This window comes from Lagopus muta, chromosome 3, assembly GCF_023343835.1.
Source record: "Lagopus muta isolate bLagMut1 chromosome 3, bLagMut1 primary, whole genome shotgun sequence".
Taxonomy (NCBI): domain Eukaryota; kingdom Metazoa; phylum Chordata; class Aves; order Galliformes; family Phasianidae; genus Lagopus; species Lagopus muta.
Genome location: NC_064435.1, coordinates 17,847,706 through 17,908,653, shown reverse-complemented (window position 1 = coordinate 17,908,653; position 60,948 = coordinate 17,847,706). Strand labels below are relative to the sequence as shown.

The 60,948-nt window shown below is 37.9% G+C and overlaps 1 protein-coding gene across 1 annotated transcript; it reads left to right on the top strand.

Moving 5' to 3' along the window:
* Positions 1-14,578: 14,578 nt before the first annotated feature.
* On the top strand, positions 14,579-59,206 carry EMC2 (ER membrane protein complex subunit 2). The gene is made up of 11 exons (XM_048939100.1): positions 14,579-14,690; positions 18,566-18,679; positions 19,911-19,975; positions 24,471-24,556; positions 27,156-27,213; positions 38,754-38,839; positions 39,011-39,070; positions 41,420-41,501; positions 42,634-42,744; positions 44,352-44,456; positions 50,760-59,206. Exons 1-11 carry the CDS (start codon positions 14,651-14,653, stop codon positions 50,844-50,846), a joined length of 894 nt encoding a protein of 297 aa, XP_048795057.1. The 5' UTR covers positions 14,579-14,650; the 3' UTR covers positions 50,847-59,206.
* Positions 59,207-60,948: the final 1,742 nt, after the last annotated feature.

Sequence of the window (60,948 nt, the reverse complement as noted above, 5' to 3'; positions counted from 1 at the left end):
TGGGACAATCCCCTCCCTCACCCAGTGGCAGTGCTAAGCCTGATGCTCCCCAGACTTCGGCTGGCTCTTTTGTCAGACGCTTTTGACTCATGTTTAACTTGCTGTCAACCAATTCCTTTCCGCAAGGCTACTCCCAGCCTCTCATCCCCCTACCTGTGCATTTATCAAAGTTTGTCCCATTCCGGGGCAGAATTCAGCTCTTGTTCTTGTTCAACTTTATGAAGTCTTGTTGAACACAAACACATCACTTGGTGATTTGTCAAGATCTCTCTGCAAGGCCTCTCTATCCTCAAGAGAAGTAACATCTCCCAGTTCAGTGTTGCCCACAACCTTAGTATACCTTCAAGTTCTGTGTCTGAGTCATTGATGAAAATACTGAACTAAAATGGAACTCTGCTAGTGAGTGGCTGCCAGTTTGATGTAACCCCATTTGCTATAACCCTGTGAGTCCAACTACTGGCCAATTTTTCACTCATGTTGTTATGTTTTTGTCTAGCTATTGCTGGACATTTTGTCAAGAAGGATGCTGTGAGAAACACAGGAAATGTCAATACAGAGTAGTTTCTTCCACTTGACAGGGACTGTTAGAATGTATATATTCAGTGATTTTTTTCTTGCCTGCAAAACTATGCTAAAGACATATGCACAGTTTCCTTCAGTTTCCACAGTAAGCAATTTCAGCACGTAATCCGTGTTCCTCTCTGGTCAAAGTTTCCATCTGCAACTTACTTTCAGGAGCTGGAAGACAAGCAGTTGTGTTGCAAGGAAGGGCTGTTGACGTCAAAGCTGTGTCTGAGGCAGGTCTGGTGTGCAGCTTGAGATTATAACTTCCCTTATACTTTGGTCCTTTGAGAAAAGTTGTAGTTAGAAAAAACGGCAGTTGATCATTTATGTGGCTGTAGAAGTGTTTGGATTCTCTATTAAGCTGGTAGCCACTGACAATCATCTGCAGATTTTAAGCTTCAAGATCTGAATATAAGAAAATGAGAAACTAAAAAAGTGACCATATGCAATTCATATTTGTGTCCCTCAAATATGTTAATTTTTACAGATCTTACACGAGAGTTGTATTTATTATCCACCTCTAAGGACACACCATGCATTTTTACATTCACTGCTGCCTTTTCCAAAACTTGCAGTTTCAAGGAACAGCAAATGAGTGATAAAAAATAAGTAAAGAGGAACTATTTAATTAAAAAAAGACAACAGAATTTATCACTGAACTTAAAGGAAAATAAATGCATTCTTAATTTATACTTACAGCACTATGTCATTAAAGCAGAAGGATGTTTTGATTGTGTACTTGCATGATCTTCTCCCAGTAGTATTAACCTATTTTTTTTTAATTTAGGATTAAAAAACAAACAAACAAACAAACAAACAAAGTGTGTGAAAATATATGCCCTTGAATTTCTGAGAAACTTGATTGCAAGTGTATACAGTTTTTGAGTGGCACAAAATTCCCTTTAACTTTGTGCTACTGGCCTTTGCCAGGAAGCTAGCAAGAGACAGAGAACACAAGAAGCCTCTTCAGATACATTTCAAAATAAAAAGTAGTTTATTAGGGAACCTGGGAAATACTTCCTCATTCTTATCAGTTTCTAAATGGAAAATGAAAGAGGCGTACATCCATTTGTACAGTGGATTGCAAAGAAGCATATACTAAAGTGCACTGTATCAGCAGCCCACACAATTTGCTAATATTTGCAAGTAAGCTGTTACAAAGCTGGGGCCACTTACAGCCTAGTGAGAAAGGTGCAAAGGGCAGATGCCCCCCTAGTTTCTGGCTGTGCACACAAGGTAAGCTGTGCAGAGGTTAATCACTCCACATATGGGAAGCATATATGATCTCCTCCATAAGCACATAGGTAATTCATCAGCTGCACTTGGGATTAATGCAGGGAAACTCTATTGGATACTTGAATGGACCTTGGTAGAAATTATTAGAAAATGCTTCATTGGAAATGACAGGAAATTGCTTCATTGTAATGGCAGGGCCTCCTTGTAGAAGAGGCAGTGAATTCAGATTTTGCGATCCATTTTCATAATCAATGGTATGATTACCACTGTCTGTGTTCTCCTGGGAATAAAAGTTCTGAGACTTTAGAGCTGCCAAATGTCAAATGTTTAATTTCCAAAATAACGCATTTCTTTTGAAAGTTTCACAGGAAACTTAAATTTGGTGAGAATCCTTCGACTGGGAGAACAACAGTTAGATAGCAGAAAGAAGGAAAGGTGAAGGGCTCTGTTTTTGCTATTGTTTTTCTGGGAAAAGTAAGACAGGGAAAAGAAGACAACAACTGCTAAAAACATGGAGGGAATCTGAAAGATGGCAGATAATAATAACATCTGCATGCAGCAGTTGTGGGTTGAATGTTATCCTTGAATATTCACCAGGAGTCTGTGCTGCCTTGGGACATGCGCTAGGCCCCAGGGAAGAGAGGGTCCAGAAATGTCTGCAGTCTACTGTGAAGTTCAGGGAGGGAAGTAACAGAAAAGAGGAGAAGAAAAAAATAAGACTTGCAGACACATAGTGATAAGAAGAAACGAAAAACTGGTATCTGAATGGGAACAGTTATGCATCATATAGCCATGGGGACAACAGAGAAGAAGAGAATTATTAGCATGTTTGCCTTATGATAGTTTGAAAAGGTGAAACAAAATATGAAACAGCAGAATCTGGCTTAAGAAAAAGAGAATAACTATGGTGGAGATAGTCAATGGCAACAGCTTAATGGGGAATGTTGATGATATTTAGGAGATCACCAAAAGAACAAAAGGTAGTATGATATCAGAAAGCTGGGAGAATAGAAAAAATGCAACTTAAGACCCACATTGAGGAAAAGCAGGACTGTTTTACAGAGTAGCCCTTGTTTGTTGTAGATTATGATATGTGCAATGGAAAAGAACAGAGGAGTATGATTAACATGTAAACATAGTGTTAATTTCAAGCCTGGAAAAAATAGGTCAGCAAGCAATAGTATTTCCATGGGACCAGAAGGAGTCCGAAATCCATTCTTCACTTGTGGTTAAGTGCCATGGCACAGTTCCTGCTAGAATAGATGTTAAATGACTCTTATCACCTTAAATAAAAAGTTCACAGAAGTGCTGTAAATCAAAAGAAAAAAAAACAGTCATGTGGTATGAAGCAAACATCCACAGATCCATCAGGAGAAACTCCCAGTGTGGACCAAATGTCTGTGAGGCAGGCAGATGGTCAGAGAAGCTGAACAAAGTAAGCAGTGAATAAGTGAATGTAAGAGGTTCCCTAAGAGCCCTGAGGAGCATGGATCAAGCTTATGAGCACTGGCAAGATACACATATGTGTTTAAAGATAAGACACACAGACCTTTGGGCAAGCTGAGATCTTTTTTCTCTCCCCCTAATAACATTCACAGTAGGGTACAGGTGCCTCCTGTTATTTTGAGGATTTTCATCAAGTTTCCCCTGCCAGGACTTAAGAATCCAAATATACACGAAGTGCATCTACCCGCTGCATAGCATTGCAGCCTGTAACAGCTGCTGGATGGTGGTGGATTATTTATGGGGAAGTCTGGAGGCAAGAAGGCATGGTCTCCAGAGTCATTTGGATGCCAGTTTTACAAACACTCTATACAATGGTGACTTGCTTTATCTGTTGCAACATATGGGAAAGTGGAGGTAATTTTTTATTGCAATAATACCTGGATACTGATGAACTCATTAGCCGATCTGAAAATCTGGAAAGGGCTCCCCAAAGTAATGCAGGTCCAAGTTCAGCAGACTAGGGAAATTAGGAAAGTCACGCTAGAAATTTATTAGTGTATAATGATTACAAACTTTTCAGGATCACTTCATGGTCAATAGCATTTTTATAGCACGTTTGTTATTGAAATTCTTTACTTCTTTTCTTTTTTTTTTTTTTTCTGCTTACTTTTTCTGCCTTCACAGAAAAGCATGAGAAGGACAAAAAGTGTTGTACAAAAAGCAACACCTGCTTTATTACATGAAATGTAACACATGCAGTTCTTTCTCTTCTGCATATATACACCAAATAAATATAGCCCATATGGCATTCTGAGTATGTATGTGTTCACATTCATGCCACACATAGTTATGCTTTCAAGAAGTCACCTGGTAACTTCAGTGCTATTCCACAGATTCTAAGTACTCCTACCATGGCAGTGCTGTACTGAAAAAGATACTGATCTGCAGGGCAGATGTTATCTCAGAGAAGTTCTAAGTCTCTAAGTACATAAAACATTGATTCTTCTGCTGAATTGAATATTCATTTAATTGCAGCTTTCTGCCTGCAATTTTGAGATCACGAAACATGATTTCTGAGGCTTGTACGTATTGCTTGGTGGTTTGTAATATTTCAGTAATGTCTTGAGGCTTTCTGTTTCATTGCAAATGCATTTGCAGCAATAAATAGTTCAACAAACACTGAATTTTATTAAACTGGCAAATACGCACGATAAAGAAAGCTGAACAAGCCCATAGTCAGCTGTGCCAAAAGCAAACAAGTGTTTGCTTTTAAATGCTAAAATAATGTGCAAATGAGATTCAGCACAGCTAAAACGCAGAATAATTCCAAAACTAAAGTGTGTATAAAATTAAAGCTCAAGGGGAGAATGGTCACACCATCAGGCTATATTTCCAAAACAGAATGGATTCATCATTTCACGATTAAGGAGATGCTTAGTCATTTTTTCCTATCTTTGTCCACAGTGCATTGCTCTTTCAATGTGTTTGATATAACAGACAGATCAGAACACTTTGTCCTGAACCAGACCAAAAGATCCTTCTCTTTTAAAGCACTTATTGGGTTATTTTTCATCTGACTGCAGTAACTGCTTGAGAATCAGCAGACAGTTGCACCAGCATAACTGAAGTGAGGCTGTGTTCTCGGGGATGAGTCAACAGATCTGGATGTAGACAGGCAACTACCTACATCAGCCTTGCAGCCTAGTCTTGCACATGGCATGAATATGCTCCCCTTGAAGTGATGCCCTGTACTGTAGTTCCCCTTTGCTTTCTACTTTCCCTTCCCAAAATTTCTGCAGCAAACAATTGCAGAAGAAGAAAAGACAGCCTTAGTCTTATAGCTGCTGAGATTCAAGTCCCAAGCAATGAGCACCAAGATTAATCCTCTGGTCATCTGCAGCAGCAATGGCATATGCATGTTGATCAGCAGGTGGCTCACTCCACAAAACACCAGATGCTTCTGTGGAAAAGAAAAATACCCCATCCCATGTTTTGATTTTATTTTTATAATTATTGCATATATTTCTCCTCCTTTTCTCTTACATCCCATCTTTAACATTACAAATCCACTGCTTGCGTTTTATAGTTTTATCATGTCTACACATATCTGTGACAGATGATTTCAGGGATGAACACTGGAAGGCAAAGCAACTGCAATTATATCAGATTCTTGTTTTTCATATAGACAGAATCCAAACTCTCAGAAATAAAATCCACCTCCTAAAGTAATCATTCCTATTTTGTCTGTTCTTCATCCTCTCCAGTGGCACACTCAACAGTCCTCCCAAGCAGTCTTTTGCTGCGCTTAATTATCACTACCAGTAACTCAGTGTCCCATCTTGGTGGACAGTAGTTTTTCTGTAAATGGGACGTGGTAATGTTTGACATGAAAGGTCTGTTTGAGTAGACAGAGCTTCATTGCTCCCTTTCAAGCTGATTCCCTTGCTAGGAATGTAAATATTTCATGGACGTTCTGGCTGAAAAAGCACAGTGCCACTTTATGCCAGTGAAGAACTTCCTTCAAAAACATCCTTTTGCAATTCCAGTGACTGCAAAATATATACATGAAGAATGGGGAATGATTGGATTGTTCTGGCCAGAGAAACTGCAGATTTCCCAACCATGGAAGAATTGTAGGGGCTCTGATCAACCTGGCCTAGTGGGAGGAGTCCATGCCCGTGGCAGGAGGGTTGATATTAGATAATCCCTTCCAAACCAAATCATGCTCTGATTCTATAATTATTGCTGTAACTCACAAATTAGATATATTTTATTATATAAAAGCTTGCAAATGTCACCTCTTAACAGTGGTGAAAGAAAGGAAGACCATCACCAATGGAGAAGAGAGAAAACTCACAGGAACTTTGTGTTAAGAACTTTAATGACTCATTCCCTGAGAGAGAGAGATGCTAATAGCATTGTTTTGTCTTTCTCATTTTCAATGGCTGTAGCAAGGCTCAAGTAAGGAAAAGAGATACTCCTCTAGAGAGAATTCATCTAACTAAGGATAGGCATTTACAATGAAGACATCTGCATTTCGCTAGGCCTCTCTATTCCCTTTATAGTTAATGGAAAGAAAGTTTATTTTAGGCTGATTTAGCTTAGGCTTTGCATACGTACTTTAGGATGAGATGCTCCCCACAAATGCGTAATTTGCTCCACTAGTGGTTAGGTGGACCCTAAGACAAATAGCTTACATATAGACACCTACATTGTATGTATATAAAGTGAAGTGAGATGAATTCTACTGCTGCTGACTTTTAATGTGAATTTTTTCCATAAAAGAACGCACTTAATTTGCAGGCAAAATTACAGCCCTGTTTTGATTATTTTTTTCTGAAGCTGCAGTCTATTAACACTCACTCATGCAGATTGTAATGATGTATTGTATATTCTTTTTAAAATCTTATATAACAGCTCCAGTGTGTAACAATGTCATGGTAATGAGAATCACAGTTTTCATTATTACGAGACATTTTCTGCCTGGCTTGTGCTTTTAAACTGCTATTTCTCTCATTTGGCAGCCATACTGCCACGGATGTGGCAAAGCGGGGGAGATGTTAGGGCAGTGGGAAAGATGTGTAAATCATTTATGGAAGTTTCTATCCCAAATCAAAGCTAGTGACACCCCATGAAAACCAGAATCCTCCTTAACTTTTTTTTTTTTTTTTCATTATCAGTTCATGAGAAAACTTCCAGATATTTTTCTTCCAAAATCAAAGAGGGCAGAAAATGAGCTGGCTCTGTAGCCAAGGATGCAGCTGAGGCTGCAGTGCTGGAAGGATTTGTACAGAACCAACTAATGCAGCTGTTGCAGAGCAGGCACTCTGTGCACATGAGAGCCACGGTGCTCTGCCAGTGCAGTCTCCATGTTCTAATATTGTTCTTCAACACTGTTTCCATCTCCAAAAAGAAGCCTTAAGCTGAAGAAGGACTGGATGAAGCAATCAGCAGGTTAGCATTCAGAGGACTGGCAAGTATCTAACGCAGCTCTTTGTAGCAGAGTATGTAGTCAAGGCGTTCTTGGCCCTTGAATGAATTCCCTTTAATTTCCTGTGGAGTTGTTTCATGTGTTTGGTGCAGTCATGGCTCTTCAGCTTGGTAGAATAAAAACGCAGCAGGGGAGGCTGCTGCAAATACTACAGCGTGTTACTGCTGTTTTGACTGCAACGCTGGTGGTCAATATACTCCTCCAGCACTCCCTGTGCTTTAGGTACCCCATACTTCTAACTACCAACTCAGTGTGATAGCAAGTAGATGTGCTGGTAAAGCAGTGGTGGTATAGAAATTCATAAATTGGGCCAAGCAGGCCAGAACGGTTTGTTAGGAAAATGAGAAGTTAAAGGATGGATAACAAGATACATGGTGCCACTAAACTTCTAAGAAATAAAGGGAGGAGAAAGGTTGGAGCATCTAGAAAAAATAACATTGACATTTTTCACCTCACAAACCTACACTACTAGCAGCAGCACCTGACACTGAGCTGAACTTAACACAAATGTGTCTGAATACTGAACAGCCTTTATAGTGGTGTGGCTAGAAACAGAAATTAGAGTTCCCAAATGGGACAGCTAGATGGTTTGTGCATGAACGAGAGGTGCGTTCTTCATTACACTTTATGATTTTAGGCAAACGACAGCAATTCCCTGTGTTTTGATTTTCTCATCTCTGTACGTAACACACCTTTCTGGGGTGTTCTGAAACACACAGAGAAATATAATTTCTCAGTGTGAGGAGGTACCTTTCTTATGGCATGGCATGGGTGTCATTTCTCCTTCTGCTGAAGTCAGACTAGATTAGTTCTCACCATCATTTGTCTAGGCACATGATAGCCAGGCCTTCTTTCCACTCTGTGTTACTTCTCTTTTTAAGGGTAGAAATAGAAACCAGTGTATCCATGAATAAAACATGCTGCCCTACAAAGAGATCATTTCCCCTCCAAGGCCAATGATTGTCCTGACAACAGTGTCTCAGAAACACTGCAGAAATAATGAGACATAGCTGAACACAAGGAGAAAACTTGGAAGAAGGAATAGAATTAATAACTAAGGATTGGGGGAAAAGCACAGGAGAATTCCTTGTTAGACAGACACAAGGTTCAGAAATGAGAAGATGTTTTAAACGGTCAGGATGTCAGGAGGGTGTTAAAAAAACATTCTGAAGCATACTTCAGCATGGGGAGAGCGCTGTAATTCCCTTAACTTCAGTACAATTTATTTCAAGTCAGACACAGAAGACTCCAAATGTACATGACACACTATTGCAGCTATGAGGAGATGAGTAACTGGGCTGGGAGCTGGAGAGACAAATGCAGGAGGGACCAAATGACTCTCTACAGCCACAAGCCTACAGGCATACAGCTGCTGAAGGCCCCACCGGGCTGGACAATGTCCCTGGGACCCACGCAGCTGCAGATCCCCAAAACAAGCACCTCTGGGTTCTTCCCCACCTGCTTCAACCACAGCCAGCAGCCCTGGAGAGCTGAAATATTCCCTGTCCCAGGAGGAGCACTTTCCTGAAGTAGATAAGGAAAGTCTAACGTGTATTTTGCCACTACGATGGCATTACGTCCTCTTGTAACTGCAGCGCACCACTCCTCCCAGCATCTTTCATAGGGAAGCTCAGGGTGGCTCTGCCATCTCCCAGTTGGGCTGGCCCCATTCCATGTGTTTGTTAGGACCAAAACTAGGGCAGCCGCCCCATGGGGTGTGGGCACCAGGCCTGCCTTCCAGAGAGCTCCCCTCCAGCAGCCATTCATCACTGCAAAACTTTGTTAATTCTAGTTAGAGGAAATCACAGCTCCCAACACTGCCCAATCTAATTTAAACTTCCTCAACTTACTATTATTAATGGATTCTTATACTTAATTAATGCCCACAGGATCTAGTTAAGACTGTACAAAAATTTTTAATTAAGCATGGAGAGAGCAGTCTTCGGGACAGCTATTTAAGCTTGTGTACATTGAGCTAGCAAATGCTAAGATTTAAACATGTACTGCCTTATCATCTCAACACAGAAACTTGGATCTGTAACATCCACTGCCATTTTAAAATTGGTCTCAGGAGGCTTTCAGAATATCTTTTAGAGTATCACATTGTGGAGGAAATGCCGTTTGGCATGCTTAGAATTGTTAGTGCTGTCAATTCATCAAGTTGATATATATTTCTTGTTTTCCCTAGTGTTCCTAAGCTGCCTCCTCTTTGCCTTTTTTCCTGGCATGCTGAATGATGTAATTCTGGGAGTGTTCTCTATTTGTGAGTGTCAATAGCTAGGAAGATTTATCCCTTCTGTATAAAACCTCCTGTGGCTATTACCTCCTCCTGTCTTTTACCTTAGGAGTTAGAAAAAACTAATTTCAAATTGACTATAAATACAAGTGCTGAATAGAAAGTCAAAATGTTACAGTTTTGCTGTTTTCCAAATATAGAATTGTTTACGCTGGTCAAAACAAGAAAAGGATGCAAAATTTTCCAAGATGACTTACATAAATTTTACTCAAACTTCTCATTTGTGGTGATGCTGTGGTAAAACACAAAAGCAAGTTAAAATGCTCTTCTCTCTACATTGCCCTAGTAAACTTGCTGCAAGTGGTAGCAAATGGTATCCTGGGGTCCATCAAAAGAGGGGTGGCCAGCAGGGACAGGGAGGTGATTGTCCCCCTCTACTCTGCTCTTGTGAGGCCCCATCTGGAGTACTGCGTCCAAGTGTGGAGCCCCCAGTACAAAAAAGACAGGGAGCTGTTGGAGAGGGTACAGAGGAGGCCCACTAGGATGATCAGGGGACTGGAGCACCTCCCCTATGAGGACAGGCTGAGGGAGCTGGGCTTGTTCAGCCTGGAGAAAAGAAGGATGCAGGGTGACCTCATTGCAGCCTTGCAATACCTAAAGGGAACCTACAGAGGGGAGGGGAATCAACTCTTTGAAAGGGTTGATATGTGTAGGACGAGGGGAAATGGTTTTGAGTTGAGGGAGATTTAGGTCGGACATCAGGGGGAAATTCTTTACCCAGAGAGTGGTGAGGTGCTGGAACAGGCTGCCCAGAGAGGTTGTGGATGCCCCGTCCCTGGAGGTGTTCAAGGCCAGGTTGGATGGGGCTCTGGGCAGCCTGGTTTAGCATTAAACGTGGAGGTTGGTGGCCCTGCATGTGGCAGGGGGGTTGGAGATTCATGATCCTTGAAGTCCCTTCCAACCCTGGCCATTCTGTGATTCTGTGAAGTTTACTAATTTATTTCCTTACTTATTTTCCTTTTGTGTTAGAACATTCATAACTAGATGTATGGCATTTTGTAAAGTTTCAAATTTAAGACATGAGTGTCCGGTAGGGTTGAGTTCAAAGGCAGCTACATTAAAATACTGAGTCCTTAATTCATATAATTCAAGTATCTTGAATTTCTTGTATTTTTCATTCACTAATTTATCTTCTGGGACTCATATTTACCATCACTACACAAGTTAATAATGTCTATAAATTCTCTGTTTGAGAAATGTGTCAATAATCTCAAATTACTTTTCAAGAAATGCATCTGAACAAGCACATGAATAATGTGGTTGATACAGAAGAGAAAATAGAATATGTATTGTATTAATTCCCAGCTTCCATGGATCCTACACATGTTACATTCATTCTTGCAACACAGATATCTCAGAGTTGATTTTGCTTACCTGGCATCTGCCTCAGGGATGCCACCCTTCTTACATTACTAAGTACCCTCAACATTACTAAACTAAAATAGCTTCTAGACTGTATTAGATGATGAGCCCAAGTATCTCTGTATGCCTTGTATCTCTGGATAAATACACTGGACAAAGATTTCCATGCTTTTTATTCTATTTATAAGCTGTATATTAAATTACCATCTTCTTTCTCCTCAATCTGTATCACTTCTCTGAACTGTAATTCTGACTGAATTATCATTGAATTGGGTGATAGGTTTCATAATAAAACAGAAAGTTTTTTTTTCATTAGAAACTGAGCAAAAAAATGTATTTGTTGATTTTTTTTTAAATTTTCATATGTAAAATCAGCCGTGGCATCTACAAAAGGCTTAGAGTGATTTTTCTACATTTTTTAAACATTCCCCTCAAAAAACTTTGCAGTTGACACTATTAAGTAGAATCTGGATCGCTACCTTTCCTGTTGGTTCCTGCAGAAGCGGCACAAGAGCAAAACATGACAGATTCAGAAAACAGATTTCACATGACTATTGCCTTTTTAGAGCTTTGTAAGTTTTATTAGCAAAACACTTTCAACTTTGAATTAAATGATGGAGCTCATTGGCACTACAAAACAGTTTTCAAAACCACTGCTTTCATTTCCAAGAAGAAAAAGCTTAATACCAAAAACATTTCCGTGTCCAACTATAACAGTTATCTGGCATAAATGGATTTGTAACAATAATTCCCTGCGCTTAGTGAGTGTGGAAGGTTTTCTCTTCCACAGTACAAAGAGAGGAATGCAATGGAAGGGTCAGTTTTGAGCTCAGCAGAATGCAACATATGTGATTTTAGGCAAGTCGCTCACAACTAGATCCAAAAAGGCAGTAGGCAACACTTACAGCGCTTCACTTCAGGATCCAGACTCTTATAGCACAGGTGGAGTGCTGCATGTCTTAGGAAGCAATCAAAAGTAACTGGAGAGCTGCCTAAATCTAACTAACAGAGAGATCAGAATTATCTCTGAGAACAATAACTGGACCACATGCTTGTGAGGCATGATTTCCTAAGTCCTGCTGAGACAGAAAGTTTTGGGCAGGTACAGAAGCACAAAGCTCAGCGTCCAGGGAACTGAAAGTCAGTACCCCTCCCAAACACTTCAAACACACATTTCTCAAATTTCCGTATATTCAGCATCAGGTGACAGCTGACAAGGCTTTTCGAAGGATCCAAATTTGGGGTTTCTGTGCTATAAAGTTTTGTCTGTCTCCGCTAGCTCAGCAATCCAGCAGCGTTGCAGTCTGCAAGCAAATTTCTCATTTTACCTCATTTATACGTGTGTTATACTGTAATGTGTGGAGCAGGTGTGTACTAAATCCTTTATGGACCATTAACCATTTTGCATTCATTCCTTTATCTATAAAGCAGGAGCAAGATTTACCTACTCCATAGGAATACTATGAGAAAAAATACATAAAGGTTTTCTGAAATGTTCAGGTAATACAGATGCTAGCATTGTAGAATTAGCTGGAAGTTGAGTGTTGCTGCACAGACTAAATGGTAGTTCTTCCAAACAAGTGACTTAGAAGAATATTAAAAATTATATTTGGGAAAAGAGAAATAAGGTAAGTGCAGTCTTTCTAGACCATCATTTGAATTCCAGTTTAAATCTTTCAGCTGTCAAAGGCATTAAACTTAATTACACTATAGATTTTATTAAGAATTATTATTTTTTTTCTAATTCAGAGTAAACAACACAAATATAGAAACATTATTATTTAATATAGTGGATATTTATCAATGGAGATGGGAATGGACTTTGATTAAGGAGTCTGATACCTGTCCAGAACAGCTCTTCTCAGAAATGAAGGTGAATGTGAGATAAGTTCCTAGTGATATTTTCTAAAAAATTGTTCTTTTAATGTATCTGAGGTTAAAAACATGTAACCATTCTTCTGAGCACCTTTAAAGTTCATATTACCCTGTAAGGAAAGCTGCAATTATTTCTTACACTGAAATGGAGAGCTTTCTTTACTATGAATCCCTCCACCTACATGGCTGTGGCAAGAACAAGTCATGGTGTTAGGAGACCCAGAGGAGACAAAAGTGGCCTGACTCGGTGGTCACCCACAGAGCTCTCGCTTCAGCCTAACTCAGGGCTCCTTGACTCAGTGCCCAAAATTTGTCGTCTTCACAGTTTATTAAACAACCATTGGTTTGAGAAAACTAACAGAAATCAACCACTTCTCATCTTTTCCAAAACAAGCCCTGGAAGAACAAAAGAGTGGTTAGTAAGCTTCGAACATATAAAAGCAGGCACCTTTGTGCCACACTTCAAAGATCTAGTTCCAAACACTCTGCCATGGGCAGGGTTGCAAACCACTAAATCTGACAGTAGATCAGGTTGCCCCATCCAACCTGACCTTGAATAGCTCTATGGATGGAGCATCAACAATCTACCTATGCAACCTGCTACAGTGCCTCACAACACTCTGTGAAACATCTCATAGAATCATAGAATCATAGAATCACCAAGGTTGGAAAAGACCTTCAAGATCATCCAGTCCAACCATTCATCTATTCCCAGTATCTCCCTGACATATAATCTATATCTTCCCTCCTTTAGTTTAAAACTCTTCTCCTTTGTCCTATCGCTATCCACCTGTGTGAAAAGTTGATTTCCCTCCTTTTTATAAGATCCCTTTAAGTAGCAGAAGGCCACAGTCAGGTTCCCTGGAGCCTTCTCCCCTCCAGACTGAACAAGCCCAGTTGCCTCAGTCTGTCTTCACAGTAGAGGTGCTCCAGCCCTCCGATCATCTCTGTGGCCCTCCTCTGTACTCTCTTCAACAGCTCCACATCTCACTTGTGCTGGGGGCCCCAGACCTGGGTGCAGCATTCCAGATTAGGCCTTACTGGGGCAGAGCAGAGGGGGACAATTCCTTCCTTGTCCTCTTGTGATGCAGCTCAGGATACTGTTGGTCTTCTGGGCTGCAAGTGCACACTGCTGGTTCATGTTAAGTCTTTCATCCACCAGGACACTGAAGTCCTTCTCTGCAGAGCTACTCTCAAGGAGTTCTTCTCCCAGTCTTTAAATATATTTGCAATTTCCCTAACCCAGTTATAGCATCTGCATTTGGCCTTGTTCACACTGGCCCACTTTTCAAGCCCGTCCAGGTCTCCCTGGATGGCTTCCCATCCTTCTGTCCTACCAACTGCACCACTCGGCGTTGTCCGCAAGCTTGATGAGGGTGCACTCAATTCCACCACCTGTGTCACTGGTGAAGATGTTACAGGGCAGCACTCCCAAGTCAGACTCCTGGGCTACACCTTTGGTGTCCGATCTTCACCTGGATGCAGAGTCATTTACCACAACCCTTCGGTTGCAACCTTCCAACTAACTCCTCATCCACTGTACAGTCTACCCTTTGTACTTGTATCTCTCCAATTTAGAGACAAGGATGTGAATGTTTGCCCTGTCTCGTATTTTTCCTTAGCGCCAGCTTTGGACATTGCAGGAAACAGGATTTGGGCTAGACTGGCCTTCAGTCTACTCAACGCAGCTGCCTCGCGTCCCGAGTGTTCAGCACACAGGACGGCTGACATTTGCTAGCTACCCTCGCTTTCGGGCCGTCCGGCGACAGCCCCGCGCCGGGGCGGAGCGGAGCAGTGCGGGCTGTAGGCGGTGCCCCGCGGCCGGAGGCCAATGACGGCCGGTGCCGTCACGGCGCCGCGTCACGCGGGCGGCCGCCAAGATGGCGAAGGTTTCGGAGATGTACGACGTGACCTGGGAAGGTAACGCCGCGAACAGCTGCCGGCCCGGCTAGGGACGGACCGGGAGGGCCTCGCGCCTCGGTGCGGCCCAAGAGGTCGGCTCGGAGTTCCGCTGCGCTCCGGGCCCGAGCGGGCCGGAGCCGGTGTGCTCAGGCCGGGCGGTGAGGCGAGGTGACGGCGGCTCTTGCCGGATGCTCGGGCTGTGCCGCCGGAGGGCCCGTCTCGGCGGCCTGCCGCAGCCAGTCGGTACGCGGCTGGGCTCCGCCTGCCCGCAGAGCAGAAACACGGAGGGAGGGGGCGAGCCGCGTGCCGTGCCCGCCGCGCTGCCGGCCTGGCGTAGGGTGGGTTTCCCCGCGGAATGAGCTGAGCCAAGTATCGTGGCATTCAGTGGGTATATCGCATCCCTGTGTCCTGCCGGGAATCACGGAATCACAGAACTGCTCACGTTAGAAAAGACCTTCAAGGTTATCAAGTCCAACCGTAAAGGAAAGAACTCCTCAGCGAGGCCTGCAGCACATCGTGGCTATGTCCTTCTCCCAGAGTCCCTAATGATCACAGCTTGGATGTCAGGCTGTTGGTAGTTTGATGGGTCCTTGCTGAAGGCACAGCAGTCTCTGGAGATATCTGTGCCCAGCTGCCTCCTTCTGCCATCTTCTGGAGTGGGCTTCTCCATGCTGTTTTCATTCAAAATTTGGGTAAACGCTAGAAAAAGCATCTTTCCCTGTCATGCTTTATACTGTTTCTCATGCCATTATCTATTTGGTAAGGGCAGTTCAGTAAAGTTGTGTTATTTTTACAAGTTCTTTTTATGTATGTTGTGAGAAGTTACTGTAACAGTTGTAAAGGTGTGGCTGGAAGGTTGCAGAGAGGAAAAGAGCGTTAATTGACAGGCAGCTGAAAAGGCCAGTGACATCCTGGCTCGTATCAAAAATAGTGCAGTGAGCAGGAGCAGTCCCTCTGTGCTCAGCACTGGTCTCGCCTTGAGTGCTGTGTTCAGTTTTGGGCCTATCACTACAAAAAAGACATTGAGATCTGGGAGTGTATCCAGGGCAGAGCAAAGAAATGCGAGTAATCTGAAACACAAATCTCATGAGGAGCAGTTGAAGGAACTGGGATTGTCCAGTCTAGAGAAGAGAAGGCTTAGGGCAGACCTTATATTGCTCTCTGCAACTCCCTGAAAGAAGGCTGCGGGAAAGTGGAGGTCAGCCTTTTCTCCCAGGTAACAATAATGTAATGATAAGTGACAGCCTTAAGTTGCCCCAGGAGAGGTTCAGGTTGGATATTAAGAAACATTTCTTCTCCGGAAGTGTGATGAGGTTTTGGAACAGGCTGCCCAGTGAGCTCTTGTGTTGTCTGTTGTTTAAGCTGCTTGGCTTACATGGTCGTGCACTAAGGAGTTTGATGTTTTCATGTGAGAAGTTTTTCAAGGAATTCTGTATAATTACTGAAATTACCGACAAGACTTATATAACAGGCTGTGCATATGAAGCCTTTTTTTTTTTTTTTTTTTTTTTTTTTTTGCAAGTATGTGTGTTGGTGAACATTATATACAACAAAGAGAAAATCCCAAATGGATTGTAAAGCTGAACACTGACTTCAGCATCTCTACTCATTAAGAACATCCACTTTAGATGACAAAATTGCTTCCTTCCTCTGACTTAGATGCTGAATTCACATTTACTATGTATGGGAAGACTCAAAAATAGAAAACAATCTCACATTTTCTCTCCATCATCATCTGTTTGCAATTAAATGGTGATGAAATGTTTTTGTTGTGTTCCATTCTGTGTTTGCTTCTTTGTATTCCTATTTTCTGCCAATACTAAAGGACAGACCAGTTTACTCTGGATTTTATGTACGAATTGATGTGATTAAAGCAGGCAAAGGTGAGATCCTGAGATTTGAGGCCACTTTGAAAGCGAAGTTGTTGCAGCCAAAGGCAGCATCAGCACTGCCAGTTGAATTTCCTTTGCCTCTTCCTGCAAGTGCAGAGTGCCGGTCAGGCTGGAGCAAGGACTGGGGCTGGAGACCTGCCTGGAGCAGGAGCCAGGGCCGTACAGACCGTGCGGGTGGAGGTGAGCCCATTCTGCCAGCGGCGATGTGGCTGAGGGGATTTGTTTGCTTGGTATTTTAAGAGGAGAGAGTTGAGCTGAGGTGTGGTGGGAGATCTGGTATCTCTAACAGAAGGGCGATATAAAAATGAGCTCCAGGACTGTAACAGCTAGGGATTGACTAGGGCACTGGTTTTTGTGTGTCGGTGTCACATTTTCCCTTGTATGTCTTGTATGTTTCTCTTCGTATGTCTCTGCTAACAGGGCTAACTACCTTCATTTCATGAGGTGCTTTTAGATGCTGAAGACTTGAAACCTGTGGTTCAGCTGAATACATACGAGTCATTATAAAAGGGTTGCATAGTATCTGATTGCTCAGCCCATATTACCTGACACCTTAACAAGAACAAAAACAAAATAGGCACTATTTCCTTTGGCTTCCTGTAGGCTGCTGCGTGTCTTTAGGGAACAACAAACACTGTGGCAAGTAATTTAAATGCTATTCTGTTTGGAAGTGTGCTGGAATGAAGACATTGAGAATTTCCAAGTAAATGCATAGTTGGGAGTCAGTTGGCTTATTTATTTGTATGCATTTAGCTTGTCAGTTTCTGTGAATGTTTGTGTTCTCTCACATTCTTGCTGTCTAACTTTGAATTTCCAGGGAGCATCATGTGTCTAGAACCATTTAACTTTACTTGTGCACATGAAACATAACCGTGTGATGGTTTTGGTTGAAATTCAAAAAGCAAAATGTAGCACAAAAGCAGTCTTGTGGGTGACCCAAGATCACTTCAGGTAGATAGAACAAAGTTCGGTGCTTAGTTTTTAGCTGTCAGTCATGTTAACTGTGTGTTTGGAAGTGCAAAAGAAGCTGCCAGTGATTAGGTCTACCATTGCATTTGCTTTCCCAGTTGCTGTAAAGTAAGAAAAAAAAAAAAAAAAAGAAACTGGCAACAATTTTCATGGTATGTTCATTTTCAGTAAAACCACTGTCTAATAGTGAAAACTATTTTCCTTTAGTTCCTCAAAATGTGTTCTTGTGTACGGGACACATACATGTGTCCAGATGTAAATATGTACACAAAGTCATTCTTAGCAGTTTTCTGTTCCAAAGAATGAGGAAAACCTCAGCTAGGTAGTGCTGAGTAGTGCTCTCTAGATGACTTTGTGTCTGCCTACACTCTTGGACATTTGTAGTAAACGTACTCTTGAAATTGGAAGCAAACACAAATCCTAATGTTAAAAAAAATCACCTTTTCCATCCTGATTTACCTAAATAAGTAATGGTTGCTTTTACCTCTGAGCACTTCTGTGGTGTAGGTAGAAAGCTTTTGCTTCCATGACTGTCTTGTAGTTTGTTTTGCTAGGAGCATGCAGATCCTTTTTGGAATTTTATGCCATTTCTTACACTGGTGAAAGTGAACTGCTGTTGAGTCCTCATAGTTATTCTAATGCTTTCTTTACTTGAAAATGTATTCACATGGAGCAGAAATAGTTTTGATGTTGTTTTGTAAATACAAATGTAAAACTGCTTGAAAGAAAACTCTTGAAGCCTGTTTTTCTTAAAACTGGGCAACATCCATTAAATTTTATTGTTTACTGAGTAAGCAGCACCCTGCAAAGCTAGGAGTTGAATTATTTATATTACAGCATGAGCAAGGCTTGAGTGATTCAGGCTCCAGAGGTCTCATACATACACACATCTATTAATGGAAATCACTTTTTCAGATCTATTGCTTTCTAAACCTTGCTTCATATGCATATTTTAAGAAATAAAGTTCAAATTCCATTCCTATCTGGGAATCTGAATATTTTCTCTTCAATTCTTTTCTCTTTTCCCTTCAGATATGCGTGATAAAATGAGAAAATGGAGGGAAGAAAACTACCGAAACAGTGAACAGATAGTGGATGTTGGAGAGGAGTTAATTAATGAATATGCATCTAAGCTTGGAGATGACAGTAAGGAAGTGTTTGTCAGAGTATCCACTTCTTTTAGATTTTATTTCATTTATCTGATTTTGGTTTTCACTTTTTGACTTCTCTGACTTTTTCTATTTCTCTGTTGCCTTCGTGCATCTGATTGGGAAAATAGGACTTTTTAAAGTCTTAATGGGTTGCCAAAATTCCCAGGCTCTATTTCTTTCCCAGTGAAGACAGGTGTAAAAATTATTCACTAAATATTTAGTTTAGTGAGTTGGTTTGTTATTAGCTAATTATTAGTTAGACCATGATGTGAAAACAGCATATATATATATATATATTTCATTTAGTTTTCATTTGACTGATTTTCTGTTCTTCTTGAAAAATTGAAAAAGGTGATCATAGAATCACAGAATGACCTGGGTTGAAAAATGGGCTTCGTACAGCTGCCTACAAAAGAATTGTCAGTGTTTCCCTCTTATTTAGAAAAAAAGCATTTGAAAACTAACCTTGATTTTACTCTCAAGTTACAATGTTGTTGGTAATTTATGAGAATTACATTTTAGTAAGGAGTTCTTGAGGAGCTTGTTCCTCTCAGATCTTACCATTTTTTATTTTGGAAGACATTAGCTTCGGTTTCTGTTCTGTAACGTATGTAAATCAAATCAGGTGTACCTGGTAAGTTTAGAGTACTTGCAATACATGTATTGATATTTTCTTCTGCCATTATATGATTTTTCTATAGCTTGTATAGTTGCTCTCTAAAGTTCTTTAAATTCAAGAACTTAATGGACCTGGAACAGAACTACTATAATCTGTCACTGATTTAGAAAAATTGTTCCATTCCAGGAAGAAAACAATATAGTAAATTCCTGGCAGGAAACAGTTAAGGGAAATTTGTTTTCATTCTAACCTACGGCTGTTCTCCAGGTCTCATCAGAGGGCATGTCCTAATGGGGATCTGTTTAAAAGTTTGCAGCTATAATATTAGGAATAGAAGAGGATTTGAGCTTTTTGCCTTTCAGAATGTCAGAAAGTACTTTATAGTACTGACAGCAATAAAACTACTTAAATGCATTTTTAATTGATTCCATCAGTTTCTTGAAATGTCCGTTGTTCTGTAATGATCCACAGAAGAACCAGGGGAAAAATATCTGGATGTAGTTCATTGATCTTATTTTCATTGTAGGTGTTTCCCTTTATGGCAAAAAAATAAATAAATAAAAATAATGATATCGGTTACCTCAATTTATGTCTCTTTTGTGTCCAGTTTGGATAATATACGAACAGGTGATGATTGCTGCCCTGGACTGCAGTCGAGATGATTTGGCACTGGTAAGTTTTTAAGCTGACTTTTCTCTCAAACCTTAAGTTTTCTTCCTGAGAAACTCTTCTGGATAGTTACTTGGACATTTGTAGGATATTCTGAACTCCATAACTTGGTCTTGTAGGATATCAAGAAATAGACTGCCGTGAAGAAACTGCCTCCACCCACCTTCAGTAATGTGTTTAAGTAGATCATGTCTCTTCCGAGAGCCATTAAAATATTTACAGCTACTTTGCTATGGGCTAAATTTCACAAATACTGATGTTGCCATATTGTGCAGTAAGTGTTTGCTTATTAAAAAAATCCCAAAATATATAGATTTTTTTAATGTTTTGAGGTAAAAATGCCCTGTCATGTATATACAGTACTCTGTCATATCTATACAGTATATCATGCTGTCTTTGCTGGCAGTGTTTGACGCACTGGAGCAAGTCCAGTTGATGTCCACCAAGGTAAGTAAGGAGCTGGGCTACATAATGTGTACTAAAAGACTCAGAGATATAGGTTTGTTAAGTCTTGAGGAGGCAAAGAAGAGATCTTTGTTATCTTCAAATCTGTAAATACAGATTTGTAGAGTGTTATAAAGTTCTAAAGTAAATGTAGACAGACTTTTGTTGGTGCAACAAAGGACAAGTGTGATAGTATAAGTGGCAGCAAAGAAAATTCCACTGTCTAGTATTAGGAAAAAAAGTTTTGTGTGAGGATTTGATGCAGGTGGCCCCTTCTGATGCAAATTATTCAATAATTCTTAATATAAATATTGTTAATGGTCATTTAGTTTTAGTAACTTTGTGCGCAGATTTATTTGAATTATAAAAATAATTCAGACGAAGTGAGCCTGTTTTGAACTCCTAACAGCTGCTCACTAGTTGAAAAACAACACTTTCCAAGGTTCAGGTAATTCACAGGAATTACTTTCCCAGTGCCTTGTTCTCTGGCAGTCAGAAAGACACCATGTAACATCTTTGAGCTTCAGATGGTGTCATTTGGGTGAAACCTAACGGTCTGCGATATGCAAGGGATCAGACTAGGGGCTGTATATGGGAGAAGGGCAGTTTGAAAGTAGGCAGAACCAGACAAGTTTTTCTTGAGATTTGTATGTATATGGTACAATGGAGTATTGGAAAATAGAGAACAACACACTGAACTGTGTATGAACCTGGTGAACTTCCCTTTTTTTTGTGACTCAAAAGAAGACGCCACTATAGTATAGTTCTTTGTTCAAACAAAAAAATAAATGCCTTTCTGTGTTCTGATTTATATCTAAATCAATTTTGGTCTTTATTTTCAGGAAGACTTTAATGGAATTGTTGAGGCAGCCAGTGCTGAAAGATCAGCTGTGAAACGCTATTTGTTTTTACTGACCATGGCAAAGATTTTGAATTTGTTTCTGTGCCCTCTAAGAGGTATTGCTCGGGGCGAGGCAGTGCACATTTTATATGCAGCTCAGAAAGGAGGTTAAAGGGTTAGAGCCAAACTGGATGATCATTGTGGTCCTTTTCAACCCAGGCCATTCTGTGATTTATCTGGCTTTTGATTTGTGTTTTTGTTGTTTGTTTTTTCCTTTGGTGAAAGTGCCTGTTACTGTAAGCACCTGCGTTACCAGTGTTTAAATGCTTAAGTTCAGATGTATATTTCTTTACCTTTTGTCATAGCTTTAAAATTAAAAGCCAATGTTGCTGAAAAAATCAGAAAGCAGATTAACTGCAAATTGAAGTTTCACAAATAAATGAGATTTGCGATAGCAATTGCTGAGTTTCTGGGAGAAACTGAAAAGTAGATTATTGATGTTGTGTAGAACCGGTTCTCTCTGTGTGAACTTATAGAGTCTCTTGTTAACAAATGCAGCATTTCAGAATCACAGAATCACCAAGGTTGGAAAAGACCTACAAGATCACCCAGTCCAACCATCCACCCATTACCAACAGTTCTCACTCAACCATGTCCCTCAACACAAAATCCAAACGTTCCTTGAACACCTCCAGAGTCGGTGACTCCACCACCTCCCTGGGCAGCCCATTCCAGCTCCTGACCACTCTTTCAGAGAAGTAGTATTTCCTAATGTCCAGCCTGGATCACCCCTGACGCAGCTTGAAGCCATTCCCTCTGGTCCTATCACCAGTTACACGAGAGAAGAGGCCGACCCCCAGCTCACTACAACCTCCCTTCAGGTAGTTATAGAGTGCAATGAGGTCTCCCCTGAGCCTCCTCTTCTCCAGGCTGAACAATCCCAGCTCCTTCAGCCGCTCCTCATAAGCCCTGTGCTCCAGACCCCTCACCAGCTTTGTTGCCCTTCTCTGAACCTGCTCCAGGGCCTCAATGTCTTTCTTGCAGTGAGGGGCCCAAAACTGGACACAGTACTCGAGGTGTGGCCTCACCAGAGCTGAGTACAGGAGGACAATCACTGCCCTGCTCTTGCTGGCAACACCATTCCTGATGCAAGCCAGGAGGCCATTCGCCTTCTTGGCCACCTGGGCACACTGCTGGCTCATGTTCAGTTGAGCATCAGTCAATACCCCAGGTCCATTTCCTCTACACAGTCTTCCAACCACTCTACCACAAGCCTGTGTTGTTGCCTGGGGTTGTTGTGGCCAAAGTGCAGGACCCGGCATTTGTCCTTGTTGAACTTCATCCCATTGGCTTCAGCCCAGCTCTCCAGCCTGTCCAGATCCCTCTGTGGGTCCTCGCTACCCCCAGGCAGATCCACACTTCCAGCCAACTTGGTGTCATCTGCAAACTTACTGAGGGTGCACTCAATGCCCTCATCCATGTCATCAATGAAGATATTGGAGAGGACAGGCACCAGCACCAACTCCTGGGGAACACTACTTGTGGCAGGTCGCCAGCTGGATTTGGCTCCATTCACCACCACTCTTTGCGCCCGGGCCTTCCAGCCAGTTCTTTATCCAGCCGAGAGCGTACCTGTCCAAGCCATGGACAGGAGAATAGCCATTAGTCCAAGCCATTCTGCAGGAGAAAACTGTGGGAGACAGTGTCAAAGGCTTTGATTGAAATGTATTTGAAATATAATACATGATTACAGGGAATACAGGTTAAATTTGATAAGAATGACTCTCTGTACTGCTGAGATGAGAGCAATATGTAAGATATACATAGCCTAGCTTATCATGCATGGGACTTCTTTTGGTTTGTTTTGAAAAGTGCTACAGCAGGTTGTTCAGAGCAGTCTCACAACTTTTCATATCAGATTATTTCTTCTGATTCCTTGACCTACCTAATAAATCCCTTTTTTTTAAAAAAAAAAAGGAATAAAAGGACCAAAATAATTTGGTCTCATAGCTCCTGAATTCAACAGGATGGTGACCTAGTTGGGTCTACGTTGAGTGGTTCTAGTCTCACAGTACTTCTGCATTCTTCATCAGCATTTCTTGTATTGTTAATCATTCTTTTTTCTGGGTGAAAGTTCGTCTGCGGCTTGTGGGATCCAGTATTACCGCAAACAAGTTTTGTCAGTTTTTGAACAAGTGCAGGAGAAAAGCAGTGAAGGTTTTTCTACTTCACCAGCAGCTCTTCATCTAGCGACACAGCACTTGTGCTAATTTTGCTAATTTTTACTGATTTACTTATCTGTTTGTATTTCTTACTTTGACCAGTGGATGTGATGAAATGGAACAGATTATGTGGATTGACCTTAGCCAGAAACTTAGATTTGAAGAACAGATTTTTAAGCTCACTTGTATAAATAAATGCTTTGAAAAGGAACATTGTATGTGAAGCTTTTAACAAAGCTTCAACCGTTTGTCTTCTGAAGAGATTCACCTCTATTCTGCTTCTCATCAAAGGATTCAGCTACAAGCCTTGCAGTGCTGTGTAGCCACAGCTATGATATGATTTGTCAGTTTGCTCTGGGGAAGTTGTGACTCAGTCCCTCTGTCAAACATGACTTTTTTTTTTTGCTAATCTGGAGAAATCTGTCTATGTTGAATTCCTTTTATCCAGCCTAGATGTCTCATTGATTTCAGGAGTTAGAAGTTATACCTCCTCTGCCAACAGGCTCTGTTCAAACCAGTGACAAACATTTTCTTTGGATTTCAAAGTTTTATTTAAAAAATAAACACAGAGCACAGAATTAACATCATTTGTTCCATTATAAGATACCCATTTATTAAGGAAGTATCACGTAAGTTCTTACTGTCTTTATTTTTCTTAACTGTCTTGTGTTATTATGAGGAAACTAAGTAGACTTCGGTAAATGAGTTTGCTTATAGTAAATGAGTTTACTTTTCAGTGCAAATAACTATTTCCAGGAAGCCTCAATGATCTAAAAAACTATATGGAAAATATTTCTTAAAATTAGTCTTCTGACAGACAAAGTTTCAGTTTCTGAACTTCTCTTTATCAGTACATTTTATTGCTTATTTCAAAAATAGATGTTTACTTTTAATCAAAGGTCGCGTTTCAGGCTGTTGAGTTCATCAGCCAAGGACTTCTTTTTTCTCCACTTTTGTATTCACTGTAGTATTTTTTATTTTATCTGTACAGTTTTGTCTTCAAGAACTAAGGAGGCAGTTTCCTGGGAGCCATAGAGTTAAGCGATTAACTGGAATGAGATTTGAAGCTATGGAAAGGTAAAACCTTGATTTAAAAAAAAAAAAAAAAAAAAAAAGTATTTTCTATGTGGAAAGATGCATACTATTTCTTAAAAAGGAATTTGGGCATAATAAAAGCGTGGCAAAGCAATGCTATCCAGTTTCTACAAAGAAAATAATGGTGTGCATGATCATGTTATGTTTAGACATTTTTTATTGTGTTTTTGCTTGTACTATACAATGTTACATTTTTGCAATGTTCTGTCAGACTTTATAGATTGGAAAGATCTATTACTTGACAGTCTAAGTTATCATACAGTAAAGCATGAGGCACTTTTTTGGCAAGGTCTGTGAGGTGTACATTTCATCTTGCAGACCTAGAGCAGAATATGAAAATGGCTGACAGACTTTTTTTGCTTCACTGTACTTCTGTGCTTCTGATCGCTTCAAAATGGAGCTCTTTTTCTTTGTTTTCCAAGTCTTTATAAGCCCAGTAGAACTTAATATGAATCACTATGGAGTTCTTCATAGAAGCAGTTCAAAAATGGCAGAAAGTAAAAGAGGAAACATTGTAAAATATCCTATAAAATGTTTATAACATACCAAATTTAATATGAATTATTAAAATAATGAACAGTTGAGAACTTTTCCGAGAGGAGTGACCTTCATTTCATGCCATACAGAGTTAATGGGATTTCGAGCCTTTGGCCCATCTTTAATGAAGGAATTGGAATTTCGAAGTGGATACCTAAATACTTTTTAAAAATATATTTAGCAGATGTTCTTTATCCATTTCCTTGCAAAATTAAATCTGAAAATGTAGTTTGATATGATCCATGAGTGAAAGTCCTTTGCTTGAAAAAAAAAGGGAGGATAACTGGATTTCATTAGCACAGGAGCAGTCTTAGTGCAACTAGAAGTTCCAGATTTCATGCTCTACACATTCCTGAAAAATTTTCATTAAACTTAGCAGTCTCCTTTTGATGTAGGGTAGAAGTACACTGAGAGCTTAGCAGCATGTTTTCCCCCCTTTTCTCAAAACCTGTCCAAAAGTGCAAAATATCATAATTCTGTTCAGATATTTTTGTCTACACTGAAGGTGCTACTGCATGGAGGCAGATCTCTATAGGAGTTAATGACCCCCCAAACACTATGTTGTTTCAGCAGTGAAGTGGGACTGAGCTTCAGCTTTTCAATAGTGTTTTTTAAAATTGTTGTGGTATTGTGGTCAGTTTAAATCCTTGAGACATGACTATGAGGTGTGCAGTATAACAGAAACCAAGATTACTTGTCAACAGGTTTTCTCTAGAAGCTGGAGGAGAAGAATGGGCTTCAGATGTGGGTCGCTGTGTACAGGAGCCCACCTATGATTGTTCTGAACTGTGCCCTAGGAAGGCCTGCCTCTTTCCACTGCCTATAAATGAAGCCTAAGGAGACTTTGTCTGGGGGTGATCACATGCTCTGTAGAAGTGCACTTCTCATTAAATTCCAAGTGCCTTCGAGAGTTGTTAAAATCCTGCATTCCTCACCAGAAAGGGGAAATAATGAGGAACATCCTCATAGACACTTGCTGATCAAGAGAATACTCTTCTGGAACTTGACTTAGTTAACCGGGGGTTATGGCTTTAAGTTCAGCCTTGTGAAATACATAGGATAAAGTAGCAGCTAATGGGAAATGTAAATACGGTGTTTAATGTCATTTCTGCTCAACTTGCCAGTAGCAGTCACCTTCTACTCGTTTCTGCTTTTGTGCTTCTTTTCACATTTGTGCTTTACTTTATGGTAACTGGGTTGGAAAGCTGGGCTGTGAATGTTGTAGCAGTAACACTCAGAAAGCAGTGTGAGTATGTAATGGGTGTCTGAGGTGAGAAGGGGATGTGCAGCAACAAAATCAGCGGTACCTCAGAAAAACTGCTTGTCAAAATATGTGTGAAGAGACAAAGCATGCCTTGGTTGTGTGCTGATAGCCTGGTAGCTGTGTAGTCCAATGTATTTTGAGTTGAATCGTTTAATTTGTCCAGTTTGGGTTCTGCACATGGCTGGCTAAACCATGAACCTGTTTCCCAGAAGACGTACAGTGTTTATAGTAACTGGAGTAATTTATTTTGAGCAAACTTGAAATAGCAGAATTAATTAATAAAACCTATGTAGTGGTGGTGGAAAACAGTTTTCTTTCACGACTTATGGTAAAGTCTAGGGATTACTCTAGTGTTACTAGTCCTTGTAGTTTACTGTTTGCAGCTTAAATTTATAAAATCATAACAAAACAGATATATGAGAAGTTTTAAATTGCAGTAATTAAGTGAAAAGTCATTATTTTGAATGGCCTATCAAATTCTGGGATTTCTGCTTCTTGGGAAAGAAGAGAGATTTGGGTTGTGGTGATTGGATCTATGGGGTACAGAAGAAAAGAACAGAAAGAGGGAGTATGACAAGTTTGTGTAAAATGTATTAGTTGCTGAAATAGTATTCCATGAATGAATTGCCATTTATTTTATTTAACTTTGTCTGCACAATTTTGTTTGCACAATTGTATTCAGTATAAAAAGTACAGGAGTGTTATTAGCTATTGCAAGAACAGTCATGTAGTCAGAATTCTGTTTTAGCAAAAACAAATGTGAATGATTTCTTCAAACAGGTACGATGATGCCATCCAATTATATGATAGAATTTTACAAGAGGATGCAACCAATACAGTAAGTTTAAAAAGCTTTTCTAAACTGCAGTGGTTTATTTGAAATTGACATTTTGTGGTTTTCACTGTGGAAAAATGTTTGTCATGTATTGTCATGTCATGTATTACTGTATTTGTTTCCTTTAGCTTCCTAGTATTATAACTGTGTGTTACCTTGTTGCCTTTGTAACAAATAAGATTCTCTTGATGAAGAGATGATGTGGTTTAATACTTGCTTAAACACTGAGTTTAGAGGACATAGGATTATAGCTGTTAACCTTTCCAGCAATCCTTAATGAGACTTAGATTGATGTCAGTTAACAATGATTGTTATCAATTGCTTGTTTGAAGGATATGTTTGTCTATGTTACTTGATTTTGAGGAACTGGATCTGAGTATTGGTTAGACTTCTGTGCAGGTAAAATACTTTGGCTGTTGTAGACATTTGACAGTCTCTTGTAAACTCTCAGTGGTATGTTTTAAACCTCTGCCTTTCTGCACTTGTCTTATTTGATGTGGTCTGTTATTCAGGAGTTGAAATGGATTACGGGGTTAGCAAGCCTAATTGGCATATATAAAGTGCAAGCACTTACATGAAGTAAACCATTAACAAAAAAGGGATGGTGACAAATTATTTTTAGGGCAATGTATCTTGAAATAATACCAAGTTGATCTCTCAGACAACATTGATAGACTAAAGTCTGACATTTAGCATTGATTCTCAACAGTTTTTTGGTGTGTAGGTAAAAAGAGCTATTTCAGTTCTTCACTCCTAGTTTTCACTTTCCCTAAACTAGTTTGTCTTGAACTTTGTTTGCAAGAGAAATGTAAGTGATCTTAATAAGTCTGTGATGTTTATGACAAAAAGCTTGAACATAAGATAAGTAGATTATTGCCATGTATTTTCACAGATTTTAGTAATGCGCAACCCAAAAATACACTCAGTCTTCAAAGTCACAAATGTTAAAATGAGAAGGAAACCATCTACAGTGAAGCCACAAGAGTAGGTCACTTAGGTGCACATTTTATGGCTTTCTGCTAAAGCCTTTGAAAAATGGAGCACCATATTACAGTGACATCTGTAGACCACAGGTCTTTGAAGAGTGCATTTTTGTCAGTTTCGCTTTTCAGCTGTCTCAACATAGCTCATGTCATCTGAGTAGGGTGTTTGTGGGATGGTTTTCTAGAACAACGTAATATGTTTAAGTAATATGCCTAATTTAGATTTTTTGTGTGAGAAAATCATTAAGATCCATAAAACATTAATACTTAGAAACATAAGATGTAAATTTTGTAACACTTCCATCACTTATTGGATTTCTGAAAATCTGAGACTAGAAGCAAGCAGTTTAAAATACAGAGCAGAAGTTTCTTGCTGTATAACTGTTGGATAGGTTGGCTCAGTCTTGCCTTTGAAAAGTGAAAATTAAATATGAAGTTTGGAGAAATTGACATATGTAAGTTTCTTTGTGTCTTTTATCTGTTAATTATTTCCATGCACACATGTGACTGCTGTAGGAAAATAATCGAGATTTTTAAAAAGAAGCTGTTGCTCAGTTTGTGCTGGCAGTCACCTTACTTTATACAATTTCTTCTGATGTGTGGACACATGGAGTTGGTTATATATATTAAACAGTTTGGCAAGTGCTGTGAGTGAAACATAGACATTTGTTCACACAAATCATGCAAAAATCATACATTGCATCAACTGACAGTTTCAACTGGTGAGAAGAATGGGAGAAGCATTTTCAAGAAAAAATCCTTTATTTTAAATTCCTGACAGGCTTCTCCATTATAAGTGAGCCTTGAAATCAAATTATGTAATGGGCACTTGTGCTTTTGGATGAGGTTTTGTTGCAAATTTTGAAATTGAAGTTAACACTAATGGTTAGATTTCATTTCTCAAAATACAATTCAAAGTAGTTTTCTTAAAATATGATAATCTCTCAGTATTTCTCGACCATCTCAATTCTCAATATCTCTCAACCATCAAACTTCACTCTGTATTAAAAAAGCTTATTTGTGTAACAATGGAGCAAAGTTAGTTTTGTCATTTCGGAAATCATGTTTCATTTTCCAAAGGTTGTAGGCATTAGGAGTCACTCTCTTCTCTAAGGAGGTTAGTATCCTTGAATGAAATGTGACTTCTGTGAAAAGCACAACTTGTGTGCATTTTAATGCAATCAGCCATGCAACCTTTTCCTTTTGCCTGTTTCAGATGAAATACAAGCATATTAGAGCTGTAGTTGGCAGATTATTCTGCCATTAAGGCTGCGTAATATTTTCCATCACAGGTCTTTTTTTATTAATTAAAATTTAATTTGGTATCCAATTGAAAGTCTTTATACTGATGCCAAACAGTGGCCAAGTTATTTATAGACCAGCATACTTACGCTGTTTCTCAGAACGAAATAAGGAGGACGTTGTTTTTCATAAGGATTGGGAGAAAAGACTTGGTTGTTTGTTTTTGCCATTAATTTATTTTATTGGGGAGACCTCATCCTGCTGTACTTTGGAGTAAAGCCTTGGATACTAACAGGAAAACAGCTCTTAGTAGAATGCAACTTTCAGTATTCTATGAGGAAAAACACCAAAATTTGTCTAAATTACAGGTATTTGAATGTGTTCATTTTGTGATATCAGTAGAAACTGCTGAAATTTTTTATTAAATACATTTTCTACATGTATTGAGCATGATCTATCCCAGGCTACGGAGAGAAAATGCAGTTTCTAGCTATTGTTCCTCATTACTGTAGTGTTGTGGGAAAGGGTCAGAAAGCAGGGAGGTTCGTTTCTTTTCTGAGTTGCACCCAGGTGGTGAGTATGGGAAAAGAAAGAACATCCCAAAGGAAGAGTGAAAAGGGAAGAAAGCAGAAATCCTGAGTGCCAAAGAGAGAGGGACAGGTACAAGAAAGTTAGGTGGTTAGTTAACAGATGTCAGATGTAGTGCAACAGGTGGTTTGAAGGGTAAATGGGAGATCAGAAAAGAGCAATTTGTATTAACACTTAAATCTTGGGGATTTTTCCTTCTTCTTTTTTTTCTTTTTTTTTTTTTTTTTCCTTTTTTTTTTTATTCTTTTTTAATAAAAATAACACTTTACTTTGAAGCACTTGTTTTCTTCTGTCAATAAACAGCTTTGAGACCTACTGGTGGAAGTTGTCTCATTGCATGTAGTACCTGGTATGTACTAATTGTGTCAGTAACTGTTTAGGCTGTAATAATGAATGCATATACCAAGGAAACAGTTCTGCAGTTCTGTTATTTCACTAAAGAGAACACAGCTTTACTTCGTATCTCCTGAGGATATACCTGAAGGCTCAGGTATGCTACTTTAAAAATGCCAAAAAATGCAAATTCTTAAAATGACCAGTAGTATTTTCAGTTAGTAGGTACTACTGAGCTGTATTGATTAAGATAATGAAGGATAAAATTTCATATAACTTTGTAATATGAAATTTAATGGCACATTTAATCCCTAGCTATTTTTAATCTGTACAGTGGTCTTCACAGTATTTTCAGCATCTTTCATTACTGGTCCTGACACTACAGTAGCAATTAAATTTTTGATAGTTTTTGTAGAATGTAATGGGAAATCTGCTCAAAAATTGACATATCTATATTTTTCTACATTATATTCAAGACCTAATGTCTTGAGATGAGTTTTTTTGCATAAGAATTTTACAAATTAAAATAGTAGAGTGGTTTTCTATTTCTTGCTTGTCTGCAGCATCCACGTGAAAAGAAACAGTACTACCATTTAACATGCGTAGAGCAGATGGAAACAGCTCTGCAAAATTGTTTAGGACTCAGTTTCAAAGTAGATGACTTTCCAATTTTGCCATTGATTTCAATTTTGTAATGGAATTTAAATGATAATATAATTTTTAAACCGTGTGTACATGTCTGTATCAAATTATGTTGATTGCATTTTTGCATTAGTGTACCCTGGCAAAGGTTTCTGCTTTTGGAGAGTATTTGCATATGAGCATCCATCTATTTTGATAAAATAGGTAAGTATTTTTATGAAGTGAGCCCTTCTTTAGATGACCTGTCCAGAAGTGCAAAGAAGACTAATTGTGAAAATGAAACTGAGATCACATGTCCAAGTTTTGTGCTGGTATCTAAACCACTCCACTGTCATCCTAGTACAGCTGTAGTTTGTCTTGATACTTCAGCTCAACCATCAATAAGATTGCAGAGCACTTAGTCAAGAAAAGGGGAAAGTGAGATAAGACACACAGTTCTGCCTTAATTCTAATCCCCAGAAAATCTGATGTCTTCATTGGAGTGATTCTTGCCACTTTTTCAACTAAGCTTTTAATGCAAGAAGACACTGTATATGCTTGCTTAGCTTAGGGTATGTGGATAATCTTGTTACCTTCATGGTCTAGTAAAATAACATTCACTGAATGAGGAATTAAAAATGGAGTTTAAAGAACAAGACAGTAAGAACTTGGAAAGACCATGACTTCACCCAGAGTGCTAACAGCTGTTTCCAGGAATGATCAACAAGTATATTTATAGGATCACATGAGTTAATACACTGTAGTATTTTGAGATTCTTTTACTAGACAAGCTATCTTGAGATGGCTGAAAACATATTGGAGTCCAGATATTAGAAAAAAAATGAGAGTAAAATCTTAGCTTTGTGTATCATGTAAAAAGGCAGGAATTAGACATCATAAATAGCTTCCTAGCATTTTTTTTTTTTAATCATTGTGTATTACTACCACCTTGACTATACAGGTAACTTATTTTCTTCCAATTCCTTATCTTTATTGATCAAGGTAACAATAATGAGCTCTGTCTGAACATCGATACTTATTTATAGTGTGATCAGTGATAATTCTTTACAGTTCCTGCAGTAACGATGCATTTATTTTGAAGAGGCCTCCATTGAAGTTCTTGCAGGTTTGTCTACTGGAGGCTTTTAAGTTTCAAAAGGGAAAATTGCTTACCAAATGAAATACCTGCTAATAGAGGGAATTTTGTGAAGTGACGCGTATGCTTCATTACAGACGTTGATGGTCTTGCTGGGAAAGATGCAACTAGTCCCAGGTTTAGGTTTGTATGGTGGTAGGTTTAAGGGGAGTTGAAGAAGAAAGTTTGGCACTGTGCCTGACTCAGGATGGAGTTAGTGAGAGATATGAAGAGCTGCAGCTGCTGCTTTGGATAGTTCCCCAAGGAGGTCTGGTGATTAAACTGGGGGTGCAGAACAGGGATCCTGAAGAAAAGTTTTCATCTTCTGACAGTTGGAGCATCATCTGCCTTTGTAAAACTTGTTTTCCTTCTTGTTTAATCGTAGTGCACTGAGATAGGGGAGTACATTCCAGCATTTTTCCCATGTTTTCCTTTTGTGGGTGTTAGCCCTTTTTTTAAACCTTTGTGGAGATTTTGTTCCTTGAAATAAAGTATTTGAAGACATAAGAACAGCTATCCTGAATTTATGCCAAAAGTGCATTTAGCTTGTCTTGTTTTGACAGTGACCAATAGCAGATACTGGAAGAAGTGTATAGGAACTGGGCAGTCATACATTATGCTCTAGTCTGCTCTGCCAGTTTCTATTAATCTTCATGTTATGGTTTTCCTGTGCCAGAAGTGTTAACTATATATTTTATAGCTCTTCATGAAGTTTTTGCATTGATATTTTTTTTACCTGCCTTTTGAACTTGTTTAAATTTGTAGTAAGTTTGCTGTGCGTGTGTCTACAGTATCATTTAGCAATGAAACTTCATCATTTATTCACTGACGGAGCAAATTTCTTTCTTTTCTTCTTACCTTTGTCTGCTGTGATCAGTTGTTTTCTGTTGACTTGATTCATTCTTATTCATGACTTTGTGGATCTTTTGCCGTTTTCATTACTCTAAACTGAGAAGTCCTACTCTGTCTAGCAGTTCTTTTTACCATTTTGTATCCTGAAATCCTGCTTCTCTCCAAGTGTCCTTTTTACTTATATTTATTGTTTAGATGAGAAAGGAGAGCACACATCTGCAATTAGTATTAAAAAGCAAGAGCGTTGTGGAACTCTACAACAGAAAAGTGATGCACTGTATTCTTTTCTGATAATTCCAGCGTTATCGGGGTTTGGTTTTTAAGGGAAGATTTTCTGTTTTGTTTTAAGACATCTTCAGAACACTGGACTGTCATTTTATAGAACTGCTTGTTGCAACTCCAGCATTGTTCCTGACTGGCCAAATTCAGAAAGCTTTGCTGAGTTCATTAAATTAGTATTGTTTCACCCTTTATGCATGCATCCCTTCATTTGGATTAAATTTCAAGGGCTGTTTATTCCTGCTAGCAGTTGTTCTTGTGAATGTTATTCTTTGCAATTGACTTTTATTCTTTAGACTTGAGTAACTCATTATCATCAATCAACTTGAGCCAGTCTGTGCTAGATCACTTAAAATTATGCTGAACATACGACCCTGGGATTTTCTGTGAGGAGAACTGACTTTACTATTTTTGATATCTTTTAGCTACTTATGTACCACACGAAGAACTTTCCTTACTAGTCCAGGGCAGTTTCCTCTACAACTGTGTGAGAGATCCCGTTGAAATTCTTTTTGAAATCAAAGCTCACTTTTAAATGGATCTCTATTGATCCAAGCCATTAGTGACTACTTTGAAGAGCTCCAGTAGATCTGGGAAGCGTTACTTTGTTCTTACTCTCCTTTAATAAATAACATTTTTCCTGTTTTCCAATTCTAGGCCTGAGCTTTTTGGCCTTTATGGCTTCCACCAATTTGCTGTGTGCTGGTTGCAGACACAATGGGCTACTGTTTCTTAGATTTACCTCTCGAACTCTGTAAAAAAACTGTGTTCAATATTGCTATTTATGCTTTGACACTATCCATAACATAGTTGCTTCAAGTCAGAATCGCTTTCCTGCATGGAACTTGCAACTCTCTTCCATGGTTCACTTAAAAAAAAAAAAAAAAAAAAAAATCTGGTAACAGCATATCTGTTATTGTGCTTGTATTCAGATAATGTGGTATTTTTTGATGTCTGTGTAATTCCTTTAACTCCATTGTAATTGTTTACACCTTTGTTTTGATTTGCAATTTGCAATTTGAAGGAAAGTATTTTAATGTGTCAGACTCTTAGACTAATGCACCTTTTCTAAGTTGTTAAATCATTAAAAAAGACAACTTATGGCATGGTTTACTAATCAAATGCAGAAGTTGATAAATGTTCAAATCTTCACTGCACTTTGAGTCTACTTAATGCCAATTAAAAGGAATCATGACAAATGGGAGATTAGTACTTGTGCCAGATTGGGGATTATTTGTCTTTAAAAGAAATAGCTCGGAAGGGTTTGTGGTTTAATAAATGTGACATAGTAAAGTAGCTCAGTCCAGATGATACTGATTACGGTATAAGTGTTTCTTTAAGATGGCATATGTCTTTCCATTAAGAATGCTGGATGTACAGAATCAGTCAATAACCATTCCAATATTTTGTTTTAAACCCTGGAAAATGGATTGGGTGAATACCATATCGTATGTTCTGTGCAGTCACTGCAGATCTTGTTGCAACACAGAACATTTTGTCTTTATTTTTGTCATTTTTTTTAGGTAAGGTGGAAATGGATTCAGTTTGTTTTTGCATCAGACTGATTCTTAGAAATCTTACTTTTTTAAAGAGCTGGGAAGTAAGATGTGAATGTCATTTTACTATCTTTTAACATAATTATTACAACTATCTCACTATGCTCTGTAAATTTCAAAACAATCTCAAATCAGGTTGTTGAAAATAGTTTTACTGATATTAAAACAGGTAATGAATTGCATGTATAAAATATGCCAGGTAAATCTATAGTATGGGTGAGAATCTACCTTTTCTCTGAAAAGTAACCAGTTTTTGTCTGGCAAAGTGACTGTTAGCATTGGTGGTGGTTCAGCACAGTAAAGCAGCTTGTTTAAATTGATGGAAGTACAGAAGATGACACGCTGTGTGCCTTTACTTACCCCACTCTGCTCAAGATGCTCAGGGAGCTGCCTGGACGTGAGGCCCTGCTCACTGAGGAGGTAACTGTGGCGCACAGGGACTTAGAGCATAAATCAGAAGAAGAATTAGAAGTTTACAGCATACAAAATCGCCCACATCTGATTTTAGTGCAGGCCTTCTCATACTTGATTTTCTTAAAGCAGACACTCCTGAATTTTAGATTATTTAAAAAAAAAATCTGATAGTTTTATGGTATTTAAAGAAGAGCTAGAAAGCATGATGGGAGAGTAGTCTGTGAATACAGCTAAAGCAATGCTGTTTTGCTTCCAGGTCTCTATTTTTCAATCAATTCTGAGACTCCTTGGGATCACAGATCTGAACAATCTTGATCTCTTCTACTGAACCACCTGCCTTACATGTATGTCTCTTGGCTGCGTGTTCAGAACATTTTTGTTACATTTTTATTTGTGATTAAAAAGTGATATGAATTTCCTTAAAAAAAAAAAATTACAAAAAAAAATTACAAAAAAAAAAAAAGAACAACTTTGTGTTTTAATTCCCAGCTATTTTTAATACTTAAAAATTCTGAGCCAGTTCAAAACACTCTGTGCTTCCAGTTCCCAGATTCTCCTTTGAATGTTAGCACCCATTTGAATGTGCGTCTTCCTCAAAGAAGAGCTCCTTGTAAATAAACTAAATTACGCCAGCTGTTCTGAAGGTTTGCATGAGAGTGAGGAGACTGCAGATTTCAAGCCCAGAAGCTGTTTTAATTTTGATAAAGGGATTGAAATTGGAAGTTCTAAGCACTACTTTTTTAAATATGAAACAAAATGTGTTATTTTGAAGAAATTTTATGTGCAGTTTAGAAGCAAATAAACTCCATTTAAAATATGTATAATTTGTCTTATTCTGAAATGTTACCTTCAGAACTTGGTCATTATGTCTAACCCCTTTACCCTTGATGCTTGATTATATTACATGACATTTTTGTTATAGGTAAACATCAGCTGAAATCTTTGATGAGGAATAGTTGTAGCTTGTCCTTAATTAACATCTTGTTGTTACAGTGATTTATGTTATTTGGAAGTACTGTGGTTAAGAAATAAAACAGCCATGGAGAGAATCTGTTTGCAGGCACATTTGGAGGACTTCCTTTCCACGCAATTGAAGGATTTACGTTAGAAATAGGAAGATGGCTCATTTGTAGAGTGTTCGTATTTGTCATTGCAAATGAAGCTGTCAGATGCGTTGATTGATTTTATATATTAAACAGATTATTTCAGTTCTCAGTGTATTTTTTTATCTGTCTTTTGATGGCTCCTTTTTCCCCTAAAATTTTGAAAATAGCAACTGAATTTTCAGTCCAAAAGTTACATCTTAAAGTAGCTAGTCTGTCACCTGGAAAAAACCTTCTGTCTTTGTAAGCCATTATTGCAGGCTGTGCTCCTTTGCCTTCTATGCGGTTATCCCACTCCCTCTTCTTTGGGGTTTCCTGCTGTGGGTAATCCCAGCCCTGGGCGGGCAGTTTAATGCTGCTGCAGCACTTCCCCCACAGCAGGGGTAACGAGAGTAACGATCTGCTTCATGGAACTCTCTTCATAAAATGGGATAGTCACCGAGTTGGTGTTTTGGGATTTGAGGTGGGTTTTTTTTTTTGGTTTAGTAATAGTAGCAGCTGATAAACATGTTATCTGTTTCTTGTTACACTTAACAAAAAAAAAAACTTTAAGAAAGTTTAATTATGCTGTTATCTTTCTTTTAAAAGCTCTCTAATAAAATAAACAGCGCACGCTATTGCTGCGGCGATAAATGTGGTCAGCAGTTAAAACTTCCAGAGTCAGTTTTGGATTTTAGCCAAATGTCTCCCAGTAAAAGTAGAAAGATGAATGTCATTTCACATGTGGCAGTTTGACAGAGGCGCAATGGATAACAAAGCGACTTGGTAAACCCACCATGCTGCCTGTATCCTAATTATTCTTCTTGTTTTTAGGGATTCTTTCTCTACCTCTGCTTTGTGTTTAAACTGAAGAGTGAAATATTTTTTCCTTGAATTGTTTTCACTGAATTTGCAATGAGTATATGCTCTTGGGGAAGTGAACAAACTCAAAGGAAAGAATAAATTCACAGTTAGCATTAAAAACATCTCTGGTTATGCTGATTTCTTATGTTACTTCAAGTAGTTTACATAAATGATGCATGCACTGCAGTGTTCTTCCAAGAGAAATGACATTCTGTCAAATGACATTTAAGAATAAGAAATTACTTAAAAGAACAGACATATTTAAAACACTGTAAAAATACACAAACTCTTTCAGGGTATATGTGAATGTAATCTTAGGAAGGTTCATCATGAAGAAACTAATGTGAGAACTATCCGTTTCTGTGCAGTCAAGGCTTCTGTAAGACTATACCCAACTGAATAACCTCTCTGTAAGGAATGAAGTGGGCTGAGAGTTATGAGGGGAATAAGCAGTGGGACTATTACAGGAACAATGTACAAGTTTTTCATGAATATAATTATCTCATGGACAAAAGGCATCTAAGTGTGTGTGTACATGCAGATACATCATGCAAAACAGACCATCTGTCTTCTCATGTCTGACAGCAGTTGTGATCACCCAGGGAGCAGGGCTTACAAGCACGGCATTTGGCCCATGGTGCTCTTTGAGGCAGGTTAAGCTGGAATTTGGAACTCCTATTCTGTCAGATTCCAGATCTGATGACTTTCAGACTGGTGGAGGTATATTGCTGTTTGCTCCAAACTGTGTCAGACTACTGGAAAGATGTCTGTTGGTTTGAATTACACCTTAAGTGCACCTTGATTTAAAACTGCTAGAGGTCAGGAGACTGTGTAACCAATGTATTTTGGAGGCTGGAATATAGTAATTAGCTATTAAAATGCTGTGTATATTTTTCTCCTGGTGTTTCATAAGAAGTCTAATGGAGTTCAAAATTTCAGTACAGTATAATTATTGTTTGTTTTTACATTGTTTCTGATGAAGTACATATTCTGCCCACATATTGAAGTACTGTTTGCCTTTGCCATCAAAACAGCTTTTTCATATTCCGATTACATTGAAAGGCCTACTTTGTGCTCCAAAAGTGATGAGAAGCTTGTTCATGCACTTGGTGTATATTCAATAGCAATTAAAGATGGCATTTAGCACTTTGATGAGAATCTTTCAAAATGGCTGAAAGCCATATTTATACAGTGGCAACCAAAGTGTATCTATGGGAGTCTCTGAAACTCGGTCACCGCATCTCCTCTATAGTCTTGGACCTTGTGAATGACAAGGTGGGGGCCTTTGGAATGGCTGCAGATTAGCATCTCCTGCTGTTTTCTAATTATCAGAATCTGGACAGTCATTTCTTTGAATGAAATAATGCATACAGTTTGTGCCTCCAAAGAACAGCATACATAATGTGATTGTAAGAAAAGGTTTTCAGTCCCTCAGTGGGATGTCATAGGGTATGTTTATAAACTCCAACCTAGCAGTTGTTCTGCAGTGGAATTCCACTGGTATTGAGATAATAATTTGCACAGTCAAATTGCTTTCTTTACAAAAACCCAGGGAATTATGAGACCCTAATCCTTTATTAATGTCAACCCATAGGCAGCAAGGAAGCGTAAGATTGCCATTCGAAAAGCCCAGGGGAAAAATCTTGAGGCCATCCGAGAGCTGAATGAGTATCTGGAACAGTGAGTGTCTCACAAGAATACAGATTGTGTTTTGCCTATTCTCATAAATCTTTTTAATTAAAATGGAATTTGCATTTGATTTGCGCTTTTCCTTCCATGTTGGTCATTTACTGAATCTCTCTACACATTTTTTCTTTCTGCCTTTTTTCCTCTCTTGTCTTTTCTGTACAGATTTGTTGGAGACCAGGAAGCTTGGCATGAACTTGCAGAACTTTACATCAATGAACATGAGTAAGTTGTTTGCAAAGTCTTCATAAAAAACGTTAAATTGAAATATGCTCTGTGCAAGTGAGAGACCTCAGTGATTGTTTTGAAGAACTGATGGTAGAAAGTGTGGAGTCTCATTTCCAATATAACAGACTTTCTCAGGAAATAATTAACAGACTTGTCAGACTGCTAGGACATTAATAAGATATTTGATTTTAAAACAGAAGAAATTTCATTAATTACTTGTATGCTTCAGGCATTTATTAAATCTTTTTTTTTTTAATGTTTTAAGTGTAGCAAGAAACAGCACACAGCACACGTTTTCTCTAATTTTTCTTTCAAGTGATGTTTTTTACTGGGTATAGATTTTAAATTCTTTGCCTCTAAAAACAGTTGATCACAGCAAACTATGTGTAATACTCTTATTTTCAATTAGCCTACCTCTGCAGGAACTTTTAGTAACCTTTAAAAAATAAATGAATAAAGCATGAATCCAAAGTTGGAGGAATTTGGTCGCCTGGGTACAAAACCCAGTGCAATCAAGAATGCTGGATGTTGTTGTAACTTGCTTATTGGATGTTTAATGTTTTTGTTAGCTTTTTTTATTGCTGCAGTGACAGGAGGAAATCCCAGTGTGAGAGGATTAGCTCAAAGCCTTAGTGCAAGTTTTCTAATATCACAGTATTAATTCTAACCTCCACCCAAAGGCGTATCTTTTTCCCTCACTTCTTTAGTTCTTCAGCCCAGCTGAATTATACCACATTGTTTCCTTCCTTCCTTTCTAGTAGTGAATCAGATTCTCCAGAAAGAAATAGCCTTTCTCACAATGATGAAAAAATTGTCCACTATTTACCCCGTTCGTAAAGAAAGCATCTGCTAAACTCTTTCAAATGCTGGCTTATGGAATAATTAAATATTGAATATATGTATATGTTTAGAAATACATTCAGGCAGTGAAATCTCTTTGTGCATGATGCAATGGGGCAAACATACGTATCCCATTACAATTTTTTCTTCTTTTTCCCCTTTTTTTCCCTTTTTTTTTTTTTTTTTTTTTTTTTTTTTTGCTATAGTCTTTATTACAAAATCGTGTAATAAAACTTGAGAAAGAAATTGGTTTTGCTTGTATTTGCCTTGGGCTGTAATTCAAAAGTAAAAAAGCTGAACTTTCTCCAGTTTATTGAAAAAATTGACTGTGCTGTTTCCTTTATAAGCATCATTTATTATTATAATTATTTTGATGTAGATAAAAGAAAATGAATCTTGTCTAAAAAAGCAACTAATTGCTAATTGAGAAAAAACAACTGGATTATCAGTTGTTCAGCAGTATCAGAAATTCTGCCTTACTGGTGAATTCACCACGGTGTTACTTTTGTTCATAAACATGCCTAAATTAACAAGATGTATGTAATCCTTACTTCCATGTTTTGTTTTGATGTAAGGAGCGTGGCTTCTGCTTTTGCAGAGTCAGATTATTATCCTTTTATTTCCAAATTAACTTTTGAGATATATACCTGACTGTTACAATGAAAACCCCACGGTTTGCTTGTTCTAGGAAATAAGATTTGACTGTGTTTTAATATTCTTCTTGTTGCTGAGTTGCTTTTACACTGATCGTATCTACCAACACAGGAGTTATAAACTTGGTCTCTCTGAATTTTAGCATCACGTCATTTAAGCTATGAGCATCAATTCTATCATATCTGTAATATCCTGCAAATTCTTAAGGAAACCCTGTTAGCTGAAAGATTGTGAAGCTATGATTTTTATTAACCCAAACAAACATATAAGATTATCTTTGTAATCTATTTTGGAGGGCTTTCATTTAAAGAACGAATACTAGAATTTCTTTTACACGTGCTGTTATTTGGACTGGGGTAGTGCTGTTTTTGTATACATATATTTAGACTGCCTGACTTTTACTACTGTTCTGAAGGGTTTTTGACCACACTTCTGTGGTTGAGTCTGAGTAGGTAGCTGACTGATGACAGTAACCAAGTTCTGATGTATAGTGTGGTGTATGAATCACCATGTAGCTGAAAAATCTTGCAGGAAAAAAATAAGAATTACTTTGTGTTGTGTTTTCTGTTACATAATCCCTGTTTCTACTTATTACTTTTGTTAATAAGAAATTACACTAATTAGTAAAAAAGGTTAAATATTTCTGCTTTCCATATGTATTAAAACTGTTTTTAATGTAAAAAAAATTGTGGTTTCAAACATCACTTAAAAATAAAACATATCTTTACATTGTGAGTCATGGGGAGTTACAAAACAAGTAGGGCTCTTTTTATTGTACTGTAAAGAAACTGAAGTAAGCTGTGCACTGTTTCATTTTTATGTCGCTCATGTCGCTGTTATTATATTCTTCAGCTATGCAAAAGCAGCCTTCTGCTTAGAGGAGCTTATGATGACTAATCCACACAACCACTTATATTGTCAGCAGTATGCTGAAGTGAGTATTTCTGAAAAATCAGTTATGTTTGAATACATATTCTGGGTATTTTTTGTTACTGAAGCAGTGAAAATGGAATAAAAATGTATTTAATTTTTCCCTAGGAGATTTAAGACTGCACGCAGTGAATGGTAACTTCTCTAAGAACTTCCACACTAAGAAAGCTGTTTTGTTACTCATTGTGACTGAACTATAAATAAGAGTCGAGGCAGGAATTACTGAAGATAAAAATTCCTTTTAAATAGGCTATTCTCGTTGAAGTGTTTATTCACTTTTCAAATTAACTGCATTAGAATTTAAACTCACAGTATTGGAAGACTATGTATCGTAACTATGAAATTATATTATCTAGTACTGTGGAGCTAGATTTTGGAATCCTTCACATAGGAAATTTTGCCTGAAAGAGCACTCACTGTGTGAAGAGAGGATCCTCTGAAGTCGTACCTCTAGAATTTTAGGCAGTTGTAACAATTTTCCAGATGTGTGATTTCTTTTTCCTAAATTATGCTTTAATTACTTGGAATTAATTTGATTTGTTTTGTTAGCATGGATAAATTGAGTTAGCATCAAAACTTGAAAGTCGACATAGCCTTGTCATAGAAAAACTATGAAGCATGTCTTCTAATAGTTCTCTCCTTTTGTTTTGACTCTAATAGCAGTCAAAATTAATAGAAAAAATAATGGAGTGATCTTTAAACTTTGTGTACTATTTTTCAGTAAATAGCTAATGAAAGACAATGTGTTGCCTACTGTTGTAATGCTGTGCTGAAGGAATTTAGAGTTAGTACAGATTCATAACTGTCAGAACTTAGATTTAGATTGAAAGTCCATTGTAATTTAATAAGAGACTATCCCAAGATTGTAAGTATTGAAAGTGCAAAATAATCACTATCTATTTGTATAGCAGCTGATTTAAATTAATGTTGGTTTTCCCTACAGTTAAATATTTTTACATTAATTCACTGAAAAGAGTTCAAGTTTTTCCCAAGCCAGTGTTTGGCCTTTGGTAGAACTCACCTGGAATATCATGTCAAACAAACCTGACAAGAAGTTTCATAATATCTTTGAATCAAGAGTGGATGCCTGAAAATATGGATGATGTGCAACTTTCAGGAGCCTATTGTTTTTACAGGTTAAATATACTCAAGGGGGGCTTGAAAACCTAGAGCTATCAAGAAAATATTTTGCACAAGCACTGAAACTTAACAACAGAAATATGAGAGCTTTGTTTGGGCTTTACATGGTGAGTTTGATTGTTTTTTTCCTCATGTTAACGTTTTGTAAGCTTTAATGAATGTGTGTCATCCTTTGGCATTTGCTGTATTTTCTTCTTTTTGGTTTAACATAGTATTTAATAACAGTGTTAATCGTGTAAACTATAGGGTATGAACAGCATTATGCCAGTGATCAAAAGTGATAAAAAGATATTAAAGCTAGTTTCTGTATTCCAGTATATGTATCTTGACTCCCAATCCCAGGTGGGGTGATCATACTTCATTAAATCAATTTTCAAAGCATTTTTTAAGAAGCTTGAACTGTAATTTTCAGTTGCTTTTGAAAATGTTTTCCTGTGGAAGCAAAGTCTTGGCTTCCTATGCTTTCCCTATATAAATTCAAACTTTTTTTTTTACTTCTTGTTCTTCTTGTCTTTGTTCACATAATGTGATCACTGATTGATATAACCATCTTCCAAATTTAACTATCTTAAGCTATCAAATCATCCTTCAAGTCAATTTCATCAAAGATCAGCTCATTCTTTAAATATTTTATCAGTCATTTTTATTATTTGTAAGAATTTTCATTTATGTCAAGCCCTTTTGGGCTTCAGTATTCCCAGAGGCTTCACTTGCACAATACTAGTAGGTGACTTAGGCTAATCCATCTTCATCCTCTTTAAATGTCTGTAAATCCCTATGTTTATGAATTCACTTGTGCCCCAGTGTAATTTCATCGCCAGATACCAACTCTCTTTTGTTATCTATGTAGTGTAATGCCTTTCTGACAAGCAGAGCATATGCTAGTTCTTTTGTACTTACTGGACAGGATAACCAGATTGCAGCAGAATTTCCACAGCAAGTCTGCTCACATAGTATCAGCCAATAAAATTTGCATTATTTTCTGTGCTCTTGCTGGAGATAAATACACATCTGTACATTTGTTGTTTTTTTTTTTTAAGTTATGAGACCTGTGTGTATGTTCTTACCCCTTTCCTCCTTAGTAGCTTCCACAGGGGTTGACCTTTCTGATTTCTGTGCCTATTTTACATTGAGTAACTCTTGTACCAGTCACTGGAGCATTGCATTAATTTAGAAATGCATTGAGAGTAGATATTTTCTGCAACTTGAAAAAGCTGATCTATGCATTTGTTGTCTGTTTTCTTCACTGAAATACTCTTAAGCTATAATTCTTGCCCATTTTTCCACGGAATTATTAGCACACCAAGGTAACTTCTTGAAAGGGATTTAAAATCATACACTTCTCTGCAGGATGGTGAACCTCTGAAGAGTACCAGCACACTATAACTACTTTCTTTTTTCCAAATGTTGCAGAGAAAAATGGCAATTGGATACAGGAACAGAGCATTTTATATCTTCTCTGATACATCAAATGGGAAAAAATAGTTTGTAATGTTTAGTTTAGGAAATTAGCTGATTATGTCCAGATTCTGTTCTTAACTTGGTACATAACTGGACTTAAGTCTGGTTTAGTGAATTAGAACAAAAAGTATTTTAAATAGTTTAGATAATTCTTAATTGGATGCTGTCTACCAGCTAGTAGTTTTTATTTATTTATTTTCATGCACATACTTTTCGTAATTGTACTGTTTTTCTACTTTTTTTTTTTTGCTAGTCTGCAAGCCATATTGCCTCCAATCCAAAAGCAAGTGCAAAAATGAAAAAAGATAATATGAAATATGCCAGCTGGGCAGCAAATCAAATAAATAGAGCCTACCAGGTTAGTATCTAATTATTTTCTGATGCTCTGAATATTTTCTGTAGTTCTTTCCTGCACTTTTATCAACTGCTGTTCAGTGGGTTACATATGATAGGTGTAAATTGGTGTAATTTGTTTGAGTTTCTTGCATTCTACTTGTTTGTTTTCCTGGAAGCCCTACTTAATAAAAGGTTGATACTTTACAGTTATTAATTTATATTACTTACAAGTTTTATACATTTCTTTTTTAATTAAATGGATACTGTAATGCTGACTTCCAAGACTCAGTTCTAGAGTTAATATTTTAATAAAATTTAGTATGTCTTAATTCTAAAAATTACTTGGTTATCTACTTCTTCTTCACTAGAAATCAAATTAAAGTTTTAGAATTTTGGTTTCTTTCAATTTAATCTTAAGGAATATTATTATTAAAATCATACTTTAAATAGAATAGAATAGTTTAATTGAAATGGGCTCTCAAAGGTCATCCAGCCTAGTCAAAAGTTAAAGCACATTCGTGAGGGCATTGCTAAATGCCTCTTGATTCAGGTTGGACAATAGGAAATGTTACTTTTCCCAAAGGGTGTTCAGGTGCTGGAGCAGGCTGCCCAGGGAGGTGATGGAGTCACCAATCCCGGAAGGTGTTCAAGAAATTTTAGCTGTTGTACTGAAGGACATGATGGGAAATATTGGTGATAGGCAAATGGTTGACTGGATGATCTTAGAGGTTTTTTCCAACCTTGGTGCTTCTGTGGTTTATTGAGAACAGTGGTGGTAGGTGGACAGCTGAACTGGATAGTCTTGTAGGTCTTTTCCAACCTTGGTGATTCTACGATTCTATGTTTCTAATAATTACCTTAGGGACAGTTTATCTGTAAAACTGTGAAAATATAGACTTTTTAGGCCACATTCAAAGCATACTAAAGTCATCAGGAGTCTTTTCAGGTATTTGAGAAGTCATGTATAAACATTTAGATTTACTTTTGTTTACTTTTTTCCCTCCCCAAGTGTGAATGAAAACACATTTTAGCTAATAGGTTCTTCTGTCCTTCCATCCCGAACATATTATGTCTATTTAACTCCTTACAGATATTCTCAGTGATCTAGCAATCAAAGCTTATGTTTATGAGCTTTAGCATCTATAACAAACGGTTCAGTTCTTCACAGAACTCTTTTTCTGAGCAGAAATGTCGGGTTTAAATGAGGAGACTTTACTTGCATGTAATTGTTCATTTCTGTCTGTAATATTTCAGAATCCAATAGTTATTTTACTGCTGCTGTTCAAAGTTAATGCTGCCAAGTGGCTTTTTGACAAGCTTCATCTATTACTGAATTAAATTAGGATTTTCCTTTATGACCAGTGCAGTTTTCCTAATATTGTTGTGTCAATCCACTGCCAAAAGTGCAACTTTTGTGACTGACATGTTCCTGACGTATTACAATTTTAAAGTAGTTTTCACTTCCCCTGATTAAGCCTATGGCTTCTGACTGTACTTTAATGTGAGGTATATCTCTTTAGAAGCAGTTTTGTGGGAAATATGTTGTGTCTGAGGACATAATTAAGCTTTTTTCTACTTGAATGCATAAGCTTTCTTTCTCTGTTTTACTGTTTAAATGAGTTTTTATGCTTGATTAATCAACCACGTACCTGTTCATGACAAGGAGGTGTGTACAAATTACAACCTTCATCTCATTTCCCATAAATAAGAAGGACGTCTTTTGACTTCAGTATGTCTGATGTTCTAGTAAGAACATTATTGATGGAAAACATAAGTATTGCAGGATTTGTGAGGGAAAACCAAATAAAGAATTGAAGAGTAGAATACACGCTAAATTTGCCATTGACAGAATAAAACAAGTTTTAAAAGATGTCTGAATTTTAAGTGAAAACTATTATTCCATGTTTTACGTCTTAATAAAACAACCTGCTTAGATTAGGGGAGTTGTAAACATGTTTTAAGGGAGTGTTATGACGAAGCTTTATGGTTGAAAGTGCGGGTAGACATCCCTTAGCTCTTCTGGGAAATGGCCTCCTTCAGGGTACATCAGAATGAGAGCATAGAGTCAGTGTTGGCTGTGGGTTGCTGGCATACCAAGACTAAAACCTAGAAATGCATCTCCATATCCTCATTATAACAAAAGTGTAAATGATAGTTTGTAGTTACTTGACTCGGAGTGAAATAATCTTTTTTTATTCCCCCACATGGCTTTCTGTTAGCATCACAATCTCTAAGGAAATATGAATACTTGCGTTGTTCTTTTAATTTTTTACTGGAAAGCATACTTTCAGTGTTTCTGTGAAGTTATTTTGGAATTTATGTGACGAATATTTGATTGATGCTTAGCAGCACGGGTCACATTAAGACAACTAGGACATTAAAACACATGTCGTAAGTTCTTTGACTTCATACTTTTGTGATGCATTGCATAGTTTAGCTGCTCATTTTAGCTGTTTGGAGCATAAAGTGACAAACACCATATCCAGCTGGAATTACAGAGGGAGTTTAGCTATGCAGAAAATTTCAGCCTATTTCAGCCTAGAATTTGGTGAGTAACTGGTGTGGACACACCCTTCATCTTCAGAGTACCATGAGAAGCTCTAGTGACCAAAGCTGGACAGGATTACCTCAGCCCTGCCCTACTGAGCTTGTTGCTCTGACATGATTTCGGAGGGCTTGGCCACTCCAGTTTTCATGGCAGGGACTTACACCAACTGCTACAGCAAATAGTGTCTGGTGATGTAGTAGGTGGGTGGCACTTTCCTCTACGAGTCAGTACTCTGATGTGTTGCTCCCCTAGTTTGTTGAATGGTTGGAAATTGTCAACTTTCAGACATCAGGATGAATCCTCTGTGGCATTTGCCAGTGAAAGCCCTCACAGGCTCCCTCCAGTAGTGGAGGATTGTCTAGCCAGGTTATAAGCTAGTTACTTATATTGTCTCTATAAATTCTCCTCACTTTTCCTTGCGTTATCCAAAGCTCTCTGCAAAGTGAAATGAGACCCTTAAGAGTCTGTTGAGCTTGGCATCAACTTCTTTTATTAGTTGGACCTTCTTACGCTGTTGAATGCAGTTTTTCCTTGAGTCATAGTCTAGAGGATGAGATGCATTTAGAATCCTGACATGGGTGCCAAGTCAAATTATATGCATTTGTGACTTTAAAATTGCTTTCAAGCAGTTGTCTTGCAATAAGATTTTTTCCCATTTTGAGTCTGGATTTTGTACTTGAAGCACCAGCAGTACAAATAGTAATTCTGAAAACCTGCTTTATTTTTTTTCAATTCAGCACTGGCTGTAGTACCATCGGTTTTTTTGTTGTTATTTTTCATACCATTTACTTGAAATGTTTTTACTGCTCCCTTCATTTTAGTTTATTTTGTGACAGGTAGTTTCCTTTGGCACTTGATTTTTGCTTTTCCTGTGCATTCTTGTTTGAAATCCGAGGAATGCTTTAGTTTATTGTCTTTTTAAAAATCAATATTTGTGTGTAAAAAGAAAACCATATTTTTACCTTTGCCAGACTGTAAAACAGTGTTTCTACAGAAAAATGTGATAAAAATAGTTAAGGGTAATTTTGTTTGGTTTGGGGTTGTGTTGTTTGCATTCTGGTTTCTGAAGAGCATCAAATAGCTGTGCTTTATGTGGTCAGTATTTTGATGTTATATGTGTAACCATGCATGCTGACTACTGCTTCTCATCTATGCCTAACTTAGGAGGTGAAGTAGTCAGGTTTTGTAGCTAGGGCTGCTACTTGCATCTGGAAGTGCTGGCTGCTAACACTGTCATTCTCTAGGCCACTTAATTTTGAGTGAGTGAGTGAGAAGAAAAAAAAATAATAGATACTGATTATTTGAAGAACTGTTGTAAGTTCAAGCTTAGTTTTGCATTGCTTTATCACTGCAAAACTCTGAATTATTCAGTTTGTGCTGATCCTATGAAGAAGCCTGTCATTTTGTGACTGAGAACATGAGTCCCGCTGTTATTTTAACATTGGAACAAACTGTGGCTACCTCTGGTGCTCTTCAATTAAGTAATTAGTTTAACATGTCTTCTGGTAAAAGCATTTCAGCAGAGGCTGGGAAGGTTGATTAATGCTCACAAAAATCTTAAATGTGATCCTATTTGTAGTAGTTTTTCAGATATATACTGCTTTGGTACATTGCTGAATTCTTCTATGTTAGCAATCCACATGGAATTTATAGTTGGAGAGGTGATTTTGTTACAAACCATTTGGGAAACAGAAAATTAAATCTTGATTTTAAGAAATGGATTCCGGCTCAATCAGTCAAATTGCTGTGTAATGGCAGAATAGACAAAATAATTGTTCGTCAGGGTAAATTTGAAGTGATTAGATGTCCAAGTATGCTTGTGTTTGTTATGATGCAGAGTTTGATTTTACTTGTTCCATTTAAAGTACATGTCAATATCATGAAGGCAGCCACTCCTGAAACAAACAAGTAGTGTTTTTAAGCTAATATCTTGTGTCGGTTTTGTTTTCAGCATCTCTAAAGAGAAGTAAAATAAATACAATTCTTATTTTCAAGCTTTCCTCTGCCTGCTTTCTGTATGTCCTACCAAACGTGATGTTAGACCGTAGTATATTCAGACTCCTGTGCTTCTTTATTTTGTTTTGGAAGTGCTTTGAATAAGAAGCAATTCTCCTGTGGAGGATTTTGTGTTCTGGTTTTACATTTGCTTGTTTTGATGAAAGGCTTGGACCTCCCCAAGTTTCAGCTTAGGACTGCTCTTGTTTAGGTTGAAGAAAACGAGAGAATTCATTAAATTCAATTTCTTATCCCATCTGAAGAAAGCTTTGATTTTCCTTTAAAGTTGACTATTGCAGGTCATTATGAAAACTTTGCAATCTGGAAAATGGTACATATTGCTAGAATAAAAGCAGGGAATGTCGGTTCGTCTCTGAAAATATGAAATGTGAAAATATGGAGTTTTCAGTTTGTCCCCTAACTGTGAACTATTGTCACAATAACTGAACTTCATTTTCCTATTTCATGTGAAACATCTTTTCATTTACTGTACTGAAGCTGTTTCTTCAAGGTCAGTACTGATGCAGAGTCCTAGTGTTAAATTGTAGGCTAGGGGTCAAAAGCGGGTTGACAGGTCCTGCAGCTTGTTGCTGGTGTGATTTTACCTGGGTCTGATGACTTAATCTTTCTTAACAGGTCATGAAGAGTTTGCTAAATTAAGTTAATTACAGGAGAGATGGGGCACATTATAAATCAAGGGCAAACTATGCAAGACAGCAGTGGAATTTAAAATAAAAAACATAAACACTCAATAAATTTTCAATTTTAAATGTTAACAATTAGGCAAATAATAGATTATTTTACTAACTGCAAGTTACAGTTACTGCTTCTATAGTTTCATTACCACCCCAGCCTCAAATGCAAAACTTTTTAAATGAAGGTGTATTAGAAATGATTGAGAGTTTTGTTTGACTGAAGACCAGCACAGTCAATAAATCCACTGTGCTCAGTGTGACTGATGAGTGATGGGAGCCATCACTACAGTTACAATACTCCTTTTGAAGTCAGCATGGGGTAATCAGCAGCTCCTCCCCTTCTTAGTCTTCCTTTCCCAAACTTGGCTGCACATATCTTAGAGAATCTAAAGCCATAACATTAGAAAATAGTATTTATAAAGCTGTATTTTTCCTTGCTATCAAGGCAGAGCTTCAGATCAAAGCAGAATTTCAGATGCTCTCTGAAATTGCTGTTGTAACAGTAGGTTACAATCAAACATGAGGTCATTACTTCAGTTACTTTGAACCATAAAATGTAATTATAGGATGATTGCATTGTTCTGTGGTAGATTTTGATAAGTAGAGCCTTCTCTGTCTCGGTGTAACTAAAATAGAAAATAAATCATATTTGTAATTTAAGCAGTAGCAAGACCTGATACTTAAGCTAATCTATTTTCAGTGACATCAAAAATTAAGTCAAATAAAATTTATGTTAAGGCTCACAGAGCAAGTAAAACAACAGGAAGATCTCTGTCATTAGAGAAATGTTAATTTTCAAAGTGGAATATTTGTTAGTACTCAGTACGTAAATTCTGATTGGATGATTGAAATTAAGATTTCTGTTATTTTTTCATTACTTACTAGAGGAAGGATGATAATAACTTTCGTTCTAGTAAAAGTGATAAGGTTTTAGTGTAACATTAAAGATGATGTTCTTTTGACTTCGTAGTAAATACAGTTAATAATTTTTAGGGCTTTTTTGTCATACTTGATGCTTAGAACCTTTACTTGCACAGAATATTTTCTTATATATGAAGAAAATATATTTATTTCTTTATTTTTTTAGTTTGCAGGTCGTAATAAGAAAGAAACTAAATACTCCCTGAAGGCAGTGGAAGACATGTTGGAGACCCTGCAAATCACTCAGTCTTAAGTTGGCACAGAGTGGTCCAATATTAAATTTTCAGATTCTTTGATCAAACTTTAATAACTTCTGGGTTATGTTACTCCAGTACTGTTAAAAATTAATTTTGTATTGATTAATGTGGCTATATAAAATAATCCTGACAAGTAAAATGCCTATTTATTGCTGCTATTTGAAATGTGATGAATACCCACTGAAATGAGTAACTTATCAAAGTAGATGACATAAAGAAATGTAATGAGTTGCACAACAGTCTCTTTAGATTTTGTATGTACAGTACCTGCTTTTAAGCCATAATTTGTAGAAATAAACTTGTTAAATGACTAAAAGGAATTACAGTGATGTATTGAACTTGTCAATGGAAGCTACAAATTTATATATGGAGATTAATAACATATGTTAGAAAATGTTATCTTACTTGAATATTTAAGAGTTAAAGCATGCTACAGATGTATAATTTGTTAACTATTTACCATACGAGAAGAGATTATTTTGCATGAATACACTTTATTAGGGGAAAACATTAATGATTTTATGAATTATTTGATATCTGCTGCTGTAGAAATGGAGAGAACTTTTTTGTATACATTTCTTCAGAGGGTGTCCTGTACTGGCTTACGGCCAAAGACATTTGTCTCTGTGGCTTTGTGGGCAAATGTTTCCATGTCCACTTAGTTCTCCAATCAGTAAATATGTGTGCTTCTTTTATTTCTTTTTTTTAACTCCTTCTGTGTGTCCTTTGTTGTACACATGTTCCACATCATGAATTTAAAAACCATCTGAATACAGGGACTGCCTGCTGGTCTGTTCTAATTTTACAGTACCTACAGTACTGCTGCAAGCTATGGCATATGAGCTCCACGGTAACCAGGTGTTCTGCACTGTAGGGTTGTTCTACTGCCTTATTCTTACTGGAGAATGCAAGTATTTTTACATCCATAAGCATGAAAGATCTAGTGCACTGTAAACGTGTGTCGTGTTTGTCTTTTAGGAGCTTGTTTGTTTACTCAGATAACTAGCCAAGCACCTTAATCCACACATTTTGCAGTTCTGGTAATTTTGTCTTGTGCTCCTTCTGTGGCACAGCTATCATTTATGACAGCTTCAGTCATGTTACACAACGGCAATGTAAGCCTGACACATTCAAATAAAAGTAATTGCAGTGTCATTTTCCTGATTGTTCCTAGCACCCAAACTGATCAGATCTCTGAGTTTGCACTGCTTCCTCTATATAGGTTAAAGTCTGTGCATTGAAATGTCCATTCTATAGCCTTGGGATTGGAGTAATAAAGCTGAGCTCTTGCTTAAAAACAAAGCGTCAACAAAAACTTCCCCTGTGGGTTCAAAACTTGAAAATGGTGGTTGCATGAATTCATGCCTTTAGGAAACATAAGACCTCATTCTTAGTATCTATGAAATACATTATAAGCAGTGAATATAATAGTGTGACAGGATGAGTGCTATGCCCTGAGAGTAAAGTGTGTCTAGAATCCTACATTAACTTGTTTCAGTGCTTAGGAATTACAGAACTGCTATTACTGTGCAGTATTTTTATTAAATTACCTAGTTTTAACCTGTAGAAATTTTATAAGGTTATTTTTGGGTCGGTTAGTGAATTAATGTTTGCAGATATATTATATATATTTCAGGTGGAAACCCAAGTCAATCTCATACGTAAAGCTGTGTGCATTTCCATTCAGATTTGTTCTCTTTTACTGTATGAGTGTGCCATCTAGAGTTTTAAATCCTCAGTAGTCTTGTTTTTATTTTACCTACATCTCCAATAATTTGGTTGCATTCTAAAGTGAAAAATGATGGGAAGCTGTACTGTAGGAATCACTTAGACTAAGGAACAGTTCAGTAACCGGAGTTTATTCAGTACAGTTGGTATTTAGCCTCCTATTATATTCCCTTCCTAAATGTAAATATACATTTACAAAATAAAGGGAATATTCAATAAAAACCTGTGTGGAAGTGTTACGGTAGACACTGTAGCACAAAGAAACTGAAGTTGATCTTTTGAGTTTGAAGTGCAGTAGAAGATACATGTTGTAAAGCTTCACTTTGAGAGTTATCAAACTGATTTGTATGAAGTGATAAATGCTATTGAAGCATTTTGCAGCGTGGAATTTGTCATGATGAACAGCTCACATATATTTGTCACTTACACAAGGAATTTGAATTATGCAGCTGAGGTTTATGAGATTTTAACTCCAAACTACTGAAAAAAAATGGCAGCACCGAATTATTGCGCAGGAGGCAACTAAGGTGCTGGAAAGATACAAGGTGTTGTATCTAATGCTTTATTCAGAGGCAATTTATAACAAGGAATTTAAGTACAGGACTTAGATATTCTGTAAAGAAGTTTCAGAGGTTTGTTGGTAAATTCTATATAGTTGACCACTTCAAAACTTGTAATTTAGATTGCTGCTTAGGATCTTTCTCATGCACTCTGATTTGTGCTTATGTTTTGGCATAACTCTTCCACAGTAGAGTTTACAAATTGGACTAGCAAGTATTTATGGTATATTTATATTTACTTCAAAAATAAATTACTCCTATGAAAAAATGCATGGGCAGTCTTTCATGCAACTGTTGAGTTGCAGCAATGGAAACACAGTTTTGTTTCTATATTTATATGAGAAAAAAACTGACTTTCTTTGTCTGCAGAGAAAAGAATGGTATGAAATGCCCTGCACTTTCAGCAAGCAAAGGTACACAAATGAAACTGATAGAATGTGATCTTTATAGAATTCAGTTTCCAGTCCAACTCAGTGATTCTGTCATTTGTCGCTGACGCTGTCTTGCGTTAAAGAATGTGTTCAAAGAATGGGTTACTTAGTTAACAAATGAACTTGATTGTCCCTTTTTGTGCTCTGACAGCAACAAATGCTACATAAAAATGTTATCAAGTATGCAGTCTCCAAAATAAAAGGCTGTGCATTGTTTCAGTTAACAGAAAAGAACTTGAGGCCTTTGCAATTATCAGCGTATAGCAATGATTTGAGTCTTTTGATTGTGCCTTTAATAGTAGGCTTGATGTGGGGGGCGAAGTCTTATCTGTTGAAGTAAGGGTCATTGAAGAGCTAGCTAAAGCTTTGGTGTAGCATTTGTAATACAAACTTCTGGTGACTTTTTCTGGTCTTTTTGCCTAAATGTTATACAGTTTATATTCTCTTGTTGAAAAAGTACTCGTTTAGAATATATCCCTAAATCTCTGAAATTTGGAGCCCAGAGTATCTTGCAGTTGCTATTGGAAACTGTTATTGGTCAACGGAGGACTTCCTCTTGGCAGCTTTGTATTTGTGATGGCATCCATGTTTGCTAGTCACTGCATTTGCAGTGGAACTTGTGTTTCAGCCAGCTTCAGAAGGGAGTGGGAAAGGAAAGCAAATTAAACTTGACTTACTGGCATGAAATTGTTAGCTTCTTGTTACTTGCAGCCTCATCTTCCAAGAACACCAACTGTAGCTGTAATCAGGTTTGCAGTAATAATCCTGCTTGTAACTCAAGAGCTTCCATATTTTCAGCTGTAAAACCGGTGCTCCATTAAAATCTAAAATATACCAATTTCAGTTAAACAGTGCTGTGCAATGTGCACTTATGCTGGAGCTGGTGGACAGAGCAGAGCAACTCTCCCAGCCTCACTCATGTTAGTGTTGGAGTAGGGGAGCGTCAGAACAATTGTTTAATGTTGGGACTTTTTTCTCTAGGAAACTAATGCTACTCTAAGCAGTGTTTCGAGACATAACATTACTCGCATTGCTGACTGCTTGAACAGAACGTTAGGACTAACTATTATTTAATCACAGATGCTTGGGTCTTTGTGGAGAATAAAGTACTTGATATTAATCTTATCTGGAATAACTGTGGACCCAGAGAGGCCGACATCTTCCTGATAGGCACCAGCTGGAAGTTAGATTTAAGCCAGAAGCTAGTTTTCAGAAATGGACAGTAATCTACCTGCCTCTTCATGAACAAGCAAACAAAAAACTCAGAAGCACACCAAAAAAGCACCCACGTTTGGTAAAGAGTTGTTTTCCAGATGCTGAATATGAAATGGAAGACCTTTATCCATAAATTTAGTAGGTTATTTTAATTTAATTTGTTCTGTGATTAGAAAGCCCTCCCTTCAATATAAAGTAATGCCAACCTTTGAACGCTTGCCTAGAATGCAGAAGGGCTAGAGTGCAGTACAACTTGCTCAGCCGGTGTGCCACACTAGGACTCTATGACAAGTTTGAAAGAAAATGTCATTCATTTAGGGTCCCACAAGTGAGTATTCCTGGTGTGCAGGCATCTGTCAGCTGAAAAGAGCTGAATAAAACGAGACCAGTACAGCCTATCATCTGCAGGTGGGTGGTCAGAGCCCTAGCTCCCAAATCTTCATCCAGCCATCAGCAGGTTGCACATCAGCATCAATCTGCCTGCAGGAATTCTGCCCTTCTAGAGACTTTCATCAGCATTTTACTTCTACCCCCCTTGGCCTCTGCCTGGTAGGATTCTTGCAGATGATTTATGCTGAAGTGCAGCCTTACCAGTTTCACTGGAAGGTGCTGAGGTGTGAGGGTAGAGGTGAATCGTTTTGCTGAATAGATCCTGGATTTTAAAAGCTTTTACACTTTCTTAACTTCAGTTGAGTGATTAGTGCACACCTAAGGGTTGGAACAAAACCATTTACCTTGTACTGAAAGGACATCAAGCAACAAGACCAGTCTGCTTAGCTTGTTATGGATGCTTGATAAAGAATGTCAGTGGATTTTATCATGCTGAACCATGTGCAAATGTGTAGCAAGATCTGTTGTTTGTGGTGTCTGTAGTTTAGTTCTTGCCATCACTGGACTGTCTTGTGTGTGTGAGAGAGCATGGAGTGAAAACTTGGTGAAAACATTTCCAGATGGGAAGCCCTTTGTTCAAGGTCAGAGAGATGGATGAAGGGGCACCTTTTCGGTTTGTATGAGTCAGCGTAGGTCCAGTAGTTCTCTTTCCTGTAAAAGATCACAAAGGATGCTTCATTTTTGTGTGGCGTAAATAGTGGAAGGTATAAAACTATTTAAAAAAAAAAGAAATCCTGAAAAAAAAATCTATGTACTCCTCTTCCTTTAGCTGTTTTCAGTGTGACCTTGTTGATGTTAGGATTTGTCATGCCATTTGGATAGCACATAGGCATCCGCCTCAGGGCTGCCAGTGCAGAGAGACACATTTAGAGTGACTGTTCTCTTGGGAAAAGTTATTGATGGGCTTCCATCATTGCAGGTCATGACCTATTTGCATTGGCAATAGAAGCACTACTTGCCCCATTGTCAGTACTTGCTTAAATAAGATTCCTCTTAGGATTAAGGCCAGTTTTCCCTAAAGAACCAGGGATCTTTTCCTCAAATGTAAATGGTTGTATTCTGTAGCAAGATTTTAGCTTTTGGACATGGTGTTTGGAAGTGAAACTTTAAACCAGGCAGATGTAGTCCTCCAGGGAAGAGGCTGCAAAAATCAGCACTGAAGCAATTTCAGAAAAGTGAGCAGCAAGTAAAATTAACCATTACTTGTGTTTATTTAGGTAATTGAGCTTGACACAGTGGTGTGTCTGACAAGTTGGTTTGTGTTTTTTATTCCGTTAAGTACAGATATGACACTCAAAGCTGTCATTGGCCATCTGAGACGGATTGTTTCAGTTTAGACTTTGGAAATCAGTAACTGTGAATAGATCGCCGTGTGGGCAGCAGCATAACCAGAACACTTCTTCTGGACAGCTGTTGCAGTATGTTTTGTTTCTTAGAATCAAGAATGAAAAACATGAAAAAAATCTATTTTACTGTCTATTAAAAGTCAGTAATATGCTGTGTCCTTTTTACTCATTTACATTTTCTTCACTGAATATTTAATGGGTTGTTTGGGCATTATTTATTGGCATGCTTTATTGTGAGCTGGCAATGTGTTTGAAAGATTCAGAGAGAGAATGAAAAATCTGAAAATAATGTAAAACCTTGGAATTGCTGACTGAAATTGAGATGAATTATTTGTAAAATGAACAGAGAATTTCTGTTTTGGACATCATAAGAACATTTAGTGAATTGTAACAATGTTCTAATTGTAGCCAGGCCAAGCTTTTTGATCAAAACTTCCCAGAAATGTGATGTCTGCATGGAGCCAAAAACTCTAATAAACGCTTAAGTAAATTTTGATTTAGTTAAGTGTAGGCCTCACCCAGCCTAAGGAAGAAGCTTTTGCTAATATGGATATTTTATTCTTCTTGGGAAGCTCCCATATTCAAGTAACATTGAGCCTGATTAGTCATATGAAAGAAGTGAGTACACCTATTATCAGCATAGTTTCATGGAACAACAAGGGTTTTCCAAACGCAGACTGTCTTCTTAGTAAAGCAGAGATGTAGATGTGGTCATTTGGGAACAAATTTAAGAGAGGAAATCGATGGATGATGCCATCATTTTGTGAGGGAATTGGATGAAGAAGTCTATCGAGAGATTTATGTGTTTTTCCTCAGGCCCCTTTTTGTAAAGTATGCTGAAGAAAAAGCCCTCTGCAGAGAAGGCTCGTTTAGATTGGCTGCATTTCAGCTATTTAACTATTTAACAGAAAGTGAATTTTGACAAGTGCCAGTCCAACAGACTGATGAGCAGCTGATACTAATGCAGGATCAGGGTCCTGTTTGGGTTCCAAGCAAAGCACCTGGGCCATCGGTAGCTGGGTGGTGGGGCTTGCCACTCAGCTCTAACATCTGCCTTTAGGACATGAGCAACCTTTTACACGTCCTTCCAGTGCCTCCTCATGCTGTACAACATTCTGAATGCCTTTATAACATGAATAGTACTGTAAAATAAATAAATAAATAAATCTAATGATTTGCTGGTTCAGAAGGGATTGATAATCTGATTTATTCACATCAGCTCTAGCCAATGTATGTACAAACTTTTTTTCTTTTTTTTTTTTTTCTTTTTTTTTTGTGAGCTTAGAGGCCCTATTTCTCAGTATTTAGACAACAAAGTAACGCACTGAATTCTTAAAGTCATAGCTTCCATTTGGCCTTGCTTGCACATTTTTTATTCCATTTTTTGAGAATCGGACCACATATTTAAGCGCTTAAGTGCTTAGACATGGATTTGATTCTTAAATTTCGGCACCAGCTTTTCTTTTTTCTCCTAATCTTTCATTTGCCAAACTTTTAAATGGAAGCCTAATGATAGTTTTCTAAGAGTCTCTGGCTGTGTATTTGTAAACTATTGAAAAATACCTTTTTGTATATGGACATATACATCTATGTGTTGAATCACAGGAAGAAAGCAGCAGATGTGGTAGGTAACTGATACAATAAGAACAACATTTGGACCAAATTAGTGCAAGGACAGCTGTGAAGACTGGAATGATAGATTTCAATGAGGTAAAATTCTGCTTGAAATACAGAAGTAACAAAGTTTGTGCTGTGACAGGTTCTGGAGCCACGTGGTCATTTCTTCATGCTCCTTCCCTTGCTGCAGCCTCTTTCCTGTTGTCTCCCACTGGTAACATCTTTTGCTGTGTTTTTGTGGGGCAGGATTTCTGTTATTATGCTGTGACCATCCGCGACATGCCCAAGAACTGAGAGATGATATCTAGCTACTTCAGGGTGATTGTTTTCCCTGTTGTTTTGTTTCCATTTCAGTGGTGGGTGAGGACTTGGGGCGTATTCTTTGGCAGTGAGCAGAAAATATCAGAAGGCTACCAGATGTTGGCAATCTTCACCTATTTCTGATCATTTCGAGTAAATGAAACAAAGGGACAGAAGACACTGGGAGGATGCCTGTCTGCTGTCAGATCCCAAATGGTCTGCAGGAGGTATTGGAGCTGATTCGTCTGTTCTACCACAGGGCTGGAATGGAGGGGAGCAGATCTTCTCACTTTGACCTCTCTGAATAAAGAAGAATATTTAAATGGGAAATGATATTATTAAGGACTGGCCAGAATGCAGGAATTTTGTCTTACAACAAAATTGAGGTTTTACTTTTGTTTTTATTTGACATCAGAAAAAAAAACAACGAAAAAACCAGAAGCCTTTTCACTGCAAAAAGAGCCATACCCACAAGGTTGAAATCGACGCAGGATTACCAGTAACCTAATGACTGAGTCATTTCCCTGGGCTGTAGAGGATGGATATTTACGCTTAGTTGTCTACCTGGTTAAGAGAATCTTCGTACTTGAATTTCTCTTGTTCCCGGCAAGTGACCATCATGTTGCTGAGTCAGTCTCTGTTTCACTGTGGTTGGAAAAATGGAAGAACTCAATAGGAGAGATTGGTTTTTGATAGTTGTGTTTCTCTCTCACTAAAATTTCAAAAATAAATTTGACTTTGAGAAAAATTCAGTGAAACAAATGCTTTTTTGTGAAAAGCGTCTGGCTTTTATGAGTTCTAATGACACCACTATTAAATTGTGATCTTTCACGACCAGAGCATGGACTTTACCATGCCTTTAATTTACAGTGGCTCTGTGGCATTAAAAACAGTTGTGTAATTTACATCTTTTTTCAGCTAACAAATCTGAAACTATACAGAGAAAAAAAAAAGAACTGAGAATATCTGTTGTCTGTGCTTACACCCTTTCTTTGCTTGGTAGTGCACTTTGTGTGGTATGGATGCAAATGGGTCTGCTGGGCTTTGAGGCAGCTCCATACAGCGGGGAGAGCTGGAGGCCGCCAGGGAGAGAAATGTTTATGGAGCTCTGCTGGTGTCTGAAAAGGCAAAGGTGGACTGTTTTATCCTGAACAGCCTGTATGCATCTTCTGTGCGCAGTTTTCTGTTCCTCCAATAGCTAGGGATCAGGGTTTGTGTGTGGATTTGGGCAGATCTGGTCCCTACACTTTTCCCTTTTTAGCTCACTGTAAGTGCAGCACCCAGCTAATTGTCCTGGCCATCATCTTCTCCCTCTCAGTCTTAAAGGTCAAGTGATGGAGGAAACAGCTCTTAGTGAAAATATGAGAGGTACGAGGACCAGGACTAGGTGAAAAAATCTCCTTGCTGTCTCTTCAGAGCTTGGATTGTGGCTTTTACCCACTGATGGAGTTGGTTTCTCTTAACTTGTTAAGGGTCAGTAGGTTTTGTTTTTTTATATATATATGATTTCAACTCGTTTGAAATGATACGTTTCGTTATTATGCCCATCCTTCTGTAAAATAAACCTGTAAATGCTGTTTTAGGAAGTCGTCTTTCCTCCTGAGTCATTCAACTTTTGAAGTTATGACACCTCATGCCTTCAAATAGTTTAAAATCTTTCTCATGAAAGCCAAGTGCAGAAAAAGGGTAAGGTTGCTGGAAATGATCTTTGATGAACCATTTTCCCCCTTGCAGAGTGGCAGAGAAGTCAGTAAATCTGTTGAGAGAAATCTCACAAATACATGGGAGGTGGTACTGTTTGTGAAGCCCACTGCTTTGTGAGATAAGTTGTTGACTTAGCTCTTCAACTGAAAGCAGTTTGGTAACTAGGTTTTTCTGCTTCAGTTTTCTCAGCTGTAGAATAGGATCAATGGAGTCTGTTGTGCACAAGAAGTCATTGCTTGTAGGTGTTACCATGAAATTAATACAGCGCTTATCAGTTTTATCCTGCTTAACATCATAAATATTGCATTACTAGTTGGCTGACCAACCAGTTGCATTTCTGGGAATGAAGTAATTTCTGTGTGCAGCCACTTCTCACAGGTAACAAGAACTGTATGTCATGCAGGTCACAACAGTCAGTACTTACTGTGACAGGAAAGCGCAGGGTAAATTCGGCAGGATTCACGTACAGTTTATACAGACTCCAGGTGTTTTAAACATTTATTCTAGGCATTTGTTAAAAAAAACAAAAAGGCTTAATATTTCAGGTGGTCATTAATGTTTTTGCTCAAATTGAACTTTATTATGAATAGATGGTAAATTAACATGTCTTGCTAACTTCAAACTTTCATTAATTATTTGTGGCTTATTTTCTGTACATATCAAGAGCTCTTGACCCTGTAGTCTTAATTGAGTTTATGAAGGATAGTCTACCATCTACATCAACAAAAGAAATGTCATTGAAATGTTGAAATGCAGAATTTTTTAAATGATTGACTGCAAAATGGTAAAGCGAGGAGAAGGAAGAAG

What these genes read in the sequence shown, in the direction of transcription:
- EMC2 (XM_048939100.1), top strand. Translation starts at nt 14,651, where the DNA reads ATGGCGAAGGTTTCGGAGATGTACGACGTGACCTGGGAAG. An exon ending in CTGAATGAGTATCTGGAACA is followed by an intron (nt 38,840 to 39,010) that starts GTGAGTGTCTCA and finishes TTTTCTGTACAG; the next exon opens with ATTTGTTGGAGACCAGGAAG. An exon ending in AAATAAATAGAGCCTACCAG is followed by an intron (nt 44,457 to 50,759) that starts GTTAGTATCTAA and finishes TTATTTTTTTAG; the next exon opens with TTTGCAGGTCGTAATAAGAA.